At 33.1% G+C, this 67361-nt stretch overlaps 2 protein-coding genes across 6 annotated transcripts; both read right to left on the minus strand.

Annotated features, from left to right (window-relative positions):
• Window positions 1-3727: 3727 nt before the first annotated feature.
• Roc2 (Regulator of cullins 2) lies at window positions 3728-24223 on the minus strand. 5 transcript variants are annotated; one of them, XM_076456498.1, is made up of 4 exons: window positions 23959-24223; window positions 22481-22528; window positions 18463-18601; window positions 3728-4322 (listed from the first exon to the last, which is right to left on the minus strand). In XM_076456498.1, the coding sequence occupies exons 1-3, from the start codon at window positions 24110-24112 to the stop codon at window positions 18483-18485; spliced, it is 321 nt and encodes a 106-aa protein (XP_076312613.1). In that variant the 5' UTR covers window positions 24113-24223; the 3' UTR covers window positions 3728-4322; window positions 18463-18482. The 5 variants fall into 5 exon arrangements, with proteins under 5 accessions (XP_076312613.1, XP_076312612.1, XP_076312615.1 ...); XM_076456497.1 differs by lacking the exon at window positions 3728-4322 and adding an exon at window positions 10665-11956; XM_076456500.1 differs by lacking the exon at window positions 3728-4322 and adding an exon at window positions 15115-15895.
• Window positions 24224-25550: 1327 nt separating this feature from the next.
• Window positions 25551-49822, minus strand: LOC143226062 (programmed cell death protein 10-like). The gene is made up of 7 exons (XM_076456501.1): window positions 49567-49822; window positions 47976-48029; window positions 47419-47542; window positions 46454-46580; window positions 40114-40195; window positions 31301-31383; window positions 25551-29244 (listed from the first exon to the last, which is right to left on the minus strand). The coding sequence occupies exons 1-7, from the start codon at window positions 49636-49638 to the stop codon at window positions 29154-29156; spliced, it is 633 nt and encodes a 210-aa protein (XP_076312616.1). The 5' UTR covers window positions 49639-49822; the 3' UTR covers window positions 25551-29153.
• Window positions 49823-67361: the final 17539 nt, after the last annotated feature.

A 67361-nucleotide genomic window follows, 5' to 3' on the forward strand; every position in this document is an offset into this window, starting at 1 on the left:
TTACACTGCATTTGTTACATATATTGAATAAGTTCATTATGGTGGTTGGGTGGAAAAAAGTCAATGCAACAGTAATCTGTTGTAAAGCATGTAACATTCAACTCAATGCATATGCATGTACGTAGTCAATATTTTTATCCATAAATGGAAATATAGAAATTTAAGAAACGAGATAAGTAAGAATTGTTAACTTAGAAAGGTGGAATAGATACCGTCAGAAAAGTACTATTTGGTTATAGTTTTGTTATTAGGCACAAAGCTACTACATAAAGGGCTATCTGTTCTCTGCCCACCACTGGTATCGAAACCCAGTTTCTAACAGTGCAAGTCTGCAGACATATTACTATGTCACTGCAGGGGGGGAGGTGCGAAAAGTACAAAAAGAAGTTGGATCAAAATTCGAAAGATTATACTTTGAAGCCTACAACTAGGACTTCTAAAGAGAGTAACAAACGAGGTTTGAAATAATCTACTTTATTTTTCACTATACAAATCCATATTTTGGCTCCACTAAAATTAAAAGTACTGTAGACATAGAGTCAAAATAGAAATTCGTAGCTTGCGAAAATTCTGTATACACTATTTACAGCCTTCTTTGTTTGTATTCTTTTAAGAGTCCCTAGTTGTAGGTTTAAAATATAATCTTTGCATTTTGACTTAATTTGTTTCTTTACTTTTTTTTACTTCTGTTCTCCCTTTTTAAATTAACAATTTTTATTAATGTTGTACTCTATCATGAGTGTTATATATTTCTGAACTATGATGTAATGGATTTATTATAATATATTTATTGTAATATGTATGATTTTTCAGTTTAATATATATTTAAAAATGCATGTAACGTGTATTGTTAAATGTGTACAGCGAAAGTCCCGCCTGTTCTCTAAATTTGTAGATTTTCGAGCAATGTTTTGTGTGTATGTTAAATACTAGTGATTGCCTGTATTATTTCCAGACAAACTTTCGAGAACTTCGTCTTAAACTTTATAAATCGAAGCGCGGAAAGCCAGTTTAATATTGTTGGTTTGATACAGTTAGGATACTCTACACCCTGGAAACTGTGATAGACGTTTGTTAATAGGAAAACTACAGATATTTTACCAGGAATGTTTATAGATTTCGAACAGTTTCAATGAATTAATTTCAGACGTTAGTATTTCTATGAGGACATTATATATTCTTGTTGTGGTTGGGGAAACTCGTGTGAATAAGCTATCTAGGTTCCCTCTAAGTGAAGTGTGTGTATCAACATAAAATTAATTCGTTCATCGTGATCCGTCGATAAAATTTTCAGTTCCAGACCAGATAGAAGACTCAGTGCTGTTAGTAAAACTTTCTTATATAAATTATTATTTGAAATAACCATTTGTAATAACCGTTATTATAAACTGAATTAATGCCTTTATGTTAAAAAGAAAATTGGGTGTATCAATCTTGTTGGCAAGACTTATCAACATTCATTTAACCTCTAAACTGCCCGGCTTTTTGAAATGGTAACACGTAGCATTAATTAAAGACCCGCCTGAGATAAATTGTAATATAATGGCGATTTTGAACAATATGAGCTTTCAGATCCTTGAAACAAGTTTTTTTATTATACTTAATAAGGAAGTGCGACAATCTAAAGATGGTATAAATGGAAATATATGAGCTGGAAGGAAACAAACTAGTTAGTGGTTTACAAAGGTTAAAAACTTTTGCTCATTTTGCTTGTGTAAGTAACGAATATTTGGTTTGTTTGAATGGGCTTTCTGTGCTCTACCCACCATAAGTACCGAAACGCAGTTTTTTAGCGGTGTGAATCCGCAGACATACCGCTGTGCAAGTGGAGGACAAGTAACAAATATATTTGTTTGTTTGCAGAATTCTTTAAAAAGCTACTCGAGAGCTATCTGCACTAGCTATCCCAGATTTAGAAATTACAGACCAAAAAAGAAAAGGCAGAAAATCAACATCACATATTGCCAATTCTAAGGTGCATTTAATCAAAGAATTGGATTGACCGTGACGTTATGACTCTCGCACAGAACATGCCAAAGAAAAATGTTTTAGAAGACATTCAAAGTTAAAAATTGATTCTATTACGTTTTAATCAAAACCTCGATGGTATGGGTTGGGAGAAGAATCTGATCCTTATTTATTAAAACTGAGAAAATCAAAATTTCAGAGGAAAATGTATAAAATTACCTAATTCATATTTAACTAGACTTCAAAATAACTCCCTTTATTTTTCTCAGTTAAATTCTTCCACTTGTCATAACAAAGGAAAGGATGATTGTTTGTTTGTTTGTTTTGAATTTTCGCGCAAAGCTACACGAAGGCTAGCCGTCCCAAATTTAGCAGTGAAAGACTAGAAGGAAGACAGCTAGTCATCACCACCCACCATGAACTCTTTTACTACCGAATCGTGGGATTGGCCGTTACGTTATAACACCTCCACGGCTGAAAGGTTTGTTTTTTTTATTTCTCACAAAGCTACTCGAGGGCTATCTGCCCTAGCCATTCCTAAGTTAGCAGTGTAAAACTAGAGGGAAGACAGCTAGTCATTACCACCCACCGCCAACTCTTGGGCTGCTTTTTTACCAACGAACAGTAGGATTAACCGTCACATTATAACGCCCCCACGGCTGAAAGGGACGAGCATGTTAGTATGACGGAGATTCGTCACATCATGACCTTCAGAATACAAATCGTCCTAACTACCTGGCCATGCCAGACCTAAGAAGACTATTGTTGTAATGTGTTTAATCGTTGGGCGGATTTTTTAATATTACTTCGCGGAAATAACACGAAGATCAATCCATATAAGGAGACCAAATTAATTTCATTTGTTTTTTTTAATGATCTTTGGTACAGGCTAATTTTACGTGTTAATTTTTTTACAAAATTCCAAAAGTAATATATGTTTGACTTACTTTCAATAATCGGTGGGTGGTGATGACTGGCTGCCTTCCCTTTAGTCTTACACTGCTAAATTAGGAACGGATAGCGCAGATAGCCCTCGTGTAGCTTTGCGCGAAATTAAAAACAAACTTTCAAGAATTTTCTCGTTAATAAATGACAACAAAAATGCTCATCAACTCACTGTCTAGCTGACCAATAACCAACAAGCACTTTATTTATGTAAAAACGTGAACCTGACGATGACCGAAGAAGGTCGAAACGTTGTTCGCTCCTCTACATAAAAATTTTCTGAACCCAAACCAGCCGTTTTTACATATACATATTTTTCTCTACAAGTGGGTTTTCTCGTCATCACTGAAACACTTTATTTGTTTTAAATTCGCGCAAAACTAATCGAGGGCTATCTGTGCTAGCCATCCCTACTTTAATGGTAAAAGACGAGAAGGCAGCTAGATATCACCACCAACCGCCAACTCTTGGGCTACTATTTTATAAACGAATAATAGAATTGGTCGTGACAATATAACGCCCCCACAGCTAGAAGGGTTAGCATGTATGAAGTGATGTAGATTCGAACCCACGATCCTGAGATTACGAATAGCACGCCTTTTACCATCTGGCCATGCCGATCCCAACAAACAGATCCACTCTCACTGAGAAACTAACTCTCTAACTGACAATGCTTAACTAACTGAGTATGTAATTTGTATATTACGTTAGCTTTTTACGTTTTACAAGCAGCTTCTAGTTTTTACAGAGGCCTAAAATTTCACGAACTTCCGAGACTTACACATGTAGGAAAAAAACCCAACAAAACAACTCCTAGTTGATAAAAACATTTAAATAATAAACAAATAGCACACAATGGTAACACCAAATTCCTCCCTATTTTAATCAGGTGATTAATTTGCACATATAAATATGCAACCGAAAGTTCAATGCGATAAGACAGACATGTATAACTAGTTTAATTACATTATACATACAAAATATCAGGTAACGATGAAAAGCTCTTAAAATGTCTATTTAATAATCTTTCATAACGTTAATAGCTTCTTCTTAATATTTAGGATCTTAGTAGCAACGTAACTCTCATAGATTAGTTACCTTATTCCTATCACCACAACATATTACCTGTACAACATCGAATTATTCTAAGTATTTTCATTAACTCAAGAACCCTTCTTATATACATATAAAGAATCTAAGAAAACCAAAGTTATACGTCTGGAAAATAATACATTAACAACAAGAAAACTTTTTCAGTGTTTCTATTTTCTGTACAGCATAGACTAATCCGTTCGAGGATGGGGAAATGCTACTTTTCTACTTCAGTTCAAATAATTAAAAAGGGTTTCTTGCACTCAGAGAATTGACCTTTTTTGTTCCTTCTTGGCATTTTTCTCGTCTCCCACCCTCTAGAATTTACAAAATAATAATACTGTATTATTCAATGTTATATGATTTGTTACAAGTAACGTCATATCATAAACACATAATCAAAATGTTGTTTTTGTTGTCTTGAATTAAGCATAAAGCTTAATGGACTATTTGTACTCTTCCCACTACGAGTATCGAAACCCGGATTTTAGCGTTGTAATTCCGCAGACGTACTGCTGTGTCACTGGAGGGCATCAAAATATTAATTTAGAAACAAACTTAAAACCCTTAATAACTATTTTTTTAATGTAGCTTTATATAATAAACTCTTTGACCCACATTTATTTAACAATCTCTGTATTTAAATATTATACTTAAAAATGGATATTTAATATTATGAAAACATTACTCGCCACTTGAACTAATAAATATCTTCGAAAATATCCTGAACCATTTATCAAACACTTTTTAAAAATAACGTTTTATTGTTCATTGCTAGAAAGTTCTTTTTAAATTAGGCCCGCTATGGCCAGGTGAGTTAGGGTGTTCGACTCTTAATCCGAGGGTCACGGGTTCAAATCCCCGTCGCACCAAACATGCTTGCCCTTTCAGCCGTGGGGATGTTATAGAGTGTCAGGCAATCCCACTATTCGTTGGTAAGAGTAGCCCAAGAGTTGGCGGTGGGTGATAATGACCAGCTGTCTTCCCTCTAGTCTTATTCTGCTAAATTAGGGACGGCTAGCCCTCGAGTAGCTTTGTGCGAAATTCAAACGATTGAGTGAACGCGCTTTTGTTTTCAGAGATTTCATAAAATGAATTTTTATTTAAGTTAAGGATATTTTATACAATTTTGATAACGATTTTGTTTGTTTGGGAATTTCGCACAAAGCTACTCGAGGGATATCTGTGCTAGCCGTCCCTAATTTAGCAGTGTAAGACTAGAGGGAAGGCAGCTAGTCATCACCACCAACTCTTGGGCTACTCTTTTACCAACGAATAGTGGGATTGACCGTCACATTATAACGCTCCCACGATTACGGCTGGGAGGGCGAGCATGTTTAGCGCGACGCGGGCGCGAACCCGCGACCCTCGGATTACGAGTCGCACGCCTTAGGCGCTAGGCCATGCCGGGCCTTTTTGATAACGAACTGTGACTAGTTAGTTATGGTGGTTGGTCTTATGGACTAACTAGATTAACGTCTCTTTTCAGGAGGGCTGGGAGAGAATATACTATGCCCAAAGAAATTCTGCCGCAGATAGAAACCGGAGAGCTAGAAGAAAACCTGCTTTCACAGATCAGGTGCCGAAAAATTCTACCCGACACGTGTCTGAAATATGTGGCTAGAAGTGGAATAAGACTACTGGTTATTACATGAATATTATATACTGATGTAGATCAATGGAAAAATGTATGTCTGCAATGTACAGGGTGTGGTTGCTAGAACGGGAAAGTTGCATGTTTGACTGTCAAGTAGACGATGTGCAATTACGAAAACTATTTTACCTACATTTGCCTGTAACAGAGGGTCATCATTCAAATTAGCTTTTATCGTTACTTCGACCATATTCTCTGCCCGAGGAATGCTATATAATTTAAAGTACCTAATATTTAGGTTTACAAAAAAAGTAATACTTTTCAAAATATTTTCTTCTAACTTATTATTTTATGTTTTGAATTATCTTCAGTTGACCTTTCACATTATTCAACCTTGATTCATTTTTATTTTCACTTTAAAAATATAGATTTCTTAACTCGCTAAGGCCAGTTTGTCACGTATCTGCTTCTGACCATTCATAAGTAAGTTAATTTTAAATTCTGCAGACTTCACTCAATTGTTCATATTACTCTTCTTCAAAAGCATGTCTTATTTTAGCTAGTTCTTTTATTTCGCCATAACAACAAACACCACCAACTTTTATTTCTAGTTCTTATTTCTGTCAACCTTGATCTCACAGAAATTTCACTAGTTTTCGTTTTTAATATATTTTTAGATTTCTATCCTTGATTGTGGCTTGGGTATTTTATGGTGAACTTGGCACAATATTTCAAAAATAAAAAATCAATGTATAATATGTTATGCTCACAATCCTATTCAGAAGTTTTTAGTGAAGGTAGTGGTTGACATTCACTATGAAGGGCATGTTCTAGAACAATATACCATGCAAGTTCAGCAGATTTTCTGCATAAGCAGCCTAGTATTTACTTTGAGTTTTGAACTCAGCCTCATGGATTGCTCAATTTTCCACAAGTTAAACTTGTGGCATAGTTCAGTCAAACTTTCTCCAGCCGTGTTCCCTGTTTAAGCACTCATTGACATCAAGTATTAACTTGTCAAAATGTACAAGAGGAAACTGAAACTGTCTGTCTCTGAACAAGTCCATTCCAAGCAACAAACTGTATAAAAGTCTTGATAAAATGGTCCAAATCCTCCTTCGTGATACACTTAAACACCAATTAACTTTCCTGTTTCATATTTCTCTATAGGTAAATGATGTTACAGACAGGTATCTGCAATCTGTTTCTCTACTACTACATTGATGAGATAGTTATAAGTGTCTTAAAACTGCAGGTTCTATAAATGTTATGCAAGAAATAAACAAATACATTTTTATTCACACATACAGTGTTAATCATACCTAACTAGTGGGATTATAATTCATTACATTATAGAGAGAAGAATTCCCAAATAGTATTTGTATCACCCCTTGATAAAGTATGATCTTACTTCTGTAAACAACAACACACAAATGATCAAATTTAGATGTAAAGAAAAACTGTTATAATGTAATTTTTGTTTAGGGTAGAGATTTAATGCAAGTACACAACCTCTCATGTCTAGCTTGAAAGGATGATGCAACTTCACATACAAAACACTTGCATGAAAAAACAAATATAAATAAAGGTATATCTTCACTAATTACATAAAAGTATAATATATTTCCAACAATTAGAGTAGTGATTACTGTGCTTCAAACTTTGTTTTATTTTTGATAACTTCAATCAATTTGTTCCAGATTTTCACATTATTTGTTCAATAAATTTACTGAAGGTGACAGCAGTTATGAAAAAAAATGAGACTGATTTGTAATTCCCAAAATGTGTTACATATTATACATAAAAAAGATAAAGAAAGTGCAAACTATTATTTTGAGCTGCAGGTTTGTTTGTTTTTGATTTTCATGCAAAGCTACTCAAGAGCTGTGCTAGTCGTCCCTAATTTAGCAGTGTTAGGCTAGAGGGAAGGCAGCTATTCATCACTACCCACCACCAACTCTTGAACTACTCTTTTACCAACGAATAGTGGAAATTGACTGTCACATTATTATGCTCCTACAGCTAAAAGGGCAAGCGTGTTTGGTGCAATGGGTGTTCGAAACAGTGAGTCTTCAATTACAAGTCGAGGGCCTTAACCACCTGGCTGTGCTGGGCCTGTTGCTGCAGGTTTCTGGTTAGATTTAGTAAGCATTTTGAAGAATATTAGCATTTTTTTACCTCATTGGTTTTTATATAAAAATAGTTTATTTGTGAAATAATTTTTCTTTAATAATTGTTTCTCTGTAGACTCATGAACAATCATCTCTGTCCCTATTGTTATGAAATATTTAAATGCACAATAATTTCCTTGTGTATATATATATAAACTAGAAGAAAGTGAAAACTTAGGTATATCTCAAGACAAGGACTAACTAACTAATTTGGCAGTGGTTTTACATCTCCCAAGCCCTAAAGGGGCTTGTGAGACAATCAGAGGCACTCAGGAACATTTGTTTCTCAGCCCAGCAAACAGAATTAGGATTTGGTGTTTAAAGTATATGGTTAATATCCTGGCTTAAATAATATGATGATTCTATGCTTGGTGTGTGAAGGGTGTTCAGATTGGGAAACTAAGTTGAAATTTTAAGATAGAATAGTAAAAACAAAACCAAATCAAAGCAAGAATACCCCACATTCTACCTAAAATGGAAATGATTATGAAAGATATGGCTTGATAAGGCTCAGTAGAAAAATTATATCTATAGCTTTTGGATATTATGAAATGGACCACAACCAAAGTTATATCGCAATGCTATGCCTATTATCAGACATGATTGTGCCAATAACTTAACATAAACTAGGCCTTTAGTTAAATATAGTTAGTTAGTTAACAATGCCAATAAGGAATTGAATTTTAGTGCTACAATATGATAAATCAACAGAATAGCAGTACAGACAGTTTAGACTATAATTCAAATTCCATTACCAAAAACTGCATTGACCATTTAAATGATAATAGTTTTAATAAATTAATTAAAATATTATATGTAATTTAAAAGAAATAAAATCGATTATATCAATGAAAAATTAGAGACAAAAATTATCACTTAAAGAAACATTAAATGAAAGAGATATAATTTAATACTACAGCAATTATGAAAGGTTAACTATTTTCCTTTGATTAGATTCTCTTCCTTTTTATTGATAAATAAAAAATAATATTGTTCATATTGTTTTGGTCCAAGACAGACTTCTTTTAAATAAAAAAGAAGAGCACTTAGTCAAAGGAAAATAATATTGTTAATACTGTTTTGATCCAAGACAGACTTGTTCTATTTACAGGAGATTTACAATTTCATGATTGTTATTGTTAAATATTTTAGCTTATTATTCATTAATTATACAGATGAAGATGTATACATCCATATATATGTAAACATTCTTGTTATTCAGATGGTTTAAATTATCATTTGATGGCTTTACCAGTTTTATCTGTTTATTACCACACATCTTTATAATTTTGTGCATACTTTACATGAAAATGGTTTTAAATATCCAATACTGGGATAGGATACATCCTGCTCACAAATTATATGCACAGGTTAAAGTGATTTTATCATTTCATCTTTGTAAAGATATGCATGTGAAAAAGAACATAGTAGTAGTACTAAGAATTCAGACCACCCTGGGCAACCTATGCTCAACCCACCATAAGTATTGAATACCTAATACAAGTGTTATAAGCTGCGAGATTTACCTCTGAGACTCCACAGTCAAACCACACTGTAAGTGAAATAGAATCTAGTAGTGATACTGCTGGTTCTAATCACAATGTTTTAAAATTTTTTGAACTTGATCCTTTAACTTGTTCCAAGAGTAAGGTTAGATGAGAGAATATTTTGATAAAATTCTCTTGCAAAAGCAATTTTTATATTTCAAAAAATTATTGAGTTAGCACTTCAAGAAAACTTTAGATGAAAACAAATATAAACACTTCACTTGAAAAGAAGACTAAATTTCTGAAAAAAAATAGAGTTGAAATTATTTAAAGCCTTATTTGTCTCACTTTTTTCCCTAAAGTACAGGTTTTTTAATGAAAGTTGCAACTAAGTTGTATTTTCATAAACAAATCATGACTAAATCAAACATTCCTTACAGTTATAAACCAATAATTCATACACTCAAAGAGTTGGTTCAGCATGAACACTACTGTTTATTGTGTAACAGGTGTAAATCACTATGTAATTAAGTGTAGTTCCAAAACTGACAGAAGGAAATATCTAACAAATAATTAGAAAATCAAATAGAATATTATGCAGGTTGCATTTCTCAATTTGTGTAATTTGAAGAAATGTGGTCCAGTGTCATAATGTATAATCTTTCTCAATTTGGTGTTAACAGGGATTAAAACATTTTTTTACAATAAATGAATTTCAGTTAGGTTTCTTTGTTTTTTAGACTTTGAGGCCTTTATACCATGACAATAAAAGAAATAAAATCTAGCCTACTGCTCTTTTTCTTTTTGTGGCTATGCAGTTGTTCATGGTGTCCAACTATACAAAAGATGTGCCCAGAAAGGACTGCAGGTTCTGGAGCAAATCAGTCACTTTACCAAGATGAATGATTTATTTGGCCTTTTAAATTGTGGAAAGCTATTTATATACACATCTTTAATGTTGGTCCATCGAAGATATCCTGTTCAATAAACTAGACTTAAAAGTAAAAGAAAAACACTGAAAGCTAGCCTTCTCTCAAATTGTTTTAAATTAATTGCATTACCACATTTGAAAGCAACCAATTCCAAATGTAAATCATCCCACTAGAAAAATAAAGATGTCTCAGACAAAAACAGTTTTTACCCTGCAAAAATTTATATTAGTGTTTCCTAGTCCTACTGTTCTCACCATTACATATTTAAAAAGATGATGCAACAACACTATCAATTTCTTTAAGAATTTTAAACACATCAGCCAATCTCCTCTTAAGTCTTTTAACAGCACAAAATGTTGACTGATTCTTTTGAAATGGCCATATTTTTAGAAATGTATATTTGAGGCAGCTTTAACAAATGATTTGTTTTTGTTTACTAATTACAATTTCAAATTACTCATGCTGTTTGCAATATGGAAAAATAAAATTCTCATTTAATAAAGTCTCCTACAGAAAAAAATTGTTAATTAAACTAAAACTATTATGTTACATTTAAAAACATATAGAAAGCAGTGTTGCCCCAACTATGGAAAGACAAAAGTATATCTTAATTCAACAGACATGTCAGAATTTGTGTCACAATAACCAATACACTTGAATTATCTTATCTGTTACTAACAAAAGAATATATTTATGTTATAACTTAAAAGTTTAATCAAATACCTTAGAGTTACGTTAAAACCATTTATTACTGGTATCTGAATTTTTTTATTTTTGAAACAATAACAAAGCCAGAGGAACAAGTTATTTGAAAAAAAAAAAACTGATCAAATATGGAACCATTTTATGGATAAACTTCTAGATATTCAAGATAAACATATTCCTCACAGAAAAAGAGAGTGCAAATAAAAAAAAGTTTGAGTCACATTGGATATAAAGATACAATTACAGAAAAGCATTGCAAATATAAGAACTTTAAATTGACTAGTATGACAGGAGTTGTATCATATTTTTCACACATAACACTGAGAACAAATGAAAAAGGGAAATAAAAATGAAAAATGAAATAAAAGCCACAAATTTACATTTTGGGAAGATAGGAGGAGTCATCTTCAATTAAGACAGTTTTATTATTCTAACAGGGTGGTTGGTTCTGAAATGGGATGTCTTTAGATGATACTGCAATAAATTTAAGTGAGTTTATGAGGAAGCTTGATAATTATATAAATGATAAAGGCTGGTTTTAAGTTTTTTTTAAAATAGTTTTAGTTTAGAGGATGGGCAGCCAAGATACATCAAGAAGCCCCTTGTTGTTCCTGAACATTATGTTATGTTTAATAACAGTAAGTGATTGGATAATCAATATTTATTAAAACTTAATAAAGAAAACATATCACATTTCTTTTTTTGTTCACAATTTTTATTCTTCCATTTATTTACTTTAATTGCATTTCAGATTCCATTCCACTCCTCATTATTTGTTTCCATCACTGTACCTTGGTACTCTTTTTATATCCTTTTCTCAGAAATTCTTTGGAATGCAATAGAGTTCTGATGGTGATAATTATCATATTCCAAATTAGTTTCTCTTTATTTTCAGGCTTTTATCAGCTAATTTGTTAGTTGAAACAATAAAGCATGCCAGGATTGATAACAATCTGACAAATATGATGAAAAGTATCAACAACAGTCCAGTTTAAAGCACTCCTTACATCCTCGAGAAATGCCTTGTGGAAATAAAGTTTTGTGAAGGAGCTTTGCTGGAACCTACCATAAAATTATACAACCTTATTAGTTTTGTTAAAAGCAACATACAAGAACACAGTGCTAATCCAAAAGAAGATATATATCTATCAGATAACAGTCAATGGTATCTTTGAATAAAGTTATATTTCATTCTTCCAACAAGCTATCTATCTAGATAGATCAAGTTGCTAAAGTGTACAGCTAGTTATATATTTTGTATTTATGACATAATAACTGTAGCTATTTATTATAGTCCCTAATATTTAATTACTGATCAGAACCAGCCAGTAGCACTTTACCATCCTTGCTAAAGAACTGACTCACACTTGTATAATGCACCTATAGCTTAACCTTTAAACTACTGTTAAGTTAGATTTGTCGTAGTATATGCTTGTGCAGAGCTAATGGACTAAGACTGCTTCCAAAGATTTGAAGATTTGATCTTTTATTTTTGTAATATTCTTAGCAAATATTTTCTAAAATTCTGTTTATTTTTTATTAATTTTACATATTCACCCATTACAGTTCATAAATGAAGACTCATTATCATCATCAGGCTCAACTCAGATATCAGGTTAAGAGTTTTTTAAAACAACTTTCTCAGAAAAATTAACACTTGAGATTACTGAGAACATTGTATTATTCATTGCCCTAAGTATCATACCTATCAATGTAATAAAAGGTGAAAGTTTCAGACAACAGATAAACATTGTAGGGCTGTCAAACACTAACTAAGATAAACCATTTCAGATGAGATTTCACTCAAGTATGTGCCAGAGAAGACTAGAGTGTTTGAAATGATCAAGCAATGCATAGCAGTCAGCTACAAAACAGATTTCTGGATACCTTTCAGAATAGAACCAAATATGATGGTAGCTTGTCATCTGATCACAGAGGACTGAAGACTTGAGAATTTACATGCCTTAAACAAAATAACTAGCTGAAAAACACACTGCAGTTAGAGGTTAAATGAAATGGTCAATGCCTTTAAGATTCCTAAAAAAAAAAGGAAAGCAGTGGTTCACAACAATGCAACCAACATCATATTATGCATTCAACTACTACAAACAGAGGAGCCACTGGAAGAGATGTATAGATACAGGGGTGCAGAATATACACAGATCCCATCTTATGAACTGTTGCTACTGCAAGAAGACTTGTAGGACACTTTAAAAGTTTGCTACACCAACAGTTCCTCTCAAAGTGAAACAGCAACAGAATCAGACAGAGCATCAGTTGATTCAAGAAGTACCAACAAGATGGCATTCCATTTTTTTTTTTTTAATGCTGGACTTGTTTTCTGGAGTAGTGATAGCCAGTGATAGTGGTTTTGTTGGATTCAAAATGCTAATCATAGACATTCTGATGTGGCTTCTGAATAATGGCATGTTGCTGGAGACACAGCTAAAATTCTGAAGACTTTAGTAAACAATGACTGATCATCTGTCACAAGAATAAAATGTTTCTTTACTGACAACCTTACTGTTACTGTCAAGTATGAAGAAATATCACCTGGCTTTTCAGAATGAAGACCACCTTGCTGTTAAAGTACAAAAAATAAAATTAAACAGACAACAGATAGTACCTCAATTTTTTCAGCCAAGCAATAAAAGAAACAGTGGATTCTGAACTAGATGTTTGAGTGAAACAGAGTTGGAAGAGCAACTTAAACCTTCTTTCACCAGAGTGCACCCACACGTGTTGAAGGTGAAAGCACTGACCTGCATCAAGATGAGAAAAATGTTTCCAAAAGTACAAAGAAGCAGAAAGACACTGAAGTTTTGCTACCTGATCTAGATGATGAAGAAAGAAATGAAAGGCACAAGCTGGAGAAATACCTAAGAGACAAAACCAAAGTTGATTTTAGTGGAAGAAAAACAAAGACTGCCACCAAAAAACCAACCAGACTTGCAATACAAATACCATGCATTCCACCAATGTCAACCACCTCAGAAAGGATTTTCTCTAAAGCTGGGTATATAGCAAATAAAACAAAGTGTTCACTGTTGTCCAAAACATGGACAAATTTGTTTTTCTTGCTCACAGCATAAAAATTAGGCAATAAATAAAATTAAAACTACACTGAAGTTAGGATGTAAAATACATTCTAGAGTAGAGGTTCCCAAAGTGTGGTCCATGGCCCCCCCTGGAGGTCCACAGTAATACATCAAATGTATGAAATTACTATTTACTGAGATAATAACAAATAAAATAAAATACTAAGACACTTATAATACTAATACAGTAATACATATATAAATCTCAAATTAAGAATCATAACTAACATAAGTTAAATTACACAAATTTGTCGTGCTCCTGGTACCATTGCCTGTCGATCACAAAAAAACAAGTCATATGATTTCCAATTGTATTGATGCATATAAAATTAAAAGTACAGAAATAAGATTACGGTGGAGCTGGATCTTCATTTGAATCTGTCAGACACTGACCCAAAAATCTGCAAGATTGTTTCAGCAAAGCAGTATATTCCTTCACATTAAAACTATGTTGTAAGATTAAAAAATTTTTTTTATTTCTTTCAATCACTTTTCATTGTTCTTTCCTAAAAACTAATTTCAAGCTGAAATGATAGAAAACTTCACACATGACAAACCAGTTAAATGTAATAATATTTTTAAAGAGAGGCAGTCTGTCAATACTGTAAAGAAGTTGAAGGGAGTCTGTCAATTGGCAAAGTTTGGAAGCATCTGTTTTCGAGCACATTAAAAGATACTTTTTGTTACACATTTTTTCCTGAATACGTTTTAATGCACAAAGAGAACATTTAGCTAAATATATAACTGTTTTCTTTGTTTCTGTATTATATTCCAAAATATTATATTTTAATTTTTTACAAACTGTAGGTTTTTTGTGATGGTTCTTTTTATTATAATTGAAGGTCTGTGTTTAACTAAACTGTTAAGGGTACTGTGTATTGTTTCATTGTTTACGTAATATAGGTTAATTTAATCAACAATGCTGTTAAAATGTAACATTATTGTTTAGAATTGTATTTTCCTTTATAATATGTTACTAAGTTCTATTTTGCACTTTATTTATTACTATGTTGTTACTTATCACTTTCTTACATAATTAAAAATATGTTATCTTGTAAGTTCATCATAAACAGCACGCTTTTATATTATTATTGTAAACAACAAGATTACTGCTCTACATAATGTACTTCAAGCCACATGTGGATGTTTTATTTCATTTTTGCCATAAATTACTAGGATTTTCAATGCTAGTAGCTAAGCTTACATCACTGATAGGTTATGCAAAGTAAAACTAGCTGGGCAATGTGTTAAAACATTCAAAGATTTCAATTGTCCCTTAAGCAGAGCCCTATGGTGGACCTATATGCAAGTTTCTGAAAATGTACATTAAAAAATGTCCATAAATGCAGTAACAATTCCTTGCTTACTCCTAGATCACATACATAAAGTTTTAAAGTTTTTACTTAAAAAATATAAAAGTCATACTGAAAAGGTCATAGTAATAGAAATATTTTTTGTGATACTGAAAGGATTCAAACCTCACTTTTTAGATCTGAAATCTAGAGCTCTACAACAGATCCAAGTCACATTTTATAGCTAATGCTCATTAAATATACTATTTTAATATTATTACTTATAAAGTTTAGTAGCCTCACTATTACCAATACTTTCTGGTCAGCTTAGGAAATTTAAGCTAGTCTGAAATCCATATTTTAAGCCAACAATGCAAAGAAATATCTACAGTAAAAATGTATTAATAAAAAATATCAAAAACAGATATACAGTAAAACATGTCTAAGCCAGAAACTGCAAAGGTAGAAACCTGTACAAGCCAGAAATATCAAAATTTTGCAGCATTATCACAAGATTTTTCTTATAAAAGGCCTTCTATATGACGGAACCTGCATACGTAGATGGAAAACTACCTTCGCCTTCCTCATCTATCAACAAGTAGGATTAGATCCTGAGCAAGGTGGAAAAAATGTTTTTGATCAAATATTAATATCTTTAAATATTAATAAATTCTTGTTTAATTAATTATTTGTTTAAATATTAATAAATTCTCAGACATTTCGTTACAGTAAATATTGGTTAAATATATTCTCTTCTTTTTCTGCCATTATTAGTTTTGCAATTAAGTTAGATTCATGATTTGTAGAAACATGTGTCTTTTAAGTGCAAAATCCTACTCTTTAAATAATTCTCACACAAAAACTAAATTCCTATCTTCTTCCCCAATACTAAAATTTAGGGAAAATTTACTTAATATCCTCAATTTAAAAAAAAAACCTACTACATACCCTCATCAAAAAAAAAAGCTATTAAATATGCATGTAATCTTTCAATGAATTTAGGGTTAGGGTTGGGGTGTTTGATATTCAAATGGATAAAGGTATGTAATAAAGCTTTGGATAAATTACACTGGATAGTCAAATGATTTTTATTGCATCAAAGGATTACATTGGAATAAATATAACTAATGAATTTATTTTTATATAAAACACAGGACTTTAGCATGTATTTAAAAATATGATGTATTAACTTGTGTTTTTTTAAATGAGAACATTTACTAACTTTTATGTAAAAAGTAGGGATTTTAGTAGAATTGTCATATAAACTGATGAAACTGATTTAAAATTTATAATAGAATTACAATGTGGTAACAATGTAAGAGATTCAGAAGAAGAACAAAATGGAAAAGATATGAGGAAATAGAAATTCCTACTTTATCACAAGTGTTAAGTTATATTAACGCTATAAAATTGTATGCAAAAATGAAAGGGGAAAATTAACTTCATGAAAAGGGTGGAGAATTGGCATTCTCTTTTAACTGCATGAGAAAGCCCAATAAAAAAACAAAACAGTTGAAGCTGGACACTTTCTTCAAATAATTTGATTAAGATTTTGTGTACTTATGTATATTTTGAATGCCTATTTTTGTTCTTATTCTAATAAATATAGCATAAACAGTATAATAACTTTATTCACAAACATCTTACTTCTCTTTAGTCAAGTAAGTATAATATTCTGCTAAAAAATTATATATAATTAAGGAAAGGCATGTTCACTTTTTCAAAGCCGGAAATTTTTCTTGGTCCCGTGGGATTTTGCCTTAGACAAATTTTACTGTAAAATAAATATTCTAACCAACTCTGTTACAAAAAAAGTAAAATTTAAAAGATAATAATATATACCTTACTTAACAGCATAAAAAATATGTCATTTTGTTTACAGCTTCTGTTCCTTTTGTTTAAATGCAATTAGGATTCCTTTCAACTTTCCATTATTTTTTCACCTGCTAAATCTAATTCTCTTTTACAGACTTTTGTCTGTTAGTTCCTGGATCAATTTCCTTATTCTTAATACAAGTCTCCAATTAATTGCAAGAATATGAACATCAAGACCTGCTTTTATTTATATAGTTCATATTTTAGATGAACACAACTATCACACTAAACATAAAAGTGCATTTATATTTGCTTTTCATTTGAAGATTATTAATATATCAATAAATTTCAAAATTATGCAAATATTTTAAGTGGGCTATAAAAATAAGCATATTAAATGTGACCACTGAGTAAACACAACTATTTTAAAACACATAAGAAATTTAATATATGAATATAAAACAGTGGTTTACAGTTCAAGCTTTAATATACGTTTGTTATAAATTCAATATTACATTGAAATATCAAGTATACTAAATATTACACATGGTTAAGCTAGCTGTTTATATTTTTATTTATTTTAATTTTCCAATCAAACCTTCTCCTACATTTAAAAGTTAGACTTAATGCTTTTTTTAAAAACTATTAATCAAATAAAATGTCCATTTTGTAAAGATATTGGTATGGAAAATGATACCAAAAATGTAAGGAATTATTAATTTAATTAAATTTAAATGTCATTTTGACAAGTACACTAGACAGGCCTTGAAAATCGAATAGTAGTCAAATACACCATTTAGTCTATTTATCATGCTTAAATGAAATTCTACAGAAGAGCAAAGAAAACTAAATAAGCTTATTTTTTATTAATATTGGTCTCTTCCTATAAGTCATTACATGACTAGCATGTACAGCATTCTTTGTATCACAGTATGGGTAAATCTTAAAATTAAAAGAACTCTACGCAGTAGAAATTCTATAATTTTTATATATTTTACAACATTACTTACAAGGAGAATTTATCAACTCATATTATTCAAAAATGATAGTCCAGATCTTGAATATGTTTTAAGAATTTTATTAAGTTAAGCCTTATTATGCACAAACCTCATATATGCACTATTACATGCTAGTAATAAACTGAAACTAAAAAAAAAAAAAAAAAGACTAACATTTAAATTTATTTTCACTATCACACAGGAGCTAACAAATATATGCATAACTATTACTAATTTAAAAATAGCATCAAATGATAGTTTCACAATAATATGATGATAAGTTGAAACTAAAATACAATTGCTGGTTGAGAACTGCATAAAAGTAAACTTCAAATTGGACTATGAGATTTTAGTCAATCTGATACCTCATTTCCAAATCTTTTGATCACTTGCCAATTCTCTGGACAAGCCAGTCTTGCTGACAAAGTGGACATCTGTTGTTCTGTCTTACCCAAAGTGACATACAGCAGTTATGGAAAGAATGGTTGCACTCTCCCCACACAACTAAAACAGTGAAAAACATTTTTTATAAATTTTAATTTACACTGTGTCTGTGTGTTTGTATACACTTTTGTATTTTACAGATAAGAGTTTTAGTGAACTTTGAATATTTATTTTTTGCCTTAACTTTATGCATTATGTTTAACTTCTGGATATTTTTGTACTTTACATATAAAAGATGATGTAGTGACATGTAGAAGTTTTGTACTTTTTTAACAAAATTTTAAAAGGATCCTGACATTTTTATGTCTTAGAAATAAAGATTAAAATTAAAACAAGCTTAAAATATGGAATGATAATTTATCTAAAACCTCTTTACTTGAAAATGTGATAATTTCCTGATATAAGATATTGGCATAAAAAAAAATATTTTTTGGAGAGGAAAAAGAGTGAGATATCAAAGAAGGTTCCACTGAAGCTTCAATCTGTTTTCAAGAGCCTACAAAATTATAATTTTACAAATAAAATAAACTGGATGAATAGAGAGGCAGATCACTCACCTTTCAAAAAAAGTAGCATCTTTGAGAAAATCTGAAAATATCTCCATGCCTCTTTGGGAAGGATAAAGAATAACTGTCAAATAATCTACTCAACAAAACATATTCAAGTGTAGAACAAAAGGAAAGTCAAGAAAAGGAGAAGTTATGATGAAGCACCATGGTAAGATAATGATCAAAAACACTAATAATGTAAACAAGGGAGTCTAGGAAAAAACTGTCAAACACTTGTTCATGAAACAATCAAAAGTACAATCCTTAAAATAAATATGATGCAAAAAGGTCTTTTTAATATTGCTATATGACTTCTGGGATTGTAGAGCCAACAGAACAAAGAACAGAAGACACAATGAAAAAGACAAGGTAGGATATTCAAGAAGTAAAAGCAGTGATTTTTTTACGAAAGGTTCAAAAGGTAAAGGAAAGCTTAAACTAAATAAATGCAGCATCTTCTGTCTCGTTTTGATCATGTGTGAAGGATCGAGATTCGGGAATGTGTATCCCAGAAAGCAACAATGTGGGCTATATAACAACAAAGAGCCAAGACCAGACACAAAAGCTTATTTAATCTGACCAAGAGTAAAGTTTGAAAATGGAAGAGAAATTAAAGAAAAAATAAGCCTTTCTCCAGAGCAGCCAAGGTCTTTGAGAGAAAGGAAAAATCCAGATTAGAAAGTGGGTAGCTAAGGTGATAAATGGTATGTGAAATGTCAATGGCAAAAAAAATTCATCCTTCAATGTCCACAGGCAAAGAGAAGAAAAAAATTTTTTTTTTAGATGTAGGACATGATTCAGGTTGATGAAGAAGTGAGAAAGTGGAAAAGAAGAAGTCATTGTCACCTAGGAAAACAAGATTAAGCTGGCCAACAGGGAGCAATCAGGAGGGCTTTACAAGGAGTGGAAAGAACAAGAGAAATCACCTGATGAAGTAATTGGAAAAGTGGGTACATATAAAGATACCTGTGTGGCCAATCCCAGCTGAAGGCATCTATTGCCAGAGTCTGTGGATGAGGTACAGTGGCTAAAAAAGACGTAACTTGATGTAGAAGCCTATAGCAAAGGCATTCTTATAGGGAGAATCCCACTGATGGCAAAGATCCCTGACAATGAGAAGACCTAATGCCAACTTTGTACGATATATTAGGCCAAGGAACAAAAGATGATCTGCAATCAGATTGAAAAAGCACCTGGCATATGGCATGCAATAAGACAAAAACATAAACCTCTGTACTGGGTGCTCCCTTGGTGGTTAATATGTGCACTACCATAGAATATACAAATGAACCACCATCAGACAGTGTTGAGTGAGAAGAAATAAATGACCAATGCCTGATGTATGGCTAGAAGTTCAAGAACATTAATATGCAAAGGATTTTCATCCACAGGCCAATAGTCCTAAGCCTGCTAGTGATTGGTACATTTCCCCATTCCTGAACTGATGTTTTTCTCTAAAAATAAGTTTATTCCTATGACAGGGAAAAAGTGGCATTGTTTGTTTGTTTTTGAATTTCGCACAAAGCTACTCGAGGGCTATCTGTGCTAGCCGTCCCTAATTTAGCAGTGTAAGACTAGAGGGAAAGCAGCTGGTCATCACCACCCACTGCAAACTCTTGGGCTACTCTTTTACCAACGAATAGTGGGATTGACCGTCACATTATAATGCCCCCACGGCTGGGAGGGCGAGCATGTTTGGCGCGACGCGGGCACGAACCCACGACCCTCGGATTACGAGTCGCACGCCTTACTCGCAAGGCTATGCCAGGCCCTCCTCGATCAGACAAATGTAACTTTAAAACCAAAAAACCTTAAACTCTTGGTATGGCCAAGAAGTGTACTAACTTTTCTTTGTTTTTCCAAACGATTAAATGTTACATTAAAAACACCTTCGAACAAAGAACTACTCTCATATGTCACTTGTAAGGGATTTACTGGTCTATATTTATTTTAATATTGATGTTTATTTCACCTAAAAGGCCCGGCATGGCCAAGTGTGTTAAGGCGTTCGACTCATAATTCGAAGGTCGCGGGTTCGAATCCTGGTCACATCAAACATGCTCGCCCTTTCAGCCGTGGGGACATTATAATGTTACGGTCAATCCCACTATTCATTGATTTTAAAAAAGTAGCCCAAGAGTTGGTGGTGGGTGGTGATGACCAGCTGCCTTCCCTCTAGTCTTACACTGCTAAATTAGGGACGGCTAGCACAAATAGTCCTCGAGTAGCTTTGTGGCCATGCTGGGCCAAAAAGTGGCATACCTGTCAATGTATGGGTTTTGACTAGCTACAAATGCAGATTAGACTGCAGGGAAGGATGAAGGGAAACTTTGATGGAAAGAGGATCCCAAGCAAGCCTCTCTCACTCATGAAATGCTCACTGAAGGAATATCATATAAGTACAACTAAAAGGGACCAGGGACCCCAAAAGCAACAGAATCTTGGGAACAGTAACTGATTTAGCCAAGACAGCATAGTGAACCAAAAATTTCATTGAATAAAGTTATAAAGGAGAAGGCAGTATCTGTTTGATAATCATGTTTAAAAGACCCCAACAGAGCAAGACAGTGAGTGGGTCTTAAGAAGGATTTCTCTAATTCGATAAACCAGTATGCCCAAGTTGCCAGAGAAAGAAGTTGTTGAGTATGACTGGCTGACTCCTGTTCACAAGGAGCTAGAAGAAGCTAGCTTTCTATGTAATAATGAAATCAGAGATAATGTGCAAATTCTCAGACTATATGACACAAAATGTAAGGTGCAGAGGCAATTTTGAAGGGGAGGGCTTGAAATAGGTAAACTGCCCCAAGACAGACAAACCAAAGATAAAGAGAAGACTGATAGACACTAGCTAGTTGTGGGTTCTAAAGGAGGAAGGAAGGAAATGGGGAAAGGAGAGACTGAAGGTGGAGAAAGAAACTGGACAACAAATCTTTCTGACAGAATCTGAAGCATCCATTTATCATTGATGGACGTAAGTGACGAAGGAACTTGAAAAGCTAAACCCCCACTGGGTAGTCACTGATACTGTTGGCAACATGAGTTATATCATCAAGAAAGACAAGGAGAAGTACATTGAAGAGAAGGAACAGGTATGGGCTGAGAAGTTGAAGGATGTGAGGCCAGCAGGGATAAAAAAATGTTTGTATGTAGATGATAACAATATATCAGAACAATTAGATCTGAGAAGTTATGTATCATATCTGAAACAATATTTTCTCTTATTAGTTTCCTTTGATAACTTCGAATAACAAACATTTATGTTTATTTGGTGAAAATAATAACAATTTAAGTAATTTTATAATTAAACTCCACAATCTGAAAACTTTCCACAACAAACAAACCTAATGCATTAGCATTTAAAATCTAACACTCAGGAATAATGATAGCTTACCAACACAATCATCTTGTTTATTTTCTGCTTGACATCGCAAACAAGCATCTGAAATGAAATTACAAACATATATTAAAACTTTCATGTAGTGAACTAATAAAAGAAATTAAAATCTCGTATGTACTTGTACATACTGGGGCGTAAATCCATTATTATCGACAGAACCTGAAAATCAAATTTCATTATACTTAAAAGACGTTTACATCTTCAAAGTTTCAATAATCACTGTCATGCAGAATCTACTAGAATTTTTATTTCTAGAAGTATATATGTATATAACTTGCTAAAAACATTTATGTCTATATTTTAAAACCATAAGTTTGATTCACCAACAAAACCTCAAGTTACAACTTGATAATGTTTACTGTGCTAATGATAAGTGCTTTATAATCCAATCTAAAGGTAGCAACTTGAGTTTAGCAGATGCATATAACAGAAACCATTTTTAAGTTTGAAATATTAGGTTGAGGAATAATTCGTGAGCATTTTTTAAATAATTTCATTCAAGCATTACATGCAAGACTATACAATACTTCAATGCATGAACACATTACACCCAAAACATTTATTATGATACTTTATTTCATATAATACTTAGGTATATAGTATGCATTGTTTTAAACGAAATTGCAAGAAATTAAATGCGAAAAGCAGATGGTGTCGAAAATGCTCGATTTTGTCCACTTGACATTCCATTTAATGAGCTGAAAATGAAAGCAAAAATTAAAGACATATGAAAATCAAACACACCATCTATTAGAGCAAAAATTTATCTACCAAATGACATGAAATATTTTGCGAAAGCGTTTCATTTATGAATATATTTTTTTAACTTGAAAAAACGCTCACGAATTATTCCTCAACCCAATACAACTAGTTTTTATTCACATGTTACAACAGTTTTATTTCCTTTTTCTCCTAGTGTTAGTGACTTTTCTCACTACTGTTGAAATTATATAATTATGAACGTGCATATTTGCATTTATTTCCTGGAAAATTTCCTAATCAAGTGAGACATTTTTTTTAAAAATACTGTTTTATATGCTATACTTATCAGAACCATGTACATACCTTTAGTGAAAGAAATCACTGTTTATAAACTGTGAAAAATAAGATAAAATATAAAACTATATAACTAATTTAAGTGCAATGCAAAACTTACTGCTGTTTAAAATTAATTTCAAAGAATCAGAAGTACATAGTTAAGATCACAATGTTTATCTACTGACAAGATAGGTATATGTAAAGGCTATACAACCCATCGTATTAACTTTTAATGTTTTCCAGAAGTAGATTTGAATGACAGTTTTGGTATCTACCTGTGGCGAAAATAAACATAGTAATTCCATATTATAATTTGGAAGCCATGACACCGGTCTAATGTTTCTTCATCCATAATATCTTTAGTAATCATAAAAAGTTTAAAATGCCAGTAGGTTAAGCCTATGAAAGTATTTTCATTCAAATTTTGGACATACCCATTACTTGTACCCTACAAATAGCGCAAGTGTCGCATTCCACATCCCAACTCCACATCGCTACAGCATTCCATTTTTTTAGTGTAAACATTTTTTCTGGTTTGTGTTCATTTGACTCATCTTTATCAACTATACATTCTTCTTCATCACCCATTATTATTGTGCTTCACAACGTAGAAAAATAAATGATAAAGCAACGCCTTTAGAGAAATTATACTTTCTTACTAGTCCTAGAAATAGTTAATTATGACACGCCAAAACAAAACTAAAGCATACATATATATATATATATATGAGAGAAAGTGAGAGAAAATGATAAGAAGTATAATTAAAATTGTGATTTTATGTGAAGATAACGAAAACAGTAATTAATAAATGTGTTAATTATTGTTTTAATTTCCATCTTACGACAGTGTAATCCATCTTGTCAATAGTGCAAGATGCGATTATAGAAAATGTCTCGCATGCAATCAAAAACGTACTGTATAATACAACCAAATATATATATGGAATGATATATTTTTATCAGTTTGTAATAATTAATATTTTAAACAATGAAACAAAATGCACAGCCTAACGTTTAATATATATATTGGCTAGTTGTGTTTTTTTCTTAATTTACTGTAATCTGAATAGGTTAAAAAAAGTATTTGAATATTCACTTAAAGTAACATTTGTTTTATAAATACATCTTTACAAAGTGACAAAAGGGTAGGAAACCAAGCATTTTTAAAGTTTTATAATTTTCAGTTTATACAGCTACATATACATGTGTGTGTGTTTGCTTTCGTGCAAAATTGTAGAAATAATTATCTGTATAATGTCCATTTTATACTCTCTGTGGCTACTGCCTAACTACGGTAACGTATTCTCTAATAACAAATTTTAAACAAACAAATTGTCACTGTGAGTTTCAATACTACATATTCGTATAAATAATGTACGTATGCAGGGTATCCAAAAGTTTTCTGTTTCAAAAGTAAATAAAACTAGCATCAAGAATAACAAATGTGAAATATTTGGTTGTGGCCTACATAGTGCATCATTCTTCTCGTGACTCATGGTACACTCACGTTTTACTGACGTCACGACAGTACAAATTCAACGTTAAGTATCGATTATGTGACGTCATTTTAGTGTCTACTGTCTGAAAGGCAACATACTATTGTATTGTGTTACAAGTGGTTAAAACAGATGACCCTTCCAGGTGTCCCTTGACCCCTCTCAGTAAAATACGTTGTTTAAGCATGTTCCTCAAACATGCACGTGCGTCACAATAAATTCTCTTAAAATGTATACCTTCCACAACCGCAAAGAAACGATTTTTTTACTTATACTATTCTCTGTTCTATGCAAATCCGGCAAAATAAGTTTTGCGTATTGCACTGAAATTGCACTATGGCACAACTCTTAGTTGAAGATTAAATTGCTTTAAATTCTAAAATTAATAACTTTACCTTCTCAGCTGCACGTAGCTAAAATACGAACAATACGCATATTTTTTGAATAGTAATTCACAAAAACCCGTTCTACGATGTAGCATCATATGTATGTGTGGATGGTCAGTCGTGTGAGAAAAAACATACACAAAGTTTCTGTCCATTTTGCTTTTTATTCTGAATTTCCAATTAATTTAAAAAAACAAGAATAAATGCACATTCTTACAATGACAATAAAATTACATTACTATAACATTTAATAATTAAAAAGACTGAATATTTATATTTAAACAGCATCTACTAATCATAAACATTATTATCGTTTGGCTAGTTTTTAAAACACTAAAAAACTATTCAACACCGTAATGTCAAGGATCAAGGGTAAAAATATTAATTTTAAAAAAAAATTCACCCCATTCTTCTAATAAAGCAGTATATTAACACAAAAGTGGAATTAGGTTGTTTGCATACATGCACATACATATAAGGGTTTGAAACAAATTAATTTGTAAGATAAAGTAAAAATATAGACAATTTTTAAATACACATGTATACAAACAAACAAACTTTGTGAAAGAAACAAAATGCTATGAGAAATTTACGAATGTAATTTTATGGTCTCAGCAAAAGGCTTAAACTTAGGAAATAAAGTTCTATTTCATAAGTTATAAACATTTGTTTTGCAAAAATGAACTGAGATCAATATTCTGAATAAATAATTCATAAACCCATATAAATTTAAAAAAATGGTATAACGTTAGTTCTGTAATACCATGATTATTAATAAATTATCTACTACTGGTGCAGCGAATTGCACCTATTTAACAAATGTGATGTTCAATTTTCTTTCAAAATTGTAATGCTGAACGAATTAAAATTACCATTATATATACAATTATGATATTTGTATAAAGGAAAAACAACAAAAAATTTAGCAACATATGTTATATATTTACTGAGAAAATAACATGAAATTATTATCAAATAAATATAACTGACAGTACAATTTCCAAGTGAATGTTTATCAATTTAAAAATTATTAGTATATATATTTTCAAATGACAATTTTATCAACAAGGTTAAAGTATTAAAACAACTTGAATGTTTTTTAATTTTCAGTTTTGTTATAAAATAAAATACAACTATCAACACTTTTTTCAGAATTAAAATGTTTTATACAAAGATTTAATCTTTCATTATATTTTATACACAATACTCTGATAAAACATAAGTCTCAACATTATAGAAATAACTTTATATCAACAGTAAAGAATTGAAGTAAATAGTATCTTTATTTAGAAAAGTAGAAAATAAAAATATCAAGTATATTTTATAAATTAATTTTATAAAAATAAAATTAATATTTTTGAAAGTACATTTTTATCAAAGGAAAAAGTGAAATAGGTAAGTTTTGCAACATTTTAAAATGATTTTTTTGTTTATTTATTCTTAAACGTTACACAATAGGCTACCTGTGATCTGCCAACTGTATGCATCAAAACTCCCCATTTTTAGTTTTAAGCCTTCTGAATCACTTTTGAGCTACTGGGAGGCTTTTAAGCACATTAAACAAGCACATTAAATTACTATTATGATATTATTGTTAGAAAAAAACATTTGAAGATGTTCATAAGACAGTAAAAATTGTTGGCTGATTAATTTTTCATACAACATGATAAATACACATTTAAATTCATAGTGCAACTTTTACTGATGATATCTTAACACTAACTTCAAAATAGATATTTTCTTTTGATATTTTCCTTTTTAAAAATATCCTGAATGCAAACAGAATTGAATATTAATACATCATATAAAAAGCTTTTATGTAACAAAACAAAATACTTGCAACCTGTGAAACTACACCCACAAACTATTTTGGGTAAGAGAAAAGCCACATCATAATTCTTTTTTACACAATTTTTCCTTCTCTTCTTAATCTCCAAAATCATTGAATGACTATAATTGTAACATTATATATAACTATTGTATATAGTTGTATTTATATTCATATTATTATTCTTTTTTTAAAATATTTTCATCCATTTTGTATACCAACTTGTTTAATGACTGTTAACAGATTTATAGCTTTTAACAAGCAAAGCACGTATATCTAACTTTCAGAAAATACAAATAATTCTTACCCAGAGAAAACATAGATTTATACAGTATTCGGTTTATCTTTGAGAACAATAAAAAATTTGGAGTAATTAAAAGTGTTGGCATGTAAAGGATAAGAATTTAAAAACATTTACATAATAATTCTGAAACTCAACTTTTTGTGTGGTAGTTAAGAGTACTGTATTAGAACATGTTTAATGTTAGAGATGTAAAAGTTAAAAAATATTACAATGCCATTTTGTATCAAAAAACTGTAGTATCACTACTAAATTAAAACATCACAATTAAAAATTATATAGTACAAAAATTGTAAATCTATCTTGCAAAGAAAGGAATAGTGGCATAATTTCAGTTCTATAACACAAAATATGCATAATTCTTATAATTCTGCACTATTAACAGAATTTCCTATTTTCAAGTATTTAAATTCAACTGATTAAAAAATAAAATTTTTGATTTTTTTTAGTAATATATAATTTTACTAAATATTTCTCTTTCAAATACATACATTCAAAATAACTATGAATTAAAAACAAAATAACTTCATTAGCAAATAGTTCACATTATTTTCATATACACATATCCAAAAGAACTATGAGTTAATAATAGAATAATTTCATTAACAATAATTCACATTATCATATTTTCTGAAACTTTTTTTTACATCAGGCTACTGAGCAAATTGTCCAAATAAATAAGAAAAGCTGATTGGAACCTTGTACACAGACGGTAAGTCTTCTGATGTATATTGTTGGTTTTGTATTTACAAAAAAAAACAATCTTAGCCTTTGAAAGGTTGTGCCCAAGAATTACTTGTGTTAATATACAACACTTTGCATCTCTGATAAACCATATTGGCCAAAAAAGTTAAAATTTATTGAACAAATGAATGATGATTATGAAATAACTAATACACCCCAGAGACTAAAATATTATAACTTAATTAAGAAATGGATAATGATTGAGTCCTTCAATATATCAAATGACAACCTGTTAACTTTGTTCAGTAAATGAATATTACTGTATATCCATTGGCAAACATCTGGGCCAAGAATTTTCATATTTATTCAACAAGCAAATTATTACTTTCAGTTCACCAATAAAATCTAGGATCTATTAATAAACCATACAAAGAAATGTTTAATAAATGTAAGATGGTTTTGTGTTTGTTGGGAAATATAGCAAATCTAGATTCTTAAAGAAATAAAATTAATCAGTTTCATTATCACTTAAACTGCCTTGATAAAATTAAAATAGCTTCCAGAAAAAAAACAAAATACCATCTGATCAGGTATGGCATTGGCTAACTAAAAGTGCAATAGCACTTTTTTCTTTGTAATTACATTCAGTGCTAGAAATATACAAGAACAAAATACCCAAAACTGATTAGTTATCAAAGGATAAGATTATTGTTACAATTATCAGAAATTATGATGAACATGTATTTGTTTTTTCAACTTACTCACAATGTAGGAAGTTATGTCTATGGTATTGTCAGCTATTTTGATTAGTACAATCACATAAAATAAAGAACATTACATTGCTTTCATAATTGTGTTCAACAGTTTAGGACAATACATTCAAGTGTCCTTACTTCCTTCTGTTTATCACACAATAGTATGTAATTGATCTAAATTAGCACTGTTCAGTCTTGCTCTTAACTGTAACCATGATGACATTAGTCTGATGTATCAGGTGCAAAGCACTCACAAATACAGTTTGAGCTCTGAAAAAAAAAGAAAGGAAAAGACAATCTGTGAATGAAATAGATTGAATAGCAAAATAAAAAAATGTTTACTTTCTACTTTAAATAATATAACCAGTTAGAAACACTAAGAACCTACATGTTCAAAAACTTAACAAGTAGAAAATGTATAACATGAGGGATTTAGTAAAGTAATTAGATGAAGCAGATATCTGACTAGTTTCAGGTTAAAATCTCACATGGACTCAGTTCTAAAAAATTCAGAAATTTTCTAATTTTACCAAATGGTGTGCTAATCCTGATGACTATTGTCAATGATTTTATGTGGAATATAAGTTATAGCACAAGTAACATCTGGATCTGGTAAACCAGTATAAATAATTTAGTCCTACTCATCCGTTTCGTGACAGGCTCGGGATAATATACAAGTTTGTATGCACATTTCCACACGTTAGGTATTTATGCTATAATCTTTCATGAGATATGCATATCTTCACAAAATTTGTAAGGATTACAAGTTTTTGGTACACAAAAAGTCAGTCTTTTTAATGAAGTATTTTAATAAAGATTAGTCTGCGAAAATATCAAGTTTATTTCATTACTAGTCCAAGTGCAAAGCAATTTTCATGTTACCATTAAAAAACTATTCTTTGTTCTAAAAATTTCAAATATTAATGTAATCTTCAAAACCTAAATACATTTCAAATACTTGTTTTCAGTAAGACTTTATATTTTGTCTGTTATTTTTTCTACCTTAATTATGTGAGGTCTGTAAATTTGACAGACCAAGTAACCACCATAAAAATTATGAAATATATGCCCATTTTTTTGTTCTAAAATAACTACAAATTATAATATGAAAATACAAATGTTTAGTTTAAATAGCTTAAGTCTCATAGCATTATATATTTATTATTTTTAGTATATTGATCTTCCAGTTTTGCCTGACTAACATTAAATAACTTCCACTGATGCAGCACATGCACTCATGTTAGTTTTTACAAAGTGACTCTGGTTTGGTTGTATTTTAGTGGACTAATATTTTGTAACATACAGTCACATTTCAATTATCACACATTATGTGTATATATATATATTATTAGCATTTAGTAATAAGTTATTAAACTTATTGTACTTAAAATATAGAACAGTAATAAAGATGTAAAGCAAAATTATCTCTTCTAGCTATGACCTATGAATTTGGTTGCTGATGGATGTAGGTTACTAAGCCTTTTGAAATTTTGCACATGAAGAATAGGAAATATTTCTTAAAAGTTTTATATATATATATATACACTTACATACACATAGTTAGATAACCATAAACTCATAAATTATTATATCAATACCACAGAATTTCACTGTAATTTACAACTAATAACTAACTAGGTCTGAGAAATATGAAATTTCAATCACACTAAGGATACAAACTATTTCCTTGAAATATTGGTTGGAGAAAATGAGGTAACCTCTTAACAGATTAAAATGGTTGAGAAAACCATTAGAGGGATATTCTAAGCTGTCGATTGGTTATTCGCACATCATATATTGAAGTAAGCATACATTTGTTTGTTTGTATATAAGGGACCATTTCCAAAAATGGAAAGAGGTGAAAAGGACCACTGTGTTTGATTCAGTATGTAAGTCACATCTCAGCAAAATGAAAACAAATGAGGTTCTTATTTTATACTCTAACTTATCAATATTGGTCATTTGAATTCCCAATTTGTATGAAATTATACAATTAGTATTTTGACATCACAAACATCTAATTTTAAACAGTGCTTCATTCAACATAATATGTGACCCACTAAAATTGTATTTATGCATGTTCTTTAAATATTTACTTTCAAATTATGGAAGTATCAAGTGCATAATATTAAAATTTGAAATGTAATTACAGTTTGACACTAAACGTATTGAAATAAATTCATAAAATACCAGTTCAATAAAATTTTGAAAGGAAATCAACAAATGCAATGACATGGCCTTAGACTAGTGATCTTTTGCTATAGGGTTAAAGAATAATGAACTTCACCTAAAACTCTGAGACTAAAGAAACACTTTGCACACTTACTGTCCCTCCTTAAAAAAATCTTTCAAGGTGTTACTAAAGCGTTTAGAACACTTCACAAACTCTTTCTTTCGTTGCTCCAAAGCCTAGAAACAAGAAAAAAATTACTACAAATATAACATCTCATTTACAATTTTTAAATGCTAATAGTAATTCTCAGGTCACAGAAACTTGAACTGTACTATTCCAAATTTTTTTTATTTGTAATTAAAGATTGGTATGTATATATTAACTAAAAATTCTAAATCTTTGACTTTTCAACTGTTTATACATTTACTCATAAATTACATATGCATACAAGTCCATTTAATATAAATCATAAATTATCAAGATTTCTGAAACAAGTTTATTTTAACTAAATTTAAAAATCATTTGATAAATTTTTTTTATAGCAAGATAAAATTTTCTTACATGGATAATGTATTACCAATAGGTACTTACCTCTATTCTCACAAAGGCTATTTCACTTAATGATTGTCCTCTAAGCATTGCTAAAATAGTTTTAATAAACAGTGCACCAGTTTTTATACCCCACCAGTATTGCACCCTTTTTGAACATGCACATATCATGTGACTACTCCCTACCAATAGTCCTGTGCCACTTGTAACAGCCTAACTAGCTCTCTCTATTATTTCCAGTCAATCCTTACTTCCAACAATTGGCAGGTACGAGAATGAAAAAAACACCAGAATTCATGGGGAGAAAATGAGAGGAGGCAAGTATCTATCAGAAATACATTTTCAGTAAAAGAAATGTTATCTTCTGAAACAAATTTACTCATTCTCACACAGAGGATAGGATCTCATACTCTTGATGATGAGAAACCCCCTTGAAATAAAAATTTATCTCAGAACAGCTGGTATTGGTATTAAGAGTTTTATTGATAAGAAGAGAACAATGTTTCAAACTTCCTAGGTTATCTTCAGGTTAAGAAAGAGAACTTACAAGCAACATCTTAGTGATGAGAGTATCAATGGGTTCCAGATTGTAGGGAGCATTGCAGGTGGAAGTTAGATTATTGATTAGTGTAGGTATAAAGATGTTCCTTTATATTGGTTTAATTTTGGTTTGGTTTTTGCTGTATAAGTAGAGCTTCTTCGATTTTTTATTTGTTTATATTTGTTTCCTTATTTACTATCTGGATGTTTTCTATGGTTATGTTGTGGTTATTTGATTTGCAGTGTTCAAAAATGTGTGAAGATGTTTTTTTTTTTTGCTCTTTGAATCTAGTTTCCATTTTTCTGCTTGTTTTTCCAATATAGAAGTTGTGGCAGTTGTTGCATTTTATTTTATAAATAATGTTGGTGTTGTGTTTGTCAGTGTACTCTTTACATAGTATGGACTTCAGTTTTGTAACTGTTTTTTGAGTAAATTTGGTGTTTACTGCAATGTTGTGTTTTAAGTTTTTTCCAAACATTGGTTATTTTTTCCCTGATGTCAGGAACATGTGGTATGCACCAGTATAAGGTTTTATAGTTTGTTGTATCTTGGGATTTATTATTGTTTGTTTGTTGTTGGTCAAGGTGTGTGCATATAATTTTTTCATTGGTTTTTGAGGAAATTTGTTGATGTTGATGAACTGTTGTTTTAATTTGTTGATTTCATCATTAATTTCATTGGGTTAACATAGTTTTGTGGTTGTGTTTATTTGGTTTATTAATATGTTGAGTTTTTGTTTTGTTTCATGTGCTGAGTCCCAGGGAACATGTAATCTGGTATGGGTGGTTTTCCTGTGGATTTCTGCTTTAAATTGTGTATCAGTTCTAGTGATCTTGAGGTTAAGAAATGTTATTTGGTTAGTTTTTTCCTGTTCACAAGTGAACTTAATGTTCGGATGTGTTGAGTTAATGTGATTGAAAAACTAAGTGTGTTCTGTGGATGTGAATCCAGCAATTGTATCAACATACCTGTACCAGTATATTGGTGGGTGTAAGGCTGAATTGAATGCTTAAGATTCAATTTGTGTCATAAAAATGCTGGTGAGAACTAGTGGCATGGATTCCCCATACTTAGGCCATTTATTTGTAGGTAGTTTTGATTATGGAACATAAAGTTAATTTTGGGGGTAGTGAATTCTATAAGGGTTACTAATTGGTTGCTGGGGATGTGTATCAATGGGGTACCTAAGACATAACAAATTAACAACACATGGGGGTCACGTTGTACCTGGTTTTTGAGTAAATTTGGTGTTTATGTGTAAAGAATATGCAACGTAATGGAAAGGGCATTGGAATTTAGCCTACCACGGGTACAACAACCTGGAGTGAAGTATATGTGTTTAAAAACTTACCCCAAATCTCCTGGGAGAACTTAAAGCTAGAGAAAGAAAGGAAAAGAAAAACAAGTCTTTTCCCAGTTGAAAGATATAAAGGCCTGCAATTGGGGGAAGTACCTCAAAAAAGGAGAGACCAGTGTGGTAACTCAATGAGTGTCTTTTTCCTCAGAAATAGTGTTGTGTTGAAAAGTACCAACTCCCTGTGAACCAAGACATGTACTTCTTCAGCAGACACAGTCGACCTCATGTGCTGGGAAGTCGTGCCATGTACATTTCCACCAGTCAAGGTAATGGCAATGCCCACCAAAAGAAACTTCAAATTCATATTAAAATACATAGTATTTGAAAATGAGAAAATGTTGAATGCAAAGTCATGAAAACAAATGAAATCATATGCAAAAAAATTAGAAACTGTTTAACATATTTAATCAGAAATGGCAATCAAAAATTGTAGTCACATATGGAAAAATTGTGTCATACCAATGGGAAATGTAAGAATTAAGTGAAATAGCAGAGAGAGCTAGTTGAATCATTATAAGTGATGCAAAAATATTAGTGGAAAACAGTTACATGATATGCATGTATTCAAGCTGGTTGGATGCAAAGAATTGTTCTCTGTTGACTAAAATACTTACAGGGCAGTCAACAATTAAGAGAAGCTTTGTAAGTCCATTTTGGAAGGTTTAGATGTAAGACTATAAACTACATCATATAATAATTCTTTCAAATAATTCCTGTGGCTTATCATTTTCAGTAACTATTGTCAGTTTAAAGTATTGACTGGGATTTAAACCACATAATATAACAAATCTCTAGCCTTTCTCTATATGCTAGTTTGATGAAACTGTGCCTAAAAATTGGTCCAAGTTTTTTTTTGTCTACTCTTTAACTTCATTCTAAAATTGAATAGATCATTGACTCTTATTTTATACATCCTTAACTTAATTACAGGAAATTCCTTCAAGGAATAATACATTAAAAGTTATATAATAATCAGAGATTGAGATTATGCTAAATTTTCCAGTATATAGCACTGAAAAATAACTATTTTGATAAAGTACATATAAGAAAAAGTAGACACTTTGGTTGAAAACAAAGATTTTAAAAAAGAAACTCAAATCTTGCCACAATCATTTATGTATTCATTCATTCTTTTTTAAACTTTAAATTTCAGCATACTTCATATCTAAAGGCATCCCACAACAAAGGCAAAACACCCAATTATAAAACTTTCCAGGATAAAGATGAGTCATATCATACTGAACTTTTTACTTGTCTTCTTAACCTACCATTTTCACCACTAAATGAAGGTGATGCACTGTTACTGTCAATTCCATTAACAATTTTAAACATCTCAATCAGATTCACTTTAACTTTAACTACTTATGGTAAAAGGAATAAAATTATCAGCATTTACATTTACTGATATTTGTATATTCAAAAGGCAACAACTTCATAGGTCTTCTTAACCTGTTCTCATATAACAACCTTTTCATTCAAGGTAGCCATTTATTTGAGCATCACTTTTCAATAAATCAATGTTCTTATGGATGATGCCCAAGGTCCCATAGGTTAATTTACACTAATTCTGCCGATAAAAAATTTCAATTTCAGGGTAGGGGTGGTAGTAATCCTGATGAGCAATAAAATCAAATCAGATATACATGCACCTCATGCTCAGCATTGCTGGTACACTAAAATCAAATCAGATATACATGCACCTCATGCTCAGCATTGCTGGTACACAAAAATCAAATCAGATATACATGCACCTCATGCTCAGCATTGCTGGTACACAAAAATGAAATCAGACATACAGGCACCCCATGCTTGGCATTGCTGGTACAAAAAATGTAGCTAATAAAAGGAAGAAAAAAAAAGTCTCATAGATTACTATAATCCTAAAAAAAATTTCAAGTACCACACAGCTACTGTAGACTCTATCTTGCTTCAAAATAGCAACACCCACTAGGAATACAAATAAACTAAAAAAAAAGGAAACTATTATACCCTTTAAAAATGAGAACAACTCAATTAATACAAAATTTTGTTGGTGAAACTATTCACTGAAACTATATTTTTATCTGTGTAAATTTAATACCATCATTCTTTAATCTTTGTTAACACCTCAGTGATGTGTTTGAGGATTGTCTTAAAACATATTTATAATGGCTGGTTGGATGGTTGATTTAGTGTTTTATGGCACAAAGCAGCTAGGCTATCTGCACCAAACATCTAGTAAAAAGTTAAAGTTAGTAAAATTCATGAAAGTAAATTAAGGTAAACAAGACAAAGGTTAATTTTTGAATTAATAACATAAATAACATTAAATCCAATTTTTCACTTAGTCTAGAACAGTAAGAGAAAAACTACAGTAATACAAGTTGTAAAGTACTTTCCGTAGCATAATTGTAATTATGTAATTACTTACTAACAGGTAAGTTCAAAAACCATTCTTAGTCACCTGAAGTTAGCATTTCCAGTCTTGGTTTTGAGTTATTTGACATTATGACCATTTTCAGAAAGTAAAGTAATAAAAGTTTTAAAAGGCTTTCAGCAAAATTTTAACTATAGCTCACCAGGATAACTAACAGGTAGTTCAAACAGCAGTGTTAGTCACCTGAAGTTTGTTTTTCCAGTCCTGGTTTCGAGTTATTTGACTTTAAGGCTATTTTCTAATTTCAAATCAAACTAGATGTACTTTGATTCTTCAAAAGGAATCAAATTAAAAAACATCTAATGTATAAATTAAAAAACTTAAATAGCATTAAGAAGATTAATGGCCTTTAAGAAACTAAAAACATTTCTAAGGTGGACAGTGTCACCATCGCCAATAACACTAACACTACAAATAAACCATGGGACAAAACATGTTTAAAGTGGTGCCATCGTTGACAGTCATAATGACAGTAAAACATGGTTTATTGCAACCTGAGTGCTAAACAGACAACACACACATTGGTGCATCAGTCTCAGATAAAAGAAAACAATGAGTTAAAAAACTGTGACCATTGCATAGTCTAGAGAGAACAACTTCCTCTTTCCAATCCTTACCAAAGCAAGAGATGGTTTTATTTGGAAAAGCTTGTTTTCACGTTGCTCACTCCAAGTCCACTGCCAACTGGAACGAAGCTGAGCCTTGAATACAGGACCATAGTCTATGTAAGGAACAGGCACAGCAGTGATAGTGGCAGAGCAGACAGATTTAGCTGCAATGTAGGTGAGCTCGTTCCTGTGAACATCAATGTGGCTCAGTTTCCAGTAAAACTGGATAGAAGCAGACAAAACTGTGACCACTGCATAGTCTAGAGAGAACAACTTCCTCTTTCCAATCCTTACCAAAGCAAGAGATGGTTTTATTTGGAAAAGCTTGTTTTCACGTTGCTCACTCCAAGTCCACTGCCAACTGGAGCGAAGCTGAGCCTTGAATACAGGACCATAGTCTATGTAAGGAACAGGCACAGCAGTGATAGTGGCAGAGCAGACAGATTTAGCTGCAATGTAGGTGAGCTCGTTCCTGTGAACATCAATGTGGCTCGGTTTCCAGTAAAACTGGATAGAAGCAGATGTTAAAGAGAAATGGGCCAGTTGGTTTTAAATATTGGTGAAAACAAGGTGTGAACTAACATGAAGCAATTTTAGGGCCAGTAGAGAACTAAGCAAGTCAGTATAAATAGTGCAATTTGAGTACTGCTCAGCTTCTATGTGATCCAGGGCAAGACAAATGCCATACAGTTCAGCAGTGAACACAGAAACTGTAGAGCTCATACAGACACGTAATTTCGAACCATCTGTATAAATAGGAATGGAAGGATTATTTGAAAGATGTTCAGCAAATAACAGACAGTATTTCCAATCAGGAGTGTCTGCTTTACTCAGATGATTTGAAGATAGGTCACATTTTGTGACTGTAAGAAGCCATGGCGGGATGGGCTGATCAGTGGATACAGCAATGCTATCGAAGGACAGACCCAATTCATCTAACTGCCTGGATACAAAGGCCAAAAGGAGCAATGGTAGACCGTCTGGTCTGAAAAAGTATGGCCATTCAAGGAAGGAAAACACAACCCCAGGTGAGATGCTTTGGTAAGGAATGAAGTTTTGAAGCATATTGTAAAGACAGTTGCAAATGGTGGAGGTGCAAAGAAGGTTCATGAGACTCTATGTATAAGCTCTGAACTGGGGAAGTGCAGTAAGCCCCATTGCAGAGCTGAAGTCCTTGATGATGAATAGGGTCTAGCATCTTTAAGGCTGATGGTCTGGCAGAGCCATAGACCAGTGATCCATAGTCGAGTTTCGATTGAATAAGAGCACGATATATCTTTAGCATAGAACATTAATCCGCTCCCCAAGTGATGATAGAGGACACAGAGGATGTTTAATGATCTTGTACATTTAACCTATAGCTGCTTGATATGTGGTATAAAGATTAGCTTACGGTCAAAGATATGGCCCAAGATCTTTACACTGAAAAGTGCGACACTCAAAACACAGCCCTAAACAACTCCAAGATCCTGTGGAAAAGAACTGGAGGGTGTCTAACCCATATGAACTTGGAATTACTTGTCCCTCAAAATTTTTTAATAAAAATGGGCAAATGGCCAGGTAACTATATATATGGAGGTCTCACAAAATGCCATACCTCCATGTTGTACCATAAGCCTTCTTAATGCCAAAGAATATTGATACAAGGCATTTTTGTTTGATGTTTCAAGTCAAATCAGGAAGTCCATGGTGGAGTGCTGTTATCAGAACCCACAGTGGGTGGATGAGAGGAAGTTGTTTGATTGGAGGAACCAAACAAGACGAACACTAACCATCCTCTCTAAGGTCTTACAAAGATAGCTTGTGAAAGAAACTGGATGGTAGTTTGAAGGAATCTTGGGATCGTTCTCAGGCTCAGAGAAAGGTAGGACAATAGCCTGGTGCCAGGCATCAAGAAAAATATTCTCCTGGCAGATCCGGGTAAAAACAATCAGAATAATAGCAAGAGAAGAGAGACAGATGGCGCAGCATTTCATAGAGTGCCTCCTCAGGTCGGACTGATGTACTGCCAGACCAATGAATGGCCAGTATGAGTTCCACCAGTGTAAAGGGATGATTATAGTCATAAAGATAATCAGTTTTAAAGGAAAGAGGTGATTTCTCTGCTCAAGTCTTGATGGCTAAGAAGGTGGAGGAAGAATCAGAAGTGCTAGATACCCGACAAAAGCTATTTCCTGGCCATCAGATAGCAAGATCGAGAGGAAGACAGAATTATATTGCCCACTGACCTTTTGAATCTTTTCCCATATGACTTTGGAACTGGTGGTAGAAGATATGCTGGTTGTGAACATAATAAAGACACTGCAGCAATGCCAGGGTTTTGTGAGCACTACACCCAAACACCAGCATCAGAGACAACATCCACAACACTGTTGAGAACATCCAACACTGGTACTTGGTTGACCCTAGCCCAAGTGGACCAGCTGATTGACCCAAGGGGGGTCACCCATCTACAGGAATTTAAGGCTAAAGTGGATGTTTAGATTCCAGAGGAGGTAAACTGAAAGAACAGAACCTTCCCTGGGAGGTCCCCTCACCACGTACAAAAATCCACACCGAGGGGTTTATAATGGTTATGTATCAACAATAAATCATCAAAATATTTGTGAATGAGATTCTATGAATTGGTTGATCAATGCAATTTATGGATGAGTAGCAGTTTTCACCATACTTTATCTTTAAGCATTTTATTGACCAATCCCTTATTCATGTCAATGATGTAAATATAACAAAGCTGAGGTTGCAACACTCAAGGTCCAAGGTACCTCACTTGTGACATTAATCCATGTCGACTGAACTCTCTTTATAACCTTTTGCTTTCTTTCATCTAGCCATTTTGTGATACAACAAGCTAACTTATTCTCCACATAGAGACCACACTTTGTTCAACAAGAAATGCATGTGACACATTGTCAAATGCTTTCCAAAAATCTAGATATATCAAATCCATAGCTTAATTTTAATCAACATACACAAAAGCCTTTTCAAAGAATGTCAAAGATAAGTAAAACAACATTTTTCTGTATTGAAACTGTCTTGACTATCCAAAAAAATTTTTCAATTTGTTAAATGAATGTAAAAGCATCTTTTATTAGACTTTCAAATATTTTTCTCCACCATTGATATAAGACTAATAACCTACAATTATCTGGTCATTTTTTATCATTTTTTTCTTACAGTTAGGAGGAACCTCAGTCAACTTTCAATCCTCTGACATATGCTTACTCTTCAAGAACTCACAAAAATAATATTAGCAAATGGCTTAAATGTCCATTTTTTAATCTCCTTCAAATGCTTTGGGAAATAGTATTTGGTCCAGGAGATACCCTTGCCATTATTCAAACTTCCCAGTTCTTTCTTAAGCTTGGAATTAAAATGATCATCTTGTTCAATCATATTTCCCTCTTGCAACTGCTCAGGATGAGAGATACCAACAGATGACATGTGATATCTAAATTTCTAATAACAATAATTATAGTCTAAAATAAATCTTACCTGTCTACCACTAGGTGAAATAATGAAGGTGGACACTTCATAAACTGTGTCTAGAAGTTTTTTTATTGCACTAGCAATTTCCCTAGAAATCCAAAAGTATTTTTATGAATAAAAATTATTAAAATTATAATTACACAAATATCAAATTTTACAAGACACATGTAATCTTATCATTAATTGAACCACAATAAAGACCATGGCTACACTAAAAGGTAAAATTAAGAAGGATAAAACACTACATTTTAAATGAAATTTAAGAACTACCTTTTAATTATGAAATTTGTATAAAATGAGTAACTGATGTTTCTTTGTTAATGATCCTGTAATACCTTTCTTTTAAAAATAAAAGACAATAGTATGCACAATAACACAAAACAATATGATTCTGAAACTTTAGATAATTCTTGTAATAGATTTGCTAGTGTTATTCATAACAATAAAAAGGAAATTAAATAAATTATAAAAGTTTCTAACAAATTTAAAAGATCAGATGAGTTTGCACAAAACTTCATAGTTTACAACAGTTTTATAGAAGTGTTAAAACAGTCTTACATTTCTCATAAATGTCTACAAAGATAACTATAAAATGAGCTTTTGTGTGATTTACTTGCATTGAAGGAGCTATACCATGTGTACTATAACCTAAGCTGGAAAGTTAATTGTTATTCAAAAAGACGTTGACAGGCTTTGTGATTAGGTAATGAAACAAGATTTAATATTAAGTAGCGTTCGTAGAGTGTTCTAAAGAAATACTAAGTTTTATAGTAAGATGAGTAAAGAATCAAGGTGTGACACTGACAAAATTCTAAACCTTTTGTTGAGTTCTTAACTGTAGTAAAAGTAGCATAAAGAGTGTTATGTTTTATTTTTCATAATTTTGGATTTAGCAGTAAAAACGTTATTGCAGTCGTTTAAGTACTTTGGTTGGCCTTATGTGGCGTATTAACATGATATTGACAACATGGCCATTTCGTCGTTCAAGACCATTTTCTCATCCAGAACTGAGAAAAGTAAAAAAATTAAACCACCCTTTACTTTTGAGGAAATTACCAGTACCTCATGTAGGTACTTATGCAAAATGTTGGTCTCATCTAATGTTGACAGCAACTAATTCCAAATACCAATTATCCTGTTTGAAAAATAAAACTGTCTAAAAACGTATTCTCAAGATGGCTGGTATGGGAATTGAAACTTTAATTAAAATAAAGTACAGGACGTACTAGCCATCTTGAGAATACATTTTTACTTCAAGTGGGTTTCTCATCATCATGAAAAGCTGTCTAAACTGGAGACTAGTCTTTTCTTTCTAAATTTTGAGCTTGAACTTCTGTTCAATTGTCTTCACAATACAGTACAAAATCTTTATCCTGCTTATCCCTGAATAACCTAGCAAATTTTAACAAGATCACCTTCTATTCACATTCTCAAAATGAAACAAGTTAAAAGATTTAAGGCTATTTTATAATATTCCCAGCTCTAGAATCATTCTTGTAGCTCTTTTCTAACACGTTTTCTTAGACAGAATAGGAGACCAAAACCTCACACAGTATTTCAATGGAGAACTAATTTGTGATTAAAAACTGCAATTTTGGATCCCGACTTACAACAAGAGTGCTAATTTATTTGGGTCCTTAATGAACCTAAGCTACTACAAGCTTGTTGCTCCATAAAAATGTATTTTAGTTACAGTTGTAAGCTTGCAACTTAGCTTCCTTAATTAAGTGGATAGTTTGAATTGTTTAAAATTTTGTTGGTAAAAATATACAAACATAAAGGGCTACATTTAATTTGGTTTTGAGAGATAAGTTGTCTGATGAACTAGCTAATGGGTTTTTTGTCACTTTGTGCTTTCTTACTTATAATATTACATACATAATATGGTGCAAAGCAACTAGGCTATCTGCACCAAACAACTGGTAAAAAAAAAAAAAGAATAACAATGAAACTATTATAAAGTGTAGAGGGAAACTAAGTTAAAATAAAAATAGTGGTCCAACATCAGATAAAAACTTAAGTAGAATTAAAAAGGCCAATGGTCCTTAAAAAATTAAAGACATTTGTAAGGTGGACAGTGTCACCATCACTAATTACAATATCCAACGTTAGAAGTTGACACATGGTAAAAATATGTCTAAAATGATGCTGTCACTTATGGTTATAACAAGAGCATGACAGTGAAATATGGGCTATTGTGACTTGAATGTCTCACAGACCACACATTGATGCATCAGTCCCCGATAAAAGAAAACAATTATTTAAAAAACTGTGACCAACAAGTGGCCTAGTTAGGAAGACTTCCTCCTTTTGATCCTTACAAAAACAAGGCAGCCAAAATCCAAAAAAAGGTTTTATCGGGAAAAGCTTGTTTTCATGTTGCTCACTCTAAGTCGACTGGCAATTGGAATGGAGCTGAGCCTTGATACACAGGGCCACAGTTCATGTATGGAATAGGTATAGCAGTGATAACACCAGAACAGACATAGTTGCAGTGTCAGCAAGCTTGTTCTCATAAACACCAAGGTGACCTGGTATCCAGATAAACTGGATAGAAATATGCAATAAAGAGAAAAAGGCCAGTCAATTTTAAATATCAATAAGAATAGGGTGAGAAATGATTCCAGAGCTAGTAGAAAGGAGAGTGAGTTGGTACAAATAGTACAGTTCATGTACTGCATAGTTTCTACGTGATCAAAGGCAAGAAAAATAGCATATGATTCAGTAGTGAGCACAAACTGTAGAGGGAATCCTGTGTGCAACCACTGAATCACAACAAACTATGGCAGAACCCACAGAGTCAACTGATTTTCAACTGTCTGTATAAAGGGGAATGGAAGGATGTTTGGAAAATATCAAGTTATCCCTTAAGTAATGTGTGATTTTAGGTTCAGAAAAAGAAGAAGAAATTTCAAATGCTTTTAATGTTATTTAATCAATAATGCATGCTCCATTATTATTAATTTATTCCTGCCAATGATTCACAAGCTTCTAAATGCCACTTCTATAAAATTATTAGGGTTTGAAGGAAAAGAATTTAGAGAGGGTAGTTTTGACATCTTCGTGTGTTTCAAGCTCTTTTCCCTTAAGATAGTTCTGCAAACTTTGAAATAGATGATAATCAGATGGGACAACATCTGGAGAATAAGGAGGATGTGAAAGTTTTTCCGAGTCTAGCTCTTCAATCTTTGCAGATGTGATCCTTGCTGTACAGAACCGGACATTTTCTTGGTGTAACACAATACCTTTACGATTGATCAAAGCAGGCCTCTTTTCTTTCAGTGCAACATTCAAGCACTCTAACTGTTGACAAAGAAGTCTGATGTAATCATTCTGCAGTGCTTAACATTTTTTCATCTTCGGTCACTAACGTGTCCAAAAAAGGTGGCTTACATTCACGAGAGTGCCGAGAAGTGTAAATGTCCACTCTTGCTCTTAGGTTTGCTTCTGTCAAATCATGGGTGACCCATTTTCTGAGTGTTGACACCTTTATAAGCTGTTGAAGATGATGGTGAATTGTTGAATGGGTTGAATTAAGCTTTTGTGCTAGTTCTTTAACTGTTACAGCACAATCTTCTTCAAGTACAGCCTGCAGCAAGTCATCATTAAACTCAACAGGATGACCTAAACATGGCGCATCACTCAAGTTGTAGTCACCTGATCTGAACTACTGAAACCACCTTCGACATTTTGTTTCATTGAGAGACTTAGCATTATAAACACCTTCAATGTTTCATGTAGTTTCTTCTGCATTATTGCCTTTTTGAAACTCATAAAGCATTATATGCCTAATGTGCTCCTTAAACACATCCATCTTCCTAGGGGTTAATTTAATTAATGATCTGAAAAAGTGGAGTTGGGTTAGTTTCTTTTATTTGTCTGAACATTTTTATACCTGTCCTACTGCATATTTTAGTAATTAAAGTCTTCTAGAAAGATAGAAATGATGATGCACTGTCTATATTAAAATTTTGGACATTACTTACGGGATGACCTGATAGAAAACGGTACCTCTTATGGGAGAATCTATCTTCTTCAGATGACTCAAAGAAAGGTCACATTGGAGGGATGGTAATAAGGCTGGATATGAAGGCCAAAAGGAATAATGGTAAGCCATCTATTCTCAAAAAGCATCACCCACTAAGGAAGGAAAACACAACCCCAAGTGGAATGCTGTAATAAAGATAAAAGTTCTGAAGTGTGCAGTACAGACAGTTACATGTGGCAGTGGTACAGAGGAGGTTCATGAGACTCAGTGTACAAACTCTGGACTGAAAAAGTGTGGAAAGCCCTTGATGGTGAACAGGGTCTAACACCTTCAAGGCCGAAGTCCTGGCAGAGCCATAAACCACAGACCCATAATCCAATTTTGACCAAATGAAAGCACAATAGATCTTGAGCTTAAACTTTCATAAAGAAAATATTTAATTAATAATTACCTTACAAATATACACTACTGACCAAAATCTTAAGGCCAACGAACATAAAGATAAAGAAAAAATATGCATTTTGCATTGTGACACTCAACCACTTATTTGACTAGAGATTCGAAAGATGAAAATAATAAAAGGGAAAATAAAAAACTTTTTTAGCATTTAATAGGGAAAATGTGAACACTATGAAATTAGCCTAAATACTAGCTGGTCAAAAGTTTAAAACCATACCAAATAGAAGCCCTAAACAGGGTAAGAAATGCCCAACAAGAGGTCTCAGTTGTGAGTTGCATGGTCATCATTGTGAATAACTGCAAACATTCTCTTTGGCATGACCAATATAAGCGTTTGCAGAAGGCTGGCTGGAATGTTATTCCAAGTGGTGAAGATGGCTTCATGAAGATCATGCACTGTTTGGAATTAACGTCCATTTTTATAGACTTTCCTTGCCATCCACCTCCAAACATTTTCAATGGAGTTCAGTTCGGGCAAACGTGCTGGATGGTCTAAAAGAATCACGTTATTCGCCATGAAAAAGTCCTTTGTCCTACAGGCATTGTGGATTACAGCATTGTCCTGCTTAATTATCCAGGCATTTCCACACAAGCGAGGGCCTTCAGTCAATAAGGATGCTTTCTCCAACATGCCAATGCACCCAGATGTTGTTTGATGCCCCTGTATAACCTGAAGCTCCATTGTTCCATGGATGAAGAAAGCACCTCCGATCATGATGGAATCTTCTCCATTGTGTTGTGTAGAAAATATCTCTGGATAGACATTCTTATCATGCCAGTAACGTTGGAAGCCATCTGGACCATACCGCTTAAAAGTTTTCTCATCAGAAAACAAAACCTTGATCCACTTTTCTACGTCCCATGTTTGGTGCTTCTCAGCAAAGTTTAACAGAGCTGTTTCGTGGTGTGGAAGGAGGCGTGGCCTTTGAAGACATTTACAGTTTTTAAAGCCTTTCTCTTCTAGATGCCATCTTATTGTTCTTGAGCTGCATTCTGCATCTGTAAGGGCCTTAATCTGGTTCGAAAACTGGCTGGTGCCTTGCCGGACAACCCGTCAAATCCTCCTACTCAATGGCAGCGAAATTTTCTTGGCCTGACCATTGAAAATTCTCGTTCCATATCCCTCAGGGCCTTTTAAGAAATTTGCAACAGCAGTTTTACTACGCCCAATCTCACCAGTGATAGCATGATGAGAGAGACCTTGCTTTTGCAGCTCGATAATTCTGCCATGCTCAAACTCTGTCAACTTTCTGGCCTTTGCCATGTTTTTACCTAATGTAACACAAGAGATATCAGTGGGAGATGTTGACAACGCTAATGTTTGAGCACAAATGACTAAATTTCATTATGTGTTTACTGATTGACGCTTCGTTTCAGTATGGTCTTAAACTTTTGACCAGCTAGTATTTAGGCTAATTTCATAGTGTTCACATTTTCCCTATTAAATGCTAAAAAAGTTTTTCCATTTTTATTTTCTCTTTTCATCTTTCAAAGCTCTACTCAAATAAGTGGTTGAGTCTAACAATGCAAAATGCATATATTTTCTTTATGTTCGTTGGCCTTAAGATTTTGGTTAGTAGTGTATATATGTAAAGTAATTATTAATTAAATATTTTCTTTATGAAAGTTTAAGCTGTTACTAATATCATGTGGTGATTCAACATTTAGATGGTTGCATTTGTTTATGTTAAACTACACACACAAACACACTTAAAAATGTGAGAAAATAAATGTTTCTATAACAAAGATATATGCATTAATAAAACTATGTTTAAAGTTTAAATGTCATAAGTCTTACTGCCCAAAATGTAGAACATAAAAGCTAAAAAACTGTATTTTAGGCATCAAAAAGCTGGGCCATTACAGCCTTTGAGGCTACATTAAATTATTTATACTTACTTGATAGTTTCTAGGAATGTTTTTCGATCATTTATTTCATCTGGAATTCGACTCAATATTTTTTTCAGAGAATAGGCTTTTTTATTCAGTTCCTGGAAAGCATCTTCAGGGCGTGTAGACTTATAGTCTTTTAAATCATAAAATACATATGTTAGATAATATAAACAATTTAAAGGTTTGTTCTTTTTCAAGCAGTTGAAATTCATCATCAAAGAAACATATTTAGTTATATTTTGAAAATTGCACAATTATAAAAATTCATGGAAATGCTGTGACCCATAAAATATTTATTTTACCTATTCTTTGTTTCCATAAAATAGCCATTGTAACCTTATTCCCAGTTTTATTGCAAGTAGATGAAAATATATGTCTCACTGTAGAGATACAAACAACAGATAAACAACTTACCGTATTCAAAAGTTATAAGACTACCTTTCCAGATTAAAAGAAATCTTAATTTACGAGTTTGACAACCCAAATATTCAGAAATCCACAATGACTATAGTGACACATTTTACTCCAAACTTCACAGATATTTAATATATTTACAGAAAATGTACATATAGTCAGTAATGACTAGGCAGGAATAAAATAAATGTCTTTAAATTATTGAGAAATTGCCATTTTTGTAGCTTTCCAATATATAAAATTTTACTCTCTAACGTTTACAGCAGGCAATCTTTAACACACTAGCTGCCATATGATAAATTAAGTATAAACAAAATTAAACATTAAAAATGTGCAAGTAAGCAGTCATGATATCCCAAACACATATGCCACAAGAGAAATTTGACTCTGCAAGGTAACTGTCTGTGACCCACCAGTGGGGAACATGGCAGACAACATGTTAACAACTACAAAATATACCTTTCTAAGATGACAAGACTATACACATGTTAAAATTTAAGATAAGAAAGGTCATCAAACATATGACAGGAAATACAGAACAGAACAAAAACAGGTACCTTCTGTCTCTGGAATACCTCCTTGTAGTTTCAATAAGCTTTCTGTTATGTTGACAGATAAGTCAGCACATCTAACAAGACCCATGACAAAGTCATAGGCAAATCCTGGGTTAGAATACTCTACCTACATCAGAGTTGGTAATAATGATAAGAAAAAAAACAACAAAAATTACAAGTAACATTTTTAATGAAGAAAAATAACATCAGTTTCTAAAAACTACAAGATATAATGCATTGTGATTTACAACAAATAAATGGAATCAAATATGACTTTTAGTAATCCTACGGTGGATATATGTATGCATCCTTAATCAAAGTAAAACTTTAGTTATGCATTATTACACACTCAAAATAATTAAGCTCGATCTCCAACTCATGGAAGCCACTGTCATCCAATGATACAAACATATTTTCCTCAGAAAATCAAGCACATTAATCAAGTCACTTGTAGCTCTTCTACATGTAAATAAGTTACAGACCTACCTGCTCATTAATTGCTAGTTGTGAAAACAATAAACTAATGACCAGCCAAAATAATATAAAATGCACCATACTACCTTGGAAAGTGATGTTTTTAGCGCTTCAGCTGCAGTAGCATCTCTCCTTTCCAGCTATTAAAAAATGAATTATCTTTTAGTTAAAATTGGAGTTAAAACACAAGTCTGATTTTATTGCAATTTGCTCCACTTCTTAACTAACACAAGTAAACTTTACAGTGTTTTGATTTATAAATACCTGAATATCATTTATAAGGTTCAACTTGTAGGTAATTGTTGGGTTTATGAATATTTAATAAAGAAATATATATATTAAAATAGATTTACATATTAAAGGTTACATTTAATGCCAGAAAACTTCTCAGCAAGAAATGTCATAATGCAGTTTTAATTAACACTTTTTACAAATTTATTTGCAATATTCATTATATAAAACATCTCACAGATGTATAACTTGTAACAAAAAAGAAACATTGTAGATTACTGATTCTAAATATTTAAAGAGCAAGAAACCTAGCAACTTCTCTGTGTGTGTGTGTATATATATATACATTTAGACTTCTTCAGAAGTTTGAAATGCAACATGTTTCTGTTCTGTTTCGTTTCTGACATAAAGACATAGTGTTGTTATTATAAGTTTAATGCCATTTCATTAGTTGGCTATACTTTACAATATTTTAGTCTTTACACCTTGAGAAATAACCAGTAGCAACTGTTTTTCAGTATTAACTTACATGTAGTTTTTGTTTACTACACATCAGCCATTTCAAAGACATATTAACATGTAAATAAGAAAAAATACACTACAAAAGTTAACAGTTTACACATGTGACATTACATTATACCCATAAGTGGTATAATTTATAACTTAATAACTTGTTGTACATGTACCAACTTGATAATTTTGGTGTTCTAATCAAAATAAAACCAGATTTTAAAACATTTTATTCCAAAACAGAATTTCTCTGGATGTGAATGAGTATTAAATTTAAAGAGTTACTAATTTACTGTGACAGAAGTAGAACCCTTTAATTTGTAGACAAATGTAGTGATTTCAAATTTTCAATAACTCTTACACACGTCAGTCAAAATATGATACAAAAAATTCCAGTGAAAACCTGCATAATGTTGAAATGGCCCGAGTTCTTTTCGACAGTCTCAGTTGGGATCACAACTACTTCGAGCTGAAGTATTTTACATGCTTAAGTACCTTATTCCTCTTTAAAATACAGATTTGAAACTGATTAATTTCCTTGAAGTTAAAAGTTTGTATGATGTAACAGAAATTATTAAAAATGTCCCAAAAAGAATTGATCATGTTAATGGTATTTTGCATTGTTGTAGACTAATACCGAATAGCTTGTGATTACATAATCAACACATAGGGATAAAACTAAATTATCAATCTCTTACATATGTTCTTCATCGATAATATATCAGCCATAGCGGGTTTACCTCTAAATGTCACGTGTTAATTTCGAGAATCGAGTTGAAAAACGAAGTGTTAGTAATTGTCTGTGCAACTGTCATTTTACTAGTTCAAAATCCATAGCCTAGTCAGGCCTATGCAAATATCAAGGTGTAACTGATGAGTTACGTTTGACTTATATTTAAACATAACCTGCGTATGATTACAATATGAACATTTTACCTTATCCAATATGGGTCTCAAAAGTACTGGGTAAACAAGATGATTTATCGGTGATTCCTCACCCATAGTCATGCTTTACACTGTACCACAAGATAGAAAATTGAAGTAATATTAATTTTGTTGAAAATGTACAAGAATTATTTTTAAATGCAAGAAAGAATGCAACTGTTATATTATATTCTCACTGCCAAAAGAAAATATTACAACAATAATCTACAATGCAGGAAGTACGTCCCAAGTTGTAACAGTGTCATCTATTGGAATAAACATGGCTGATAATTGATTGTGAAAAATAAAGAAAAAGGTTTATAAATAAAACAAAATAAATGTATCTCAAAATAGTTGGTTTGTGAACTCTCTTTGTTAAAGTGAAGATGACCAAAGAAGATCGAAACGTTGTCCTGTACTTTATTTTAATAAAAGTTTCAACACCCATACCAGCCATCTTGAAATACATCTTAACTTCAGGTGAGTTTCTCGTCATCACGAAGTCAAAATAAATTTCAAAAGCTGAATAAATCAACGTTAATTCATAAAAAATATGAGATCTTACATTAAAAATACCGCATTTAAATGCAGTTTTATTAATGGAAATGATATTTGTGAAATATGTCTTAAACTTTACCGATAAATTTGAATTGATATTTCTTTAAGTTATTTTTGTGCAACAGTAGCGTTATACCAAAAAAAAGGAAAGACACCTGTGAGATGGAAAGATAGAAAAAGAATCGCGGCATTACAACTCTGCCTTGGCCTAAACAATAACTAGAAATCAACCTCATTGATCACGTATGTGCTATCCTCGACCTACACTGCGAAAGTATCCAAATACATCCCTTTCTCGATACTGTTTAATAACAAATTTTGTGCTAGTAATGGTTGTATCAGGTCATCCCTTATGTAATGTCCGATTTTAGTTTCAGAAAAAGATAAAGGATTTCAAACGATTTTAATGTTATTCAATCAATAATGTATGTTTTATTATTTCTTGTCAATAATTCACAAGTTTCTGAAGGCCACTTCTATAAAATTCTTGGGGTTTCGAGGAAAAGAATGTAGATAGGGTAGTTTGACATATTCATGTGTTCCAAGCTCTTTTCCCTTAAAATAGTTCTGCATACTTCGGAATAGATGATAATCAGATAGGGCAAGGTCTGGAGAAATAAGAGGATGTGGACGTTTTTTCTAGTCTAGCTCTTCAATCTTTGCAGATGTGATTCTTGCTGTATGGGGCCGTGCATTATCCTGATGTAACACAACACCTTTACGATTGATCAAAGCAGGCCTCTTTTCTTTCAATATAAAATTCAAGCGCTCTAACTATTGACAATAGAAATCTGATTTAATCATTACATTGAGTGGCAGCAACTCAAAGCGGATCACACCAACAATGTCCCATAAAACCCTCTAGTGTGTGTTTTCTTATAGCAAAGCCACATTAGGCTATCTGCTGAGGCCATCGAGGGGAATCGAACCTCTGATTTTAGTATTGAAACTCAAGAGATATACCGCTGTACTAGCGAAGGGCCCCACAAAACGCTTAACAGTCTAAACTGTATATTAGAGTAAATATATTCCAATCCCACCTTCTGAATTTTCTCAGGCCAAACGAGCTAAAGTAACTTTTTTTTTGCATAATAAACCTGAAATTATGAATCACGATGCAAGTTGAAAAAAGAAATTTAATCTTTTGGGAAAATGTCATTTTTGGGTTTGGAATTTTTAATAAACTAATTGCAGCAAAGCCGAAAAACTAAAGAAAATCACATTGTACAAGACGGACATTACACGTACTGGAGAAGTCTTTTTCGTCCTTGTAGCTCCTTAGAAATCAAAACCGGAGAAATATGACAAATAAAAACGATAAGAATGATAATGCCCGCATTTCATGGTCCTAGTTTTGAGTTGGAATAACTCAAAACAGGCTTCCATCACAGGCTCATTTGATTGAGGTGAAGCAAAAAGCTACACAATGGGCTACAAGTGTTCCGTTTATCACTGGTTTTGAAACTCGGTTTTTAGTGTTTTAAGTTTGTAAATATACCGCTGTGCTACTGGGGAGTTGCTCAATTGAAAAACGATAATTCTCAGAAGATGGGCCCGCCATGGTCAAACGTGTTAAGGCGTGCGACTTGTAATCTGAGGATCGTGGGTTCGCATCCCCGTCGCGCCAAACATGCTCGCCCTTCCAGCCGTGGGGGCTTTATAATGTGACGGTAAAAGAATAGCCCAAGAGTTGGCGGTGGGTGGTGATGACTTGCTGCCTTCCTTCCTGTCTTACACTGCTAAATTAGGGACGGCTAGTGCAGATAGCCCTCGAGTAGCTTTGTGCGAAATTAAAAAACAAACAAACAAACTCAGAATGTGATAATGCAATGGCTGAGGATACGTTAAATAGTTAACTAATAAAGAGAAAAATATCGTTGTTTCGAATGCATATTTTGTTGTTACCTGTGAAAGAAATTACCTAGTGAAAGGAAATGCTGAATCAACAATGCACCGAATAGAAGTTATGGTTGAGTGAATGAACTAATTACACCAAATCAGCAAGTTTGCTCATGTCGCTGTATTTATGACGTTAATAAGAAGTTGGCTCTTATAAGTTGGTCAAAACTAACTTTTCAGAACGAAGTTATTGTGATAGTATATAAACATGCCGTGTTTAATCAAGATTGAACGTTACTTTATTTTCACAATTTCCCATCTTTATTTTTGAATTTTTCTATTTGTGCTAAATCTTGAAGAACTCACGTGAAACAGGGTTAGTTAGGTGTTCAAAAATATTTTCATGCAAAGCGGGGTTTGAATATTATACAGAGATAAAAATTCAGTTCCAATGGTATCAAAAACCGTTTGGTTACTACTTGTTCTACGTCTCACTTTTCAATGACGTTATTAGGCATTGTGTTTGTTTGCTCTTTTGAATTTCGTGCAGAATTACACGAGAGCTATTTGCACTAGCTGTCCAGCAAGACTAGAGGGAAGGAAGCTACTCATCACTACCCACCGCCAACTTTTTGGTTACTCTTTTGCCAACGAATAGTGGGATTGAACGTCACATTACAACGCTCCTACGGCTGATAGGGCGAGTATATTTTATGTGTCGGGGATTCGAACCCACGACCCTCCGATTACGAGTCGTGCGCCCTAACCACCTAGTCATGTCAGGCCTAAGCGTTGAGATGCCTCGACTCTATTTCCATTTCAGGGTTGCCTATTTACTTATGTTACATTTCCATGCTCCTTTTGAATCAGTTTTCATTACAACGAGAATATCAAATAGATATTTTGATATTTAAAGTTTTACAAATATCATATTCTACAGAAAAATCTAACGATCTTGAACTAATCCAGAAGTAAATTGTTACAAATAATGCATGAATTACTTTTAACTAATTGTCTGCATGAAAAACTAAAAACCGTCACTGTTAATCTAATAAAATTGATAAAATACACTGTAATGCCAAACAGAACAATAATGCGAAATGATGTCTTTAATATTAACCTATAAAAATACATAAACTAGTTCACACTGCTGATCTATAGAATATTGCATATAGTAGTCTCACTGCTCGTCTATACAAAAATCTAAATTGACCTTGTGAGAAGTAAGGAGTAATTTAATTCTTAATAGTACTTGTGGTATAAATGTAAATTAATTAAAACTTTTTCAACATTTAAGATGTTTCATAAGTAATATTGTAAATATTTATAAGAATAATTTCGCCAATGTGGTAAAGACAAGTGGTGAAAACCATTTTATGATTTGTTGTGTAGAGACTATGTTGTTTGACCTCAAGTCACTCCATTATGTCATGTCGGGGTCAAACCCATGAATATGATGCCAAACATAAAATAAGTCAAAATTATCGATTATACACCCTTGTGCAAATTAATTGAAACAAATGGTCATTTTACAATATTTTCAGCATGGCCGCCGCTGTGGGCTCGCTGGACCCGCTGATTCCCTTTAATAGTCATTTTTTCACACAGATGGCGTCAATAGCTGTGTTTTGCAGTACGGTCGATCTATTTTTGGGATATATGACGAAATTTTGAGAAATATTACGTCATTCGAAATTGCGTTAGAAGGGCAAGGAGATCAGTCAAAAAAACAACTTCTTACCAACTCAATGAAGAAAAAACTGTATCAATGGGGCCTGAAATACAAGAATTGGACGCAAGAATAATGGAGGAAGAGGTTATTCAGTGACGAGACTCATTTCTTCGAACAAGGTCAAAGAAGTCTGCATGTTCGCAGACCTACAGGTGACAAAAACTTCGAGAATCTCACATCAATCAGTTCGTAAAACATCCCTTGAAGAAGATGTTTTGGGACTTTTTCAGCTACTATGGCGTCGGAGGCTTACATATCGTAGAAAGTATGATGCGAGGACCACAGTACATCGAAGTTTTGCAGAGAGGAGTCGTTCCAGAATTGAAAAAAAGATTTGCAGATGGATCTGGCATTTTTTAGCAAGATCTGGCTCCGTGCCACACATCGAAACTTGTGAAGAATTTTATGACTACAACGAGAATAAAGGTCCTGGACTGGCCTGGAAACTCTCCGGACTTAAATCCTATTGAAAATCGTTGGCGATTTTTAAAGAAAGACTTCAGGGAAAAGACTGTACTACGAAAGATAAGTAAATTGAGGCCATAATTGAGATGTGGTACCGCGATCCAAAAATTAGTAAAGATTGCAGTCAACTCGTGGACTCGATGCTAACGCGGATTAATGATCTTCTGAAAAATAAAGGCGGTCATATGACGTGTTAATTTGTGAGTAATTTTTGGATTCTCAGAAATAAAACGCAAAAAATTGAAAAAATCGTAATTTTCCGTCTTGTTTCAATTAATTTGCACAAGGGTGTACATTCAAGCCAACTTATAGTTTTGTCTGTACTGGTGCTGCTATAAATATTGTTTATTAAGGGGTATGGAACACTATTGAAACCTTCATCTATGATGATATCACAGGTGCATAATATGTAATTTTCTAAAACCTGACAGAACTGCCTTCTTGGTGTATTTTTGTTAGAGGCGTAAATATTAACTAAGCCAATTTTCCTTTCAATTACTTTGTCTAACGAGCATAGATGCCCTCTAGTAGCACAGCGACATGACTGCAGGCTTAAAACGCTTGAAACCGGGTTTCGATACTCGTTATAAGCAGAACAAAGATACCACATTGTGTGTAGGTAAATTAACTTAATTTTTTGGGTCACCGTGAGATTGACTCCTTTTCTCTTTTTTTTTCTCTAGGTGACACTTTTTGGATGATGGAAGCTTAATATTTTTTGTTTTTTGTATTTTGCTGGAGAATTACTGTTTTCGGATGATGAGGACTAGCTCATTCATCTGCAGGTCTCTGATTAGAAGTTTCTTTTCAAGTTTTTCTTTGGGCAAGTCGCTTTTTTGTTCATCAGTCACTAGTTTCTTACTTTGTGATTCATGGGGAGATTTAACCTCCTCGAACAAACCGTCCCTCACCTGGAATTAATTTTGCCAACTCAAAAACATTATACAATATATATATAGAGAGAGAGATCGAAAGAGGGTGTATGTGAGTTACAGAGGACAGTTTATTCATTTAGTAGCTCGAACTGATTCTTTCCAATTGTGCAAACCATACATGTCACAAAATAGTCTACTCACACAAAAGACTAACTCGTTGTCGATGGTCCAACGTAATATTAAGAGAGAGCTCAGTACATATTGTTTGTTTTGGAATTTAGCGGAAAGCCACACGAGGGCTATCTGCGCTAGCTGTCCCTAATTTAGCAGTTTAAGACTAAAGGAAAGGCAGCTAGTCATCACCACCCATCTCCAACTCTTGGGCTACTCTTTTACCAACGAATAGTGAGATTTATCGTCACATTATAACGCCCCCATGGCTGAAAGAGCGAGTATGTTTAGTGCGACGGTGATTCGAACCCGCGACCGTCGGATTACGAGTCGAACGCCTTAACCAACCTGACCATGACGAGCCTGCTTCGTATAAAGTGATCAAGCACTGGTGTTCATTTCTGTTTCAGAAGCACAATTTTGAATTTTTGTTTAGTTCTAATCCGGAAATATGAAGGTTAGGTATTTGGTTAGTCCTATGTGTTGTTCTTTATAGTAGGATTTACTTGTAAATTTCAATTCAAATTTATTTCAATTTCACATTACTGAAAGTTCATTTTGACGTTTAAGTAACTTTCATCTGTCAATTAATATCTGATGGTTTTCTTTTATTTTTTCAATATATATATGTGTATGTGTGTGTATGTGTATTTGTTATATTTTTTGCAATTGAAGTGTTTTATTTGCAGTTCATACCTAAATTTCATTAAACGCTAGCAATAAATCATTACACATATCCTTCTGCAGACTAGATCTTCGAATTTTTAGTTATTATTAGGTGCCAAACACCTATGTGTTCTGCCTTCGGAGTCATGAAATACTATTTTGTTGTATACGAGTTTTGGACCTTTTCTTACAGCACTTACTAAATATTCTTTTGTTCTGACTCTTGAATCCGATATGTTTTTGAAATTTTTGTTAGGCAATAAAGACCTGACTGACTTATGAAGAAACAATTTGTAACAAAATTCTGGTCTTTTCTAAGAAAGTTATTAATATTTGGTACATTACTTGGTCGAAACTACAGACTTTAAAATTTAACACTTTAATAAAATGAGCCTTTTTGGGTATTAACAATGATGTTGTCAATCTAGGTCTCTGAGTGGGCCACAATTTTTTTCAAAATTAGAAGTTATAAATTATCAAAATAAGATAGAATGACATTTAATAGGTAATCACACTTCATGGTCATTATTAAACTATGCAGCAGTTGTTCCAGTAGTCTGGTAAAGTCAGAAAGCAATGGTTTAATTGTTAGCAGTCTGTGGTCTTTAATGAGCCGTGGAATGACTGCTTCAGTGACTTAGAGTGATATTACAACAAGCCAAAAACAAACGTTTCATAGGTCAAAATTCTGAAGACTTTATTTATATCATTCTTGTGTGAGATTAAGTCATAAAAAATTGAAACTATAGAAATATTGTATTAGATAACTAGCAGGTAACGACATCTGCATCATCATGAGCAATTCGGTGGCGTTATTTGTTCATTTAATTTACGTTTTAACCTACCCATCAATAAATGTTCTGTAATACAAAGTTAGCTCTTGCCACCTGCATCACTAATCTTATAATAGGTGTTATTTAAATTTTATAGCATGTGATTTTATAAGTGAAGTTCTTCTGCAACCTTAGCTCAGAGAGTTTCCTACCTCTACCTTTTAAAGTTCTCAACATAGATCCAACACACTTAGTATTACGTATAAGATAATTATACAAATAAACAATTTTAGACTTCTGTAAATTTAGAATTGTACCATTAAATAGGAAAATAAAACCTTTAACCTTACACATTGTTTAAAAATACATTACTAACGAAAGCTGCGAAACGGTCTCTTCTTAACTGCTTTCTAACTCTAAATGTTTAGAGTTAAGCACAAAGCAACACAATGGTCTTTATGTGGTGCGCTCACCACAAGTATCGAAACCCTGTTTTTAGCGTTGTAAGTCCTCAGACACACCACTGTGTACAAATGATTGTACACTCTTGATATATATGGTAATTTGTCCTCTGTTTTGTTTTTGTTTGTTTGTTAACTATCGTTTTTATTCAAGTATTCTCCGATTAATTAATGCATAATTTTGAATGGAAATCATATTCATCAGATATGTTTTAATACTCTCAAGTTTATTTAATATAAAGAAATAGGACTAAACATTTTAAACGTGGAATATAATCCAGTAATTTTTTATTTAAATTCACATTGAAAATTGTCCTTTTGATCAAGAATTAAAACATCAAAAAAATCAAATTGTAATCTCCCTCATGCTCTACTGTAAAGACCCGTCATGGCCTGGTGGGTTAAGGCGTTCGACTCGTCATCTGAGGGTAGCTGGTTTGAATCCCAGTCGCGCCAAACATGCTCGCCCTTTCAGCCATGGGGGCATTATAATGTGACGGCCAATCCCACTATTTGTTGGTAATAGAGTACCCCAAGTCCAAACATTTGACTGCATGTTGTTGTTGCTGACTTTTCGAGAAATGTGTTCTTTTTGTTCTTACTCATTCTTATCACAGATCCATTCATGAGCAGTTTCATAATGCTGCTTTACAAAAGAAGTCCTGCATACCACTGTTTCAGAATATAAGATGCATTATGCTTTATTATCCTTGTTGATCATACCAAACTTTTCAGTTCACGAATCTTGAAAATATTTGCTGCTTTTCTTTCCATTATAACGTTTTTGTTGTTAAGCTGACATTCCGACAAGCTGAAAAGGGTAAATACAATTTTAAAATATCTCACCAATTAACTTAACCGATTGGTTATGCTGGGCCACATATTAAAGGCACTCGACTCATAATCTGAGGGTCGCGGATTCGAATATCCAAAACACCAAAATACTCACCCTTTTCCGCCATAGGGGCAATAAATTGTGAGGGTCAATCCCACTATTCGTTGATAATAGAGGAGCCCAAGAGTTAGCGGTGGGTGGTGATGACTAGCTGATTCCTTCTAGTCTTACTCTGCTAAATTAGAAATAGCTAGCGCATATAGCCCTCGTGTAGCTTTGCACGAAATTCAAAAACAAATACACTGTAAAATCAATGTTAATAGTTCATAAACCCTGTCACTTTAGATCTGTTTTACAAATAACTAATCCCCAGCGTATCTTCTATAGTAAACCGTTTTAAATTTCTTATGTCATTTTCTTCTAATTGTTGTTTTTCATAATGACACATAAACAGGTTGGCAAAACCTGGAGATAGCAAAGAACTCATAGCTACCCATTTCATAATATACACTGCTGGCCAAAATCTTAAGGCCAATGAACATAAAGAAAAAATATGCATTTTGCGTTGTTAGACTCAACCACTTATTTGAGTAGAGCTTCGAAAGATGAAAATAAGAAAAGGGAAAATAAAAAACTTTTTAGCATTTAATAGGGAAAATGTGAACACTATGAAATTAGCCTAAATACTAGCTGGTCAAAAGTTTAAGACCACACCAAAAAGAAGTCCTAAACAGAATAGGAAATGCCCAACAAGAGGTCTCAGTAGTGAGTTGCACGGCCGTCATTGCGAATAACTGCAAAAATTTGCTTTGACATGGTCGATATAAGCGTTTACAGAAGGCTGGCTGGAATGATATTCCAAGTGGTGAAGATGGCTTCACGAAGATCATGCACTGTTTGGAATTGACGTCAATTTCTACAGACTTCCCTTGCCATCCACCCCCAAACATTTTCAATGGGGTTTAGTTCGGGCAAACAAGCTGGATAGTCCAAAAAAGTCACGTTACTCGCCATGAAAAAAGTCCTTTGTCCTGTGGGCATTGTGGATTGAAGCGTTTTCCTTCTGAAAGATCCAGTTACTTTCACACAAGCGAGGGCCTTCAGTCAATAAGGATGCTCTCTCCAACATGCCAATGTTGCCAGATGCTGTTTGACGCCCCTGTATAACCTGAAGCTCCATTGTTCCATGGAAGAAGAAAGCACCCCAGATCATGATGGAGCCTCCTTCGTGTAGAAAATGTCTCTAGTGGGATATTCTTGTCGTACCAGTAACGTTAAAAGCCATCTGAACTATCCAGGTTAAACTTTTTCTTATTAGAGCACAAAACCTTTGTAACCTTTCTCCGTCCCATGTTTGGTGCTTCTCAGCAAAGTTTAACCGAGCTGTTTCGTGGTGTGGAAGTGGGCGTGGCTTTTGAAGACGTTTACGGTTTTTAAGCCTTTCTCTCGTAGTTGCCGTCTTATCGTTCTTGAGCTGTATTCTGCGTCCGTAAGGGCCATAATCTGGTTCGACGATCGGCTGGTGTCTTGCCGAACAACCCGTCGAATTCTTTTACTCAACACTGGCGACATTTTCATGGGCCAACCACTTGAAATTCTTGTTTCCTATCCCTCAGGGTCTTTTAAGAAATTTGCAACAGCAGTTTTACTACACCCAATCTCACCAGCGATGGCACGTTGAGAGAGACCTTGCTTTTGCAGCTCGACAATTCTGCAATGTTCAAATTCTGTCAACGTTTTAGCCTTTGCCATGTTTTTACCTAATGTAACACAAGAGATGTCAGTGAGAGATAGTTCCTTCCCTCTTGGCTATTACTGTTAAATTGGAGACGAGTATCGCACACAGTCCTCTTGTAGCTTCGCACGAAATTTATAGCAAACCAAATCGCTAATAAAAACTTGGCCCGGCATGGCCAAGCGCGTAAGGAGTGCGACTCGTAATCCGAGGGTCGCGGGTTCGCGCCTACGTCGCGCTAAACATGCTCGCCCTCCCAGACGTAATCGTGGGGGTGTATAATGTGACGGTCAATCCCACTATTCGTTGGTAAAAGAGTAGCCCAAGAGTTGGCGGTGGGTGGTGATGACTAGCTGCCTTCCCTTTAGTCTTACACTGCTAAATTAGGAACGGCTAGCACAGATAGCCGTCGAGTAGCTTTGCGCGAAATTCAAAAAAAAAAAAACTTATACAAATGTCAAGGGATCCGCCAATCTTTCGAATTCTTTGTGTTGCAATCTAGATTGTCTATGGTTTGGTTTGGTTTGAATTTCGCGCAAAGCTACAGGAAGGTTATCTGCGCTAGCTGTCCCTAATTTAGCAATGTAAGACTAGAGGGAATGCAGACGGTCATCACCACGCACCGCCAACTCTTAGGCTACTCTTTTACTAACGAATAGTGGGATTGACTGTCACATTATAACACCCCCACGGCTAAAAGGGCGATAATGTTTGGTGTAAAGGGGATTTGAACCCTCGACCATCGCATTACAAGTGGAGTGTCTTAACCATCTGGCCATGCCAGGACCAGATTATCTGTGTACACTTGTTAATTGTTACTTAAGGTCCAGTCTGTGTTAGTTGAATTGTTATATCGTGAATGGGTATTTCTGTGAAGTTACTCTACTCTCACATCCATGTTTCTATGTTAAGTCATCATATCCACTTTTTCTCATTGTAACTTACCCACACATCATGTTGAGTAGATAAGCTTATTACGGTAAGGGGAACTTCCAATTTTTCTCTTGCAGGAACTTTATATCCATTTGCCTTTTGCATCAACCTATCTTCTTTCTTCATATCTGGGGTCAATATTCCAATTTTCATTACCAAACAGGTTGAACAACTCTAGTTGGAGAACAAGGTTTCCCAACAATTAATTAAACTGTGTAACTCATGAAGTACTTTCTTTAAACAGTGAACTTTTTAACTTAGTTAATGCAGACGTAATTTTACAGCTGCGACTTATTTCTTATAGCCAGCTGATTCGTATTTTTATGTATTTGGTTAGTTTTTTTATTGTTCCTTTGGTCTAGTTGGGTTTTTGCTACAGGACCAATTTTTAGAGTATTGTCACCTTGGTTTATCATCATCTTCTGATTTTTCACAGCTCTCGCTGCAATCTTCATATTTCTCAAATTTATAACAGATTCTCTTTTATGAAATCCTTTGGGAATTGTTTTACACGCTTTTCTCTACAGTTCCAGGCAATATGTCTTTTCAGATTACAAGTATAACGCCCGTTACTTTATGGTTTACTTTGTTTAATATGAATAAACAGTCATTAAATTAATATTTTGATTTCTTCTCTGCTTTCATCAGGGGTAGTTGATGTTTACATACTACTTAATCTGATGAATACATGATTCCGGAATGGTGCTTTTAGTTGTTTGTCTACTTCTTTAATTTATTCAAGTTTCAGCATCAACTGAATAGCCTCTACTATGACATCTGTGAATTAGTCACATGCCAGCGAATTATTCATTTGATGTGGATCATCCAGATAAGAAAAATGGTTCTTTTAAATAAGCAGTAAGCTAAATACTTTTTGTTCTCTATTTTTTCACTCGTTTCGTAATTTATTTCGAACTGATTCTGACAAGCCATTTTTCCATTACTTATCGATATTGTTGAATTGGCCTGTTAAATTCTGTAACTTCTTAAGGCAGTGACATAGTTGGAATATTATTGTGAATAACTGTGATTCTAAATATGAACTTATTCAAGTTTGTTATTGTAATATTTCTATACTTTATAGATGTCTTTTTGTGTCTCTTCAATTTTGTCATTATAGGCTTTCTGCACTTGAGAGATGTATTTTTTGTGCTATTCCAATTTTGTTGTTATGGTAATTTAATTTTTTATTTCCTTGGCTAGGATTAAGACCCTAGGTCTCTTGCACATCAGGAGAGGCTCTGTCAACTGATAGTAAAGATTAACCAACTAACAACTCCCTAGTAAAATACTTTTTAAAGTCTAAACCTATCACACTTTTTCCCATCAAAAATTAGGCCAATCCTCTGGGCTTACCACAGTTTTTCTTATGGTATATTTTTATGATTTTATCGGCTTGAATTTGAACCTACTCACCCACCAGATGAGTGCTTTATTAACCGCGCTACAAATTAACCAAGTGATGTTTATTAATAACACACTTTTAAACAATTGAAACTGTCATATATTTATAATCCTTTTAGACATCTCTAATGTATTGATAAATTTTGTCTCCCAGTATATTTACTTTTCTTTTTAATTGTTTTTAAACTTCACATATTTTCTCTTATCTTTTATATTTCTCTATCTTTCTTGCTTTTCGTTTAGTTGTGTGTTGATTTTCTTTCTACTATCCTGTAAAATTTTCTGTTCCTCTTGGAGCACATGTTGTCATGTTAAAGTTCAATGTGGAATCTATTTCATTTTCACTAAAATAACCCTACTTCTGACATCAGTGTTAGAACAATTTCCGGCGTTGGAAGGGATGAGTTTCGATTATTTTGCTAAAATACTGTTCCATGGTGGAACAGTAGTAAATTGACGAATTCTAATGTTGAATCCCGGATTCGGTTTTCTCCGGTGGACGTATTAGATAGCCTAGTTTCGTTTTTCCCTAAAACAAATATAATTCAAAATCCAGTGTACTTAACAAAAAGTAAAACGTTTTATTTTTCTACAGCAGGCGACCCAATCTCACCAAGTGATAAGCTTGACTCATAATTGCAACTAAACAGTCATTTGATTTTTAAATCTTCTCTCTTATCCATGGCACAAACTCAGTAAGATAAAGCACCGAGATGATTTTCTAACCAAGGTTTTTATGCTACAGTATTGCTTTTTCGCCAAATATTATGAATATTGATGACTTTAGTCCAAGTCTAGACACTCATGAAAGTTCTAATCGTCAACGTCATTACTACAAGACCCGGCATGGCCACGTGGGTAAAGGCGTTTGACTCGTCACACCGAACACGCTCGTCCTTTGAGCCGTTGGGGCGATATACAGTGACGGTCAGTCCCACTATTCGTTAGTAAAAGAGTAGTCCAAGAGTTGGCGGTGGGTGGTGATGACTAGTTAACCTTTCCTCTAGTCTTACACTGCTAAATTAGGAACGGCTAGCTCAGATAGCCCTCGAGTAGCTTTGCGTGAAATTAAAAAAACAAATATCAGTATGAAAATCTCTCATGCAAACAATGCAAAAATTCTAGATTGAAATATTAAAAACAGTTAACAACAACATCACTAATGTAAACCCAGAACATAAAAAAGACATTTAAAGATAAAAACAACAGCCAACACACGTTAAAGTAGCTTAAAACGTTTAGAACTCACACAGAGTTTATCTTCAGAAGACTCAATAGCAGAACGTGAGAAAGACTGCAAGTTGCCATTATTGGATGATAAGAGTACATGATAATAAAGAAAAGTTTCACTTTGAATTTTTTTCATTAAGAAAACAACGTTTAGGGTTTTATATTCCATTACAGTAGTTTCATTTCAAATTTTTACTAGATGAAATTAATTAAAATTCAGTTAACATAGCATTAAACATTTGTTTCATTTTTCATTTGTGATAAACGAATTTGAGAATAAAAAATCTCTGACAAAATATGTTTTTAATACAAAGTGTTTGATAAAGTTATCAAATAATACTTGAGAAAAGCAGGTTTCCTCAGAAGCAAGAATTTTAGTGGGAAAAAAAAGTACAAATGTATTTACACACACGCATATATACTGCTGGCCAAAATCTTAAGGCCAATGAACATAAAGAAAAAATATGCATTTTGCGTTGTTAGACTCAACCACTTACTTGAGCAGAACTTCGAAAGATGAAAGTAATAGAAGGGGAAAATAAAAATAAAAAAACTTATTAGCATTTAATAAGGAAAATGTGAACACTATGAAATTAGCCTAAATACTAGCTGGTCAAAAGTTTAGGACCATACTGAAACGAAGCGTCAATCGGTAAACACGTAACGAAATTTAGTCATTTGTTTTCAAGCATTAGCGTTGTCAACATCTCCCACTGACATCTCCTGTGTTACATTGGGTAAAAACATGGCAAAGGTTAAAAAGTTGACAGAGTTTGAACGTGACAGAATTGTCGAGCTGCAAAAACAATGTCAATCTCACCGTGCCGTCGCTGATGAGATTGGACGTAGTAAAACTCTGTTGCAAATTTCTTACCCTGAGGGATACAGAACGAGAATTTCAAGTAGTCGGCCCATGAAAATTTCGCCGGCGTTGAGTAAGAGAATTCGACGAGTTGTCCGGCAAGACACCAGCCAATCGTCGAACCTGATTAAGGCCCTTACGGACGCAGAATACAGCTCAAGAACAATAAGACAGCATCTACGAGAGAAAGGCTTTAAAACCATAAACGTCTTCAAAAGCCACACCTCCTTCCACACCACGAAACAGCTCGGTTAAACGTTGCTGAGAAGCACCAAACATGAGACGTAGAAAAGTGGACCAAGGTTTTGTTCTATGATGAGGAAAAATTTAACCTGGATAGTCCAGATGGCTTTTAACGTTACTGGCACGATAAGAATATCCCACTGGAGACATTTTCTACACAAAGGAGGCTCGATCATGATCTGGAGTGCTTTCTTCTTCCATGGAACAATGGAGCTTCAGGTTATACAGGGGCGTCAAACAGCATCTGGCAACGCTTATGTCGATCATGCCAAAGTGAATGTTTGCAGGTATTCGCAATGACGGCCGTGCAACTCACTACTGAGACCTCTTGTTGGGCATTTCCTACCCTGTTTAGGACTTCTTTTTGGTAGGGTCTTAAATATTTGACCAACTAATATTTAGGCTAATTTTATAGTTTTCACATTTTCTCTAGTATATGCTAAAAAAGTTTTTTATTTTTATTTTCCCTTTTCTTATTTTCATCTTTCAAAGCTCTACTCAAATAAGTGGTTGAGTCTAACAACGCAAAATGCATATTTTTTTCTTTATGTTCATTGGCCTTAAGATTTTGGCCAGCAGTGTATATGTACAATCAATTACAGTGAAGAACTTAAGAAACAATTAAAACGACAATGTACAGTCAAAGGATTAATGTTCTTTCGACTAAGTGATACGATTTTAAATTTAGAGAAATCTAAACTTACTTATTTGCATGGTAATGTTTGATCTTCGGCAAGATCTTTTGAAGCTAAAATTAGGGACCATCTCTGCTAAGGGCAAAAAACTTCGTGTGTAAAACCACATGTTCTAAATGACACTTACGTGAGGATTATTTATAGCGCCACTGTATTTCTCTTAACAGTTTAATGTACTAAGATGAAATGTAAATGGAAAGCCAGGGAGTGAGAAGTCTATTGGATGGCAACTCATGTGGATACGTGAAGTTTCAGTAGTCAAGAATAAGAGTTTTAGGTGTCAGAAGCAAAAACTTGTTTGGGTTTTGCTTTTTAGTTATTGTTGAATAATGTAGCAATTGTTTCTTGTAGATAATCACTGGTATATAATCACTGTTTTGCCAATTGGAATCATTTTAGGGTATTTGTTTATATTCTGAGGGTGTTCAGTATTGCGACCCAAAAGCAATTGTTAGTCTGAACTTTCATGACTCCATGTGACCTGAACAAATTACAGTAGAATCTGAATCAAGAGCCAAAATCTCAGGGCCTAGTTGCTATCTTAACAAATCAAACAAATGTTAAAATTATCTCAGTTCAAGTGAGAGTAAAATGAAACAGATGAGAAATAGTGTAACGTCAATTGAAAGAAAATTAGAATATTTTTTACTATTCTTACATTACGGTATTAATGAGTTAAACAAGATTCCTCTGTGATGCAATATATATATATATATATAATACATCATGAAATCAACTAATTTTCAAGATTAAACCTAAATATAAATTTGTCTCTTGACAAAAAAATAAGCCAAATAAATGTAAATACTATTTTTTTTATAATTTCGCGCAAAGCTACACGAGAGCTATCTGCGCTAGCTGTCCCTAACTTAGCAGTGTAAGACTAGAGGGAAGGCAGCTAGTCATCACCACCTACCGCCAACTTTAACCAACGAATAGTGGGATTGACCATTACCTTATAACGCCCCCACGGCTGAAAGGAAAGTAAATACTAAGAACAAAAACCAATTAATTACATGAATGACAGAGCTTTTGTCTTTTTCAAATATGTAATTTACATCATAATACGTTTTAATTAAGTAAAGAAATTTGAAGAAGAAATTGAACGAGATCAAATATGTCTTCAAAACAATAACAAAGAAATAAAATTGGGCATTGTGCATTGAAGCAACAGTGCACCTATTTATTGCGAAACAGTTCGTAAAGCTCATTAACAGCAGTAGGATAGACACACGCACTCAAACTTTAATGTAATAATGCTTATGTCGGTAGAGGCTACCAGAGGTCACTGTTGTGTTTTACCAATGCAGCACACTTCGGATTATTAAACTTACGCTACTCGAAGGATCTAACCGCCTCCAAATAGAAGTTGACAAATGAATGTTCAAGTTCACGCCATTGAATTTTAGAAAATAAAAACGTTTATGTTGAATTAAAGAGAGTGAAAATGTACTTACAGATTTAATATTATGCATGTTCGTAACGTTAAAGAATGATATGTAAGAAATTTCTTGGACATTAGATAATAAAACGAAAATAGAATTGTATATCACTTAAACCAACTCGATTAAGACATATTAAAAGAGTTGAATGGCATGAAATTATCCTGAAAATTACTTTAAATGTATGTAGAAGTGAATTTTGAGCTTTTATTAGCTGTACAAATATTTCAGAACACAAATCTTAGAAAAAGTAAAATATTACAAACATAAGTGGTGACATACACAAATCTTAGAAGTAAAGATATTACAAATATATTTTGTTTTGTTTGTTTTGGAATTTCGCACAAAGCTACTCGAGGGCTATCTGTGCTAGCCGCCCCTAATTTAGCAGTGTAAGACTAGAGGGAAGGCAGCTAGTCATCACCACCCACCGCCAACTCTTGGGCTACTCTTTTACCAACGAATAGTGGGATTGACCGTAACATTATAACGCCCCTACGGCTGAAAGGGCGAGCATGTTTGGCGCGACGGGGATGCGAACCCGCGACCCTCAGATTACGAGTAGCACGCCTTAACGCGCTAGGCCATGCCGGGCCATTACAAATATAAGTGGCGACATTCAGATGTGTATAGTTAATCACTGAACTAACAACATACCACTCGCAGCAGTATTTAAATGATTTTGAAAGAATAATCTAATTATGTTTTAATAAAAGCAGGGGGTAACGAATATCGATTACAAAACTATGAATGTAAACTCTCAAAGGAAGAAACATCTTCACATCACAAAAGAAAACACAGACTCTCAAGATGTCAAGTCTATGCATTATACGTCTAATATACACACATATTTCATTAGAACTTTGAAATGTTTTGCTTATTATTATA

The sequence above is a fragment of the Tachypleus tridentatus genome, chromosome 9, assembly GCF_004210375.1.
Source record: "Tachypleus tridentatus isolate NWPU-2018 chromosome 9, ASM421037v1, whole genome shotgun sequence".
Lineage (NCBI taxonomy): Eukaryota > Metazoa > Arthropoda > Merostomata > Xiphosura > Limulidae > Tachypleus > Tachypleus tridentatus.

Coding starts and splice junctions, on each gene's coding strand:
- LOC143226062 (XM_076456501.1), bottom strand. CDS start 49,638: ATGACTATGGGTGAGGAATCACCGATAAATCATCTTGTTTACCCAGTA. Junction 40,196..46,453: donor ACATTCCTAGAAACTATCAA/GTAAGTATAAAT, acceptor TTGGATTTCTAG/GGAAATTGCTAGTGCAATAA. Junction 29,245..31,300: donor GATTTTTTTAAGGAGGGACA/GTAAGTGTGCAA, acceptor TTTTTTTTTCAG/AGCTCAAACTGTATTTGTGA.
- Roc2 (XM_076456498.1), bottom strand. CDS start 24,112: ATGGGTGATGAAGAAGAATGTATAGTTGATAAAGATGAGTCAAATGAA. Junction 22,529..23,958: donor TTGTAGGGTACAAGTAATGG/GTATGTCCAAAA, acceptor ATTTCATTTCAG/ATGCTTGTTTGCGATGTCAA. Junction 18,602..22,480: donor TAAACAAGATGATTGTGTTG/GTAAGCTATCAT, acceptor TCACTGTTTTAG/TTGTGTGGGGAGAGTGCAAC.